This window comes from Phoenix dactylifera, chromosome 3 (assembly GCF_009389715.1).
Source record: "Phoenix dactylifera cultivar Barhee BC4 chromosome 3, palm_55x_up_171113_PBpolish2nd_filt_p, whole genome shotgun sequence".
Classification (NCBI taxonomy): domain Eukaryota; kingdom Viridiplantae; phylum Streptophyta; class Magnoliopsida; order Arecales; family Arecaceae; genus Phoenix; species Phoenix dactylifera.
This window is the reverse complement of record NC_052394.1, coordinates 7,280,735-7,341,626: the sequence shown is the minus strand read 5'-3', so window position 1 is coordinate 7,341,626 and position 60,892 is coordinate 7,280,735. Positions and strand designations below refer to the sequence as shown.

Below are 60,892 nucleotides of genomic sequence, written 5' to 3'. Positions count from 1 at the left end.
ATTTTTATCTTGGGCCATTGATAAATATCCTGCCGGCATTTAGCCGTTCATTGCAAAGTAAGGAAGCATGTAGCAAGATTCCAAAAGTGCTTGTAAGGTCCAATCGCACCATTGACTTGGAGCTATTACTTATTAGCAAGTAGTTCAGGGCAGAGAAAAATAAAGCCCTTCTCTGTTTCTCTGTTTTCTTTCATCCTGCGCAAGTTTCGGCCAAAAACAGTACCTTGGATACCGTAATTCATGCAGCGGAAAACTGGCGAACCGGTCACCGAGTTGTGGTCTGAGAACATTATTTACTGCCTCTCTCAAAGCTCCGTTGAACTGATGGAACAAAAATCATAGCAGGTGGACTTTCTATTTCACCGTTTTTTTTCTGCTGCCGATCTTTAAATAAGCAATCTAAAGATCAAAAGCTTTTTTTATTAATAGAGTTTCTAACTTTGTGATTAAAAAAAAACTGGAATCTTCTTTCTTCCTTATTTTTAACATATATATTTTATCAGTACAATAACAAGGACCGGATGATGTACGATAAATAAATGAACCATCTAAAAAGTCAGCACACATCTCTAAATATATCGATACATAGTTTTCAAACTATAATGCTCACTATATACAATACACGACCAGATAATACATACTTAACAAATTAGTCATCCAATAATCCAATACACATCTCCAAACAAATTGATACATAGTGTCTTAAATATCATATTCATCAGTATACACTACATGGTAGGATGATACACATTTATCGACTTTCTGATATATATTGTAAGCATGTTTAATATACACCCGGCAATGATCCAATATACAACTCAAGATAAATTGATATACAGTTTACAGAATATGGTGTTCATCAGTAGCAAATATCGAAAAAAAGAGTGATTTGAAGGAGGATAAAGAGACTCGGAATGGAGAAGGAAAACCTTGCAAACAGAAAAGATGGCTTGATAAGAAAAATAATGAATAGAGAGACTTGATTAAGAAGCAAGAGGATGTCGCGAGCAATTTTCTTTCTTCGTTTGTTCTTTGTTTCTTTAATCATGGAACTGGTGACTTTACTAGTAAGAAAAGTTCCTAATCTTTGGATTTCTTCTTTAAGATGGGCATTAGAAAAAACGTGACAAAATAGAAAGCTTGTCCCATATTCCTTTCTCTGGTGCCTACCCTATATAATTTTTGTTCAAACTGGTGGGGACTCCTTTTTTGAGTTATAAAAACCCTGCTAATCTTCCTTGATCAATGAATTAGGGTTTATCCAAATGGTTGTAACTCCTAGTTTAATTACTTAGCCCCAGGTATTCTATTAAAAAAAATCTATTTAAATCTAGATATTTATACTCCCTCACTTTCTTTGTAAAAGTACTTGTCCATCTTTTGTCGATATACAAGAAATTAAAATACATTTAAACAGAGTGCACAGATATGAAAGATATATCGTTGAACAGCATAGTTTTGTGAGGCTGTTGCTCAAAAATTTATAAGGCTATTTGGGATGTAATAGAAATATTCATTTCCTTTTTCCTAACATTTTGATTCTCTACATCGAAATATCTTTTGTGATATTTTATACTGAATTGGTTTTGTCCTCCTCGAGACCAATTCTAAGATCTGGAGTAAGATACATATGTCTAGGTTTATAAGCTTATTTGGAGCATTGTAAACTACACCCTTAATGAGCGAAGAAATCCCTCAAACCAGTTGATTACTCACAAGATATATTTCCTATATACATGTGGTAGTTCCAATATATAGACAAGCCTAAATCATAAAAAAATGATCTATAAGATTGAATTAAAAAGGATCATAATTCACTGAAAAAAAGGATCATAATCCAAGGTTAAACTCCAAAAGCCAAAACCTCGAGAAATATTCCTACAAGTAGATTACACTAAAACTTTGACAACATGAGGTATTGGAACTACCAATGACCACAAATATGCACAACATGCAACTGACTTATTACAAAGGAAAATATATTAATTTGCCAAATTTGTAACCATCAACCGCGGAATTGTAAACGAAGTGCATCTTACCCACTTACACATATTTAACTAATTTCTTATTTTTTTTTTGATATAACGGTAACTCACACCATACGTACAGGAGTACACCCATAAAAGTTAAAAAGAAGAATTCGATTGAGAGGGGAAGAAGTAGACTCGAGATTCTTCCAATAGAACTCTTCTGAATAGTGTGCAGCAAAGGAGGCAACCTAGTTAGTAGTATTGTTCGCCTTCCGATAAACATGAGTGGCTCGAAAAGCTACGGACCCTTCTATGAGCTCACATATATCCTATAGTAGCGGATGTCTGTCAACACTTTTCTGAGTCGATCACTGTCGCTACATCACCTTCAAGATGGATACAATCCGCTCTCACAATTATAATACCCTTCAATGCAGCTTTCAACTCTGTACCACTGACAGACTCATCAAAAATATGCCATTCTCCTACTGCAATAAGTCGAAAATCATGATCTTTAATCACATAGTCCACTTCATCTCGGCCTCCATTCTTAAAGATACTGCTGTCAAAATTTTCGTGGATTATAGACGGGTGATTTATAGGAGAGTCGGCCAATCCACCGACATCAACAGTCTCATAAAATAAGCGAGGCTGCCTGGCCGTACATACAGCCAATCATAGCCGCTAATTCATAGAGATATATGTTCGATGAATGGGCCGTGCGCGGAAGCAATAATTTCTCGTCTGGTATTGGATATCCATCTAAGGCTTGATTTATGATTGTCTTTATTTTTATGGTAAGGAAACATAGATACATAATGATAGCAGAAATATCCCATAAATGTGCATATTAATTATGTTGTCTTGAGCCTCACGTTCCCTCTCTCTCCTCATACGGTGAGAAAGGAAAGGAAAAGGAAATGGTCAGCCATTAGGTAGAAAAGGAAGCACCATCTTTTATAGAGAAAGAATAAAAGGAAAAAAAAAGAGGGGGCGATAGGGAGAGATCAAAACATAAAGCCGCGGAGAGAGATGTTACAGAGACAAAATCACGGAGCAAGAGCCAGAGATCGCGAATCTTCTTTTCCGGCCCCTTTATTTTTAGCCCCAAGAACTGCTCGTTCCTCGCAATAAATTTTTCCCCTGAGCTCCAACTCCTCCTCCTCCTCCTCCTCCTCCTCCTCCTCCTCTTCTTCTTCTTCTTACAATCTCTCTCACTACGACCTGGCGGAACAAACGATTCTCTTCTTGGGTTCGGGTTTCCGGCTCCCATTTTTGGATCTTTCTCTGCGTTGAGTTCCTCGTATCCGACCAATCTGCCGTCGTAGAATTTTGGAGGGTTTCTTGGTCGGATTTGGGCTCCGATTGATGGAATCATCCGGCGGGAGCTCCGATCCTTACAGGAGCCAGAGCGCCGGCAGCGGTGGGGGCAGCGGAGGTTCTTCGAGGCGGTATGGAGTTCACTTCTCGGCCTCCAATTTCATCCAGGCGCCGCTGTCCGCGCTTTTGGAGTATTCTGGGATTTTACGGCCGAGATCGAGTCACCACGAGAACGAGAGCTTGATCAGTGGAGCGATCGGCAGTGGCTTGCGAGACCGTGTTTCCGGCCGGCTTGATGATCCTGCTGTCGCAGCACTGGCGGCGATGGTGAGGTCTCGATAAGGATCATTGGCGTCGGGGATCAGGAGACTTTGAGGGCGGGTTCCGGCCAGCCGCAAGCACTGGCTGTCGGTCCGGGTAGAGAGGGGAATTCCAGTGGTAATGGTGTTAGTTCTGAGACGATTCCGACTGTCTCTGAGAGGCAGGGAGGTGATGGTGGGGTTGGAGAGGTGACTTCGTCATCGTCCTCTTCTCTTCCATCATCAATCTCTGCGGCTGGTCCTCAGAGCACGGAAGGTGAGGCGAACGTTACAGGAGGTAGCAACAGGGATTCTTCGTACCAAAGATACGACATGCAGCAGATTGCAAGATGGATTGAGCAGATTTTGCCATTCTCGTTGCTTCTGTTGGTGGTGTTCATCAGACAGCATTTTCAGGGTATATGTTTCTTAATCTTTGCTTTTAATTCAGAAGCAGCTTTTCAGTTATATTTACACAAAAAAGATCTCTGGGATATGTTGCACGAAGATTGTAGTTTTTGATGTCATAGTGGTGCTAAATTTGCATAATCTTAGGAGTTCGTTCACTAAATGTATAAACTCTTATGTCCCCCCAAGCATGCATTATCATCACTATAAAGTTGTCGATACATGCACTGCTTATGATCTCAACAAATTATGATGGTATGCTCTTGAACTTCTGGGAAAATTCTCCAGGATTATTGGACTGGGTAATTTTGGGTTCATGGTGGAATTGCTTAAAAACTACTGGGCTTTGTCAAATTTATATAGCTGGTTATTAGCGATGCTTGATATGAGATAAGGGGTGACTTGTCACTGAAAGCTTTTCTCCCTTATCTTCTCACACATCTGCTGCTTCTCCACTTCCTGGTCTCAAATTCTCTTCTGCGGCTGCTCCTGTTTAGAACTACTAAGATTTTGACACAACTTTGAAATGGTAAAACTGTTTTACTATTCTTTTATATATTTGTTCAAATCAACATTTTTTTGAACAAATAGTCTGTTTTACAATTAAGACGGGATGTTTAATATTGTTTAACTCTGAGTTGTCTGTAGCCTTTTATTATTCCTTGGATGCTATAATATGCACTTTCTTATATATGCGTGGATGTTTGTGAGCTACAATAAAGGGACGACCATCTCTTTCTTAATCCTGCTTTACTTATACTATAGTGGTTACTGTGCGTGAAAATTTTGATATCTTTTCACTTCCAAATCATCATATGATGGTGATATGCATGTAATTTTAATTCTTTTTTTTCCTGTTCCTATTTTTAAATTTATAACCTTCACCAGCGGACCTACAGGTTTCTTGGTCACGATTTGGATTGCTGTTGTGATGTTCAAGTCTAATGATATATTACGGAAACAGACTGCTCTAAAGGTTTGTTAACTTTGATGTTAAATTTCCTTTTCCAGTTAAAGATATGTACCAATTCCACTCCTCTGCAACTTTATAAATGCCATTCTATTATTTTTCTGAGTGTGCTTGTATAAACTTTAACAGTTTATCTAGAGGAATATCCGATTTGTTTTCTGGTTAAACCAAATTTTCTTTTTCTAGAAAAACCAAAACAAAGCAATGTAAGATCTCCGTCCCCTTTGCTCTCTCCTCTCTTTGCAATGATATCATAAATTATTGGGCATAGCAAAATGTTTCTCTGGTATTATACTCTCACCCTTCTCCTGAAGCCATATGGCCACCCTATAAGCATGAAAACTAGTTCTCGTGCATCATTACTTTTGGAATATTTTCATACCATGAAGATCGTTTTTTAGGCAATTAACCAGTGAGGTCCTGGGTTTTGTAGGAAGCTCTTGTATTTTGAATCAGTATTCAAACCCCTTTGGGCTGCCATTTATTTGGCTCTTCGGCTAATTTGTGCCTTTGAAACGAACACAGCTTTTTATATTAAAAGTTGTCTTCTCCTTTCATACAAGTCATTCTTTTGCCTAAAGTTTCTCTGGCCCAAAATGTGGCACCAATTTCTAGAGTGTTCGTGTCAGTAGTTAACTGGTTTTATAACCTGTTCAATCTATGGAGCCTTTCCATCTCTCAGTCATGCTTTGTAGTTGATCCCATATTTAATGGGAAAAGGCTTTGGTACTGGTGGTGATGATGATATTTAAACCCCATGTCATAGGCAAGGCTAAGAAGTTAAGAAAAATGTAAAGAAAGAAATTTACTACCGTATCTGTTTATATCTCATATTCCTTGGTAAAGGAAGGTTGGGAAATGTTGGTATGATGAACATAGCTTACAATCCTCAAATTTCATGCCTATTATGCTAAACTAAGTTTCTATGAAGTATATGAAGGCAAGGGACAGTATCAGGTATTAAAATGAGAGAACAGTTCTGGACATTTTAGGAAGCACAAACCCCTATTAAGGTTTAATCTGTAGGTTTAATCTTGCAGGTTAATTTCTTTTTGTTTCTGAACAAGCTTATCATCAACTAGTTTCAACTGGAGAAAGAAATAAGCAGTGGCTTGAGAATGATGTCAGTGGAGTTATGGTAACAGTAGCTATGGATGAGCTGGTCTGGGAGTGTAAACCCAAGGATATGGTACTCAGCAATGCTGAAGAATTGCCTCTCTAGGCTAGGGAAAGGGTTGGAGGGACTTTTTGAAAGGAATACAGCTATGGCCATTTCTAAATCCTTCTAGGATCCTCAATTATTCTCCATGGATCACACAAGGAACCATTCCTCTAGTCATTGACACTTTTGAATCTAACTGCTGTATGTTCTACTTCACCCAACTATTTACCAAATGTTTACAGCCATTGTTGTACAGAACACCAAGTCACGCCCCTTGGTCTTTGGCTTGTATTCTAATCAAGGTTCGCCTTCTTAGTATCATACCCCATATCGGTGCCACACTAGTACTATATTGGTATGGTACAAAATATTTTCGGTGCACCAAATGCCGGTATGCCTTCCGTACCGAGTACCGGTACCAAATTGGTATGGTACGGTACGCTCCGTGCCGTCTGGTTTGGGCTAGTATAGCGAACCATGATTCCAATGCTTCTCACTTCCTTATTACGACTCAAGGCTGATGCTTTTAGAAATCACTTAAATGCATTATGACTGGAAAGGATTACGGGGTTACTGGGTCTCTGTTGTGTAGGCTTTTGTCAGATGGTGTAGTGCATGTTTTTGGTGACATTGACGTATCTCATTTTTTTTCCTTTGCTTGGACCCAGCTACTACTTGTTTCTGGATAACGCACTAATGAAATTATGCTAAATGAATTATCCTATGTAATGAGATGTCACATTATTATTGTTTGTTGCTTTCTGCAGGGAGAGAGGAAAATCTCTGTGCTTGTTGGGATTACATTAGTTTTCGTGATTCATGTGTTTGGAGTCTATTGGTGGTACAGGAATGATGACATTCTGTACCCATTGGTCATGCTTCCTCCAAAGGAAATACCACCTTTTTGGCACGCAATTTTCATCATTATGGTGAACGGTATGTACTTTAATGTTATAAATGACTATTTACATGCTTTGATAGTTTTGATTTCTGAAAATATTTCATGAATAAAATTGGCTCGAAAAAATTGAGTTTACATTTAGATATTGCCCTGCGGATTTTAGTTGCTTCCAAGTTAAATCATCTATTCATTGAAATGATCAACTGATCCTTTCAAGATAAATCAGGTATACCTGATCTGAATCCAATTCTGATGAAGGCTGAGCCTTCATCCATTCTAACTAGGATTTCACCGATCCAGTCTGGATTAGATGATTCCTGTTTTGAAACAGCAAGTTTTAAACACTGGCCTTTGTTTGGCAGAGATATGCTATCTATTCATTGTAAACATTATTTGAACCGAACACACAAGAATTATATCATTTTATATCAAAACTTCTTTCTAAAGTTTGTTGCTTTCTTGTCAGTCTCACAATTTAAGATTACTATTTTAGGATCAAGTAGTTTATAACTGCACCTATTAGTGGTTTAGGTACATTCATGTGATTCCTTGTTTGTTGCAACTTCCCAGATACTATGGTGCGCCAGGCAGCTATGGTTGTTAAGTGTGTGCTGCTCATGTACTACAAAAACAGCAGGGGCCGTAACTATCGTAAGCAGGTAATCTTGTTATTCTTATGTCTCTAATTATACTTATTTAAATGTCTCTAGGATTGTTTGAAGCAGTTTCTTATGAGATTTAGATGGTGAACTTGAAATTTAAGTAGTGGCAATTTTGAGTAGTTATTAGATGGAATCATGGAGCAAATAAGAACTGTTATACTTTGCTTGCATGGACACCAGAATGGACTTTTATGAACTTTTCATTTAATTTGAGGGCAATAAATGTAGTTAGAATTGCAGGAGGCTGTCATATTTCAACCATTTAGCCAATATTTGTACAATAAGTTTATATCGTGTGGTTTCTTCAAGGAACTAAGAGGATTGGTCCAGCTGGTCAGCTTGGTCTGGTTTGGCATCTGGGGTCAGATATGTTGGTGTGTTGGTTATGGAAAGGTAACTAGAGTTGAGGTTGTTGAGTGGTATTGGTGTTTCCATATCCGAAGGTTTGGAAGGGTTTTAACAAGGGTTGCTATAACTTGGTTGGGTTGTAATGTTTAGTATATATAGAGTAGAAATGGCTGCGACTTTGTGATTGATTCTTGGACTATATTAGTTTAGGAGGCAGTCTTGAAAGGTGGTAATGGTAAACCTTGATGAATTGGAAGCTCATTAGGTGATAACTAGTGGAGCCAACCTCTTATTCTTACCATAACAAAAATATTAAGCTGAGTATCTGCAGCCACAGGGATAGGAAAATTTGAGTAACAGTAATTAGTATATCTCAATGAAAAGGGAAACAAGCTCATGCCTTGTGTGAGGTAATAATTGCATACTTCTGCCGACCTTGTATTACAGTTTCCAGTGTGGACTGGCTCGTCCTCATGTTAAAAATATTTACGAAGCTCGTTGTCATCCACATGTGGAATTTGTTCTGACTGTTATTCTCCTTCATGAGTATAAGAAACACATTGAAACATCTTATTTAGAAAATCTTTGTTGTTATTGCTTGTGAAATGTTAAATATTTACTCTTTCCCTTCAACAGCTTCAAGAAATGTATTGGGGATTTATTTTCTGCAAATATACAGCACATTTATTTAGATATCTGGAGTGGGTTAAGTCCATAATACAGAGCATCTATTCCATGGATGCTTCATGTATATTATCCAATTAGGCTCCCTGCAGTAGCTGGTTCTAAGAATATAGTTTGCAATTTTTTGATGTTCAGATTATAGATGTTGTTTACTTGCAAAAGTACTTGATTATGCATCAACGAATACTCATCATGATAGGCACATGCAAGAATATTGAGAAAAAGTCATTTTGTTTGGGTGGGAATTGATAGAAGTATTCCCTTTTACCAAGACTCAATCATGTTGGAAAAGTGTGGCCTTTTATCATTTACCAACTTTCAGATGACATACTATTAAAGGTAGGCATGCTAGACACTCCCACCTGTTATATGGTTATCTTTACTCTCTAAAACATCAAAATAAAAGAAAAGATTGCTTGGTTCTGTGTATTTCACATAATAATTTTTGAGTGTAGTCCACAAAAAAAGGGACTCTATGTGGTCTTGCTTACTCAACAGTCAATTATTGATCCATTGGCAAGTTGTTATTTGCATCTAAGAAAGTAAGAAAACTGAAACAGGCGTGCCAAGATGCGTTATTTCAAAATCTTTAATAAGTTACCACAACCACTTTAGATGAACAAGATAATAATAACTGTCTCTATCATCCTTTATGCCGTTGACTTTTTTTTATTTGAATAAAATTGTCCCCGGTAAGGAAAAATGCAGACCACAGGTATAATTCCTAATGAAAGGATTAATAGCCTTCATGTTTACTATAATACATGAACAACAGGGCTCAGCTTGTTATATTCTTGTTGTTTCCAATATTCTGAATCCTTTTTTATCTAATCGGAATTTTTCTTATCTCAATGACATGGTCTGAGCTTAATACTGTTTTCTGCCAGTCTGATATCTAGATAGAGGCTTGTCAATGACCATGGCATAGGAAACCCTGTAAATTGTGATTTTTCTGCTTTTTTTTTATCTAATTGGAATTTTTATTTTACTGAAAGCTCGATTTGAATATAATTTGGATTCGTTTTTGAAAATTTTTAAGCAAATTTATTGGGTTTCTTCAAAAAAATTTCAGGGTCAGATGCTCACAGTTGTGGAGTATCTATTGCTTTTGTACCGTGCTTTGTTGCCAACTCCAGTTTGGTACCGATTCTTTCTAAACAAAGAATATGGTAGCCTCTTTTCATCTCTTACAACAGGGCTCTATCTTACATTCAAGCTGACATCAGTTGTTGAGAAGGTATATTTTTTTTCTGGTTTTTATTCTTTTCTGTTGAAATTTAAAGATCTTTTTCTACTTCTCCAAACTTTTGAACCAAGTTTCCAGGATGACGCCATGGTTTCACCTTCATAGCCAGTAAAGAAATGAGGAGGGAATTTCTTTTTACATTCATTTAGGCTGTGATTTTGCAGGTTCAGTCATTCTTTGCGGCACTGAAGGCATTGTCACGCAAAGAAGTGCATTATGGGTCTTATGCAACAACAGAACAGGTAAACTGTTGAATTTGCTTGTACTCTACCTTGGAAAACCTTTTCATTTTTCAGGGTTTTTGGAACAGAGTTTCCACTCTGGTCTACACTATTTTAGTTGTCCCATCATCTAAACAGCTGGAAAATTCAACTTTTTCAAAAACATCAGTTCCCCAAAACCTTTCCTAAGCAACCAAACATACCCTAAGAGCAACATTGAGTTAAGGATATGCTGATCCATTTCCTTAGCTTTCAATCATGTTTTCATTGTCTTGTATCTCATACTACTCGGACCAGTTTATCTTGAGTCTGAGCCCCTCTCTCATCAAGCTTCCTCTTCTTGTTGTTGCAAACGAAAACCTTACCTGAAATTATACTGTCATTTTGTCCTCTTGTCAATGCAACTGAAAGCATATTTAGGTGCACTCTTTTCACTTTTATCCTTTGTCTTACCACATCTACCCCAACATGATCTTCCCATGCTCAATGAGCATGCCTGTGTCCTTTCTATATAGCCCAATGATGCAATACTTTGAAGTATCATCAAATGTTGATTGAAAAAAAAAACAGCTTCAGTTATCTATGTAACTCAAAAGGTGATTTCCCCCTTCAGAGTTTGCAACTATGTCCTGCTATAGATGAAAAGAAAACATAGAACATAAATGTTGATTAAAACAAACTACCCACAGCTGTCGGCCATCATACTCACGCCTTTTCCATTCTACATGTCCTTGGAGTTTTCTTACCCATGCAAATCCAAAGGTTGCAAACATGCTCTTAAAGCATTTATTCTCTTGTTGGCATTTCCGGATCTCATTTTTGGTTATTGTATTGTTGCTTATTTTTTCTCCTAGAAATATCATGTTATTTTAGATTAATAAATCAAAGTGTTTAATATGTTCCGGGATTTCTATTGAAAACCTATGCAATGCATTAAGGGATGTCAAGGAATTTTTACTGTCTTTTAAAAGTGAGCTGTGGTGTCTTCAAAGGTGAACATGCTAGGCCCTTAACTCATGTTTGAGCAACTCACTTTCCCAGAGAAGTTAGGGGTACAATGGTTATTTGCCACCTACGAAGAGCAAACACTGTTAATACTTCTCAAATCAAGAGGATAGGTCTCATTTAACTCATGCACACAGTAATAAGTGGACTGCAAATGCCTGCCATTCTTTTATCTAAAGTATTTTATGCATGGATTGAGGTAGTTTGTGCTAGTCCCTCGCCGAACTAGAATGGAATCATGCATACCACGCTATGTCATGCCATGTTGCGCCGGTACTTGGCATCGTACCTAGCTTGCTGTCCGTATGCTTCGATGAACAGTCTAATCCATCATACTAGGTAGCAAGTGCTTGTTTAGTTTGTCTGTCAGGAGGACATGGTAAGATTGAAGAGGTTTGTATTACTGCCCCTGCATACCTGTCATGTTCATAACTTTGCTACTCATTACTCTTGAATATCATGAAAAGCATCGAAATGAAGAAATGGATGACCAGTGAACTCTTGCTGCAAAGATGGCCTGAAAACATTGTGAATGTTAGAGATTAGTTTTGTTTTTTGATAGAGATCTGCCAATTGAGAGTTTGGGAAAAAGGAATTTTCATACTTGAGATCATATTTGTGTTGTTATCGACTGGAACTTCAGAATAATCATAATCATTGAGCCAATCATAAAAAAATGTAAAAACTTATAAAATGAATCAAAATCTAAAATTCAGATTTCATTAAATTTTATCACTGATTAAGGAATTATAGCCTCTCTGTACCTTGGCTGGCAAAACCCTGAGCTGCAGCTTAGCTGTTCTTGCTGTTGAGGAGGATTAATTATTATTGTTGTTGTCGATGCTGTTGTTGTCTTGGATGTTTTTAGGGGGTTGAGGGACTTCTGGGTTTGAACTTGAGAACTAGCGATATGCATTAACATGTGATGAAATTAATGCAGGTTGTTGCAGCCGGTGATCTGTGTGCTATCTGCCAGGAGAAGATGCATGCTCCCATTCTGCTTCGCTGTAAACACATATTCTGTGAAGATTGTGTCTCTGAATGGTAGCATATCTGAGCTCTACCATTTCCTTTCTGCTTTGTCCAATTCTCTCTCTCTCTCTCTCTCTCTCTCTCTCTCTCACACACACACACACACACACACACACACACACACACACACACACACATGCACGCACATGTCCCCAGGCCTTTGCCTTTCTTTATGCATTTTATTTCTAATGCCACCACAGATTCCAAATAAACTTCACCCAATTTTCATTGAACTGAGTGCTCTATATGAACTGTTACTGTACCGAAATTAATATTGAGCTCCGTTGCTGGACATCCTGTGAATCTATGCCAAAATGTGGTATTACATGCTTTGTGTATTTATGCCTACAATTTGGCAACATGACAAGAAAAACTGTGGCAGGCACCCAGTTCTTAATTGCTAGTATGATCAACTGCATTTCAATTTTTAAGGCATAACCGAAAAGCCGTGGTAATCTCATTAAGTTGATTAGCTAACCAGGTTTGCTATATTAAGCTCATCAGTGATGTGGATCTTTAACTTGGGTGCCCCATAGTTGATTTTTGGAGGAGCAGATACCCTTTCCTCTTGAGAGGAGCAATGTCCATCTCATATGCACATACCTTGGCAACACTGTTAGAAATTTCTAGTCACCTTCAGAAGTTCAATTTAGTCACAATTTAGTACATAGTTCAGGATTTCACTCTCTTTTATGTAATCTTGCAAAAACATTATATTGGCACCTGTGTCTTTAATTATTTATTCTTCTTGCAGGTTTGAGAGAGAACGCACATGCCCATTGTGCAGGGCGTTGGTGAAACCAGCAGATCTTCGCTCGTTTGGTGATGGTTCCACGAGCCTGTTTTTCCAGTTGTTCTAGAATACGCTGGCAGCAAACTAAACTGTTTACCTCTATCCCAACTCTGGTCTGAAATGAGTAGGATGACCTCATTTCCCTGCTTTGCCATTACGACCCGTGTTCGATGTACCCAGATCCACACCCGTGTTTTTGCTGGAAGCCTTAACTGGAATTACCTGGGACAGCTGCTTTTCTTCTCTCTTTCTTTCTTTCTTTTTTGTTCATATTTCCGTAACCAATCTATATAGGCCCTTGTTGGGAAATTTTAACGGAACAGATGGAGAAGTACGATATTATATATAAGTATATAATTTATATTAGAGTGTGAAAAGTTATTTAATATATGAGCATCTTTTCAATATATGCTTAAAATCAACTTGTACAGATTTTGTTGGTGCCTGATGGTGGTTTGGTCATGGAAATTCGCAAACATTAATTAGCTCATTTCATTGCCCTTTTTGCGCGCTCCACCAAGCGTGGTTTTTAAAATGTTATACCGTGCGTGGTTCAAGCAGGTGGGCCCCAGTCATGGCTAATTGCGGTGGTGGGTGATGTTGGCGCGGGGTAACCAATAGGAGTCCACGCCTCCGGCAATTCTGCCGAAGATGGTCTTGGAGCATCTTGAGCCACAGGAAGCACTGAGGTATGGTAATGTGTAGTGGCAGCCCACGCAGGCAGCCGAGAGTTCGACTAGTACGATAATGCTGGTACGATTATGAAGAGGGATGCTGCCAACCAACAAGATTCTCCCATGACTACTATCTCTAGCAAATCTGGTTCCAACTGTAGCAGGTTCAACTAAACTGTCAAAACTGATTTTAATCTCTCCTCTAGTGGGTTACAAACAATAAAGGGAAGGTGCCAGGGGGTTCCCCCACAGAGCCCTTTATTAGCATGAATTCGCGTAGATGGATTCTGAACGGTCGAAACAAATTCTTCCACCAAGACAAGCATATGTTTTGTTCGATGCCGAATACACATACTATAGCAGAGGCGGGGGCAAAAGCCTTTTCAGGTATTTAAATATGGGGGGGCCCTTTCTGCGAAAATAATTAAATTAATTAATGAAAAATTACCCATATCTGACGCCTCCGAACTGGGCAATTTCAGGTGGCAAAAACGCGGATGGTTAGATGTTGATTTGATGACTTGTAAATTATAATGAAACGCAAAATAGGGGAGTTACAAACCTTTGCTTCTTTTTTTTTTGCTAAAGACAAACCTTTGCTTTAGAACAACAAAACAACCATATCTATTTCGCTTCGGTTTCACCAGCTGGACAATGGTAGCATCCCTCACCCTGACACCAATCCATCTGGGTGGGAAAGACAACCCCAGATGCCACTGAAATTTACCTCCGTGTATCATTAAACCCAGAGCTGAAAATATTTTCACTGATGTCTTCCATTAGTTATAATAACTTAAAATTTGTCCAACACCTGCATACAGAAGCAATATTTGCAATGATACAACCAGAAATAAGATCCACAGAAAATCCAGAATAAGTTTGTACCACTAAAAGCAACGGTAAGAAACATACACTGGAAAATAACATCTATTAGACTAATCATGATATGCATGTGACAGCTGCCATTCATTTGCCACTCATACACGACATTGAGGAAACGTTCAAGACAGGTATAATCTGCTGTTGCAAAAGGATGCCTATCACCATTGAACTGATCACAAGCAAATGTCAAACAATCTCAGCACGCCAAACATTGATTTATTTATAATATTTATAATTACTGATAAATAACAACAGCAACAAATAAACTAATTTACAAATACAGACACAAACATGAAAGAATGTAATTTTACGTCACCAAACCAGCACAAACTGAAGAGGATGAGCAAAAATTGACTAGCCCTGATTTTCCGAGGTAGGTCCTGAAGCAAATTGTTGTTGCCTAGAATCTCAGATGCTGAAACTATACGGGTGGTGGGCTAGCCCTTGTGTTTGGAGGAACAGCCTGTGAAGGGCGTGTGGGAGGTGTAGGGATAATTGGGCAAGATTCTGGTACAAGAATGGAGGGAGAGGCTGCAGGAGGTGGCTGAGTAGTGGCAGTACTTCTGGTAATACGGCTGGGAGTCGGGGTGGTTGGGGAGAGAGGGGAAGATGATTCAGATACTGCAGGAGCTGGTGATGCAGGAGGGATTTGGATGGAGTAAACCTCCGTGACCTCTTCAATGCCCTCATCCACATAAACAACATCTTGCATGTTGAGTTGGTGGTACTCCACAATCTCCCTCAGGAATCTATTCTCCCTTGCATATGTGGAGTTCTCATGTGCCAGCCTTGCCTTCTCAGCTAACAATGTCTCTAGCTGAAGACGTATCTACATAACATGGACAGGAAACAAATAAACAAAGAAAAAAACGAATTTGATAAAGAATTGTGGATTAATGGGATTGCATCAGAATTTTTACTACATGATGCACTGTGAATCTGCAAATGATTCTAAAGATCTTGACAACTGTAATTTTGTAACTTAAATATGTGGTATGTTCCAGGGAGCACATGCATCATATTGATGGTGAGATATTGGATGTAGAAAGGAAATGCACAAACCCATGAGTTGATTATATCTGTTGACCACCAAGCATCGGAACTAAACCAGTGATAGCTCCATGGCCCAATCTAAAGGTGGTACAGAGTGCAGAAAACAATATATCAACATGCAATCACAAGCAGAAATCAGAAAACATGCCCAAAGAGATAGCACATTAATACAAAGAAGAGTAAATGCAAGCAAGGCAATGTATAATACAAAAACAAGCAATTACATGCACAGCAATATATTTTGCAGAATGCATGCGGGCACTAGCATAAATAGCAAAAGTCCGGTGATTCAGTCTTGTGGGCAATCATGAAAACCATTTCTTCATGGTGATTCCCTAATCAAGGTTCAGATCCAAGGATCTGAGTACCAGTGCATACCAGTCCATAATGGATGTACCCTAGAGGTGAAGAACTGGTTGTATGCCCTCGTATCGGTCTGTATCGATGCATGGTACATTACCTTATTATTGCTGTCCCGGCCCAAAGAGACGTACCGTGTGTTTGGGATACTGCATATACTTAAACCTTTTTCTCATTAAATCCAATCAAATAAAGTGTATGCTGTAAGCATTTAGTTTGTCCTTTATATCATGTCAACATATTAATGTCAGGTGAAAGTTCAAGAACAATAAGCTCATGCTATTCTTCATACAATCAACATCTATACTAACAAATCATAAACATGAAGTAATAAATTAAATTAACACAAGCATAAAATAAACAAAATCCAAGGCTCGTGGTACCGACACTGGATACAGTACTAGTATGGTAACATACACTTGGTATAGTATGGTACACTCCCTACCAACACAACATGAGGAGATCCTTTTACTCATGCCCAGCCGTGAAATTGCCTCAAAACCAGGAGGTACAGGTTACTACATGAAACCAAGCAGAATTGATCAATTTGCCCACTACAAGTTGGTTCAGCCCTTGCGTCATATTGAACCTCAGTACTCTGCCAATGCCCTGCCATATGGTGTGATACACCAAATACATACTAGTATGGGTTGGTATGGCGAACAATGCATAAAGCCTTATCAAACCAGATCAAATATGTAAAACTTCTGACCTTCTCCGCACACATCTCAACTGTTCTGCACCTTCTGACCATTCAAGTAATACCTTCCTAACCAAAGACACCACTAGCCTATGTTACATATATCTAAACCATCTCAGCTCTTACAACATTCTATCAATATTGCTCTCATTCCTTTATACTCATATGTTAACTCCAGCACTCCTAATTTTGCCATATCCATATTGGTGATCCTTCAGCAGCTCGTCTTACACCATTGGTCCAGTTCACTATTCATCATACTAATCCATACATCAAAAAATGTTATTATAACTGTTTTATATAATTACTCAAGCACAAATGGTGTTTGACCATCACTAACATCATAATTCTCTCTTTTTCCTTGTTCTATACACCTCACAAATTCCTACTTAAGGTTCATGATGTAGTATATGTTTTTAACTGATTATAAACCTTTACTTTCAGAAAATCAGTTCCATATTTCCAGTTTACAATTCTTACCTTCCCAAAAATTTCACTTGCTTCAAGTTGCATCTTGGTTCTACAAAGGACCCATCAGTTCACTCTGTGTACTCTTACATATTAGTCTGGGCTAAACCTTTTGTTCTCTAGAACTTCCATAAATATTAGTTTCGTATTTGTGTCTCCACAAGCTAATCAAACAGCAATGCATAATCTGCAGAATAACATGAATCAGAGGAAGCCTCTAGGATATCAACAGATAATGTATGTTAACAAATAGGAGCTCAAAACAAAACCTGGTGATGGTCAAAAGGGTGAAAAAGAAATTATTTTAAAATTTAATTGAACTTTTCATTGGAGAAACAAAATGCATACAAGATCATCATCTTCAGGATTAGATCCCTTCTCATGACTCTCCCTCAGCATTTTGTTTTCTTCTTCAAGCTGAGAACACCGTTCCTTTGCAAAAGCCAGGTCAGCTTTGACGGTCTTCAGTTCACGCAGAAGAAGCTTGGCCTTTGCAGCCATTGCATTAGCAACCTGCAAAAACAAGATACAAAGCCATTAATTCGGTCCATCAAAAGGGTGAAACAATAAAAAGTATGTAACATAGCTAACTATAGACATGGTAGTGGACCAAAAGAAAATCCTCTCATTTTAAAATACATGTTTTGCATTAAGCATACTGTTATATAAAAATCCACTGAGTCTCTGATGGACAGCCCAGAGCTAATCTGGTTATCTCTGCCTGGTTCTAAGTATCGGCAAACTGCATAATTCTAGGAATTGGAAAGTTTCGCACTACCATAAGGTGACCTCAAGAATTAGAAGAGTGACTACTAACTAGAGCATCTGTGCATCAACTTTACCTTTGTGTTAATATACAATATGAATGCTTTTCATTTTTGATGATTTTACTACAGCAACACAAGATGAATGTTATCAGAATCGGGCAGTTGAAAAATCAAGCAAAGTCAACTCTGTTAGAAAATTTATGTGGTTTAAGGAATCAGTTTAACTCGATACAGCTCACGAGCATATGTAGAACAGCAATTTCAATTTCGTGATATACAGTTGCCACCTTACGTCGCGAGATGCCTTCAGTTGTGTTTCATAATCAGTTTGTATCTGAGGAAATATGTGTTGAGCCAATTTCTCTGCAGCCTGACTGTGTGCATTGTGACCGCTTCCTTTTCTCCTAATATGCAGCTTTCGTGTTTCATGGATGATGTCAGCAGTCTTATTCTCCACAACTGTCCGACCCTCCTGGAAAAATAAAGAACCACATGATTACCAAACTAAAAATCAGAGGGCTACAAGATTCCAAATAGGAAGACCTTCTTGTCGTCTCCTCACACAACAGATCATACGATCAAACCCAAGTTTTGGAACAATCAGTGGGTGGACAGATGTCTACATCATAATGTTAAACACACATTTTTCTGTTATACAGGGACATCAAGACACATCATTAACCATTCCAATATGTAGCATGCATATCTACTTTCTAGTCAAGTTGAAATGTTAAATTGAAGACCATGTGATTTTTGACATATAGTAGTGAAGGAGGTAAATTTCTAACTCTCAGCAGAGCTCTATTTCTTTCAGTAATCTAATGCTTGAGTTAATAATAGAAATGTGATTATTATCATCAGGTAATGCTGCTGATCTTAATGAACTGCCACTTGTTAAGTACTGATCAGTAACGAAAAACTTCATATTATATGGAAAAATTTCTATTTTCACTATTAGTTTTACCTTATAACATGATATCAGAACTAGTTTTGGCACCAGACTTCTACACGCATATATGTGAAAATAGGCACATAGATATCCACATACTCAGACATTAGCAATATATGACCCATTTTGCTGTCTCTGAATTTTGAGAATACACAATGTATGACCCATGTATCTGAGTTGATCACATTATCAAATGAAGCATGAATCTTCAAAGCATTCAACAATTATGCAGGACCTAAGAAAGATTCCATGATTATATTATATATTTTAAAAATGAGAAAGTATGTCAAAAGAAAACAACAGCAGCAAACAAGTCCCAGAAAGAAATTACTTCGAGAGCATTTTTAATCGTGTCACCAATGTAGTTAAGGGAAGAAGCTATTGTATCTGAACTTTTCTGAAAGGGAGGTGTTTCCGTCTTCTGGTAGCCATGAGGTGACCAATTTGAATGATAAAACTGCATTAAGAAAATAGAATCAGTTGGAAAAGCAAAGATTTAAAATTGTATTAAACCATAAGAACCGCACAAAGTAGAGTATGATAGTGAAAAAGGAACGTTTTGGGCAATTATTTTTATCACAAAAAATGCACAAGAAATTTCAGTTGTTTCACAATTAGGCATTCACCAGAAAGTTTGGTGAGAATTCCCAGAAGAGGAAAGGTCCAACCCAGTTTCAAGGCAATGTTTGAAGCTTCCATGGGATAAAAGAAGGAAAACCCACCCCAGCACTGTAACATAAAGACAAGAGACCCTAAAGCACAGGCCCCAGTAGAAGCTCAGAATTATACTGTTAAACCCTTCTTAAACAATCAATTTACCTGCTAGGATATATTAGAAATATGTTAAGAAGAGAATTTTTGCCGAATTGAAAGATTTACATCCCTTTCTTGCTTATGCTTAATTACAACACTTCATTCTCACCTTTCGGTCTCACCATTTTGTCTCATCCTCTATAAAATACACAAAGGATAAAACAGTTTCCAGGATTCAGATATTCCAGAAAAAGTTGTCCTAACAGGAAACAAAAAGAATGATCCAATGATCAATGATGGGCCGACACTTAGTATGCCAAATTGGCCCTTGTACTGGGCGTACCGACACAGTGACAGGATGGTACTGGTACGAGGCCCGGTACCAAGATGGCGTATCTTGATCCAATCCTTTAGAAGAATGTTTCAGATACTGTCCAACAACAGTCACCCATAAAAGGAATATGCATTTCATAAGTAAGAGTTAACCAGCAAACATGAGATGCAAAATTTGATGCTACCTGACTGCCGGCTGATGTGTTGGCTGCTTGGGGTTGGTTTCTTCCAGGAGTTTCAAATTGCTTTGTTGTATTATCATCCTCAAGAACTGCTTTAGCTTTTCTGGCTAAAACCCCCCAGAATCCATATTTGGATTCATTCAAATTTTTCATTGACGTATATTCATAGGCAGCAGAATCCTACATCAAAAGCAACATAACTTATTATACAATTAATAAATGATGACAGAATATGCAGATAAAAAAAATGCCATATAGCAAATCAAGTTACTGTTATGATAGCCTAACAACCTGCAAGGAACCCCTGCCAAGAAACCCCCTAAAAATTTTCTGTCAAATGGCTGGCCAAGGAAATACTGGACAAGTGAAGTGCCTGCCAAGAAACCTGGAAACCAGGTGGCACTAAAATCAGCCTATCTTAATTGCTGTAGAGTTTAAGATCATGTAAATATGTGGCAAGTTAACGATGCTAAATTGTTATTCACAGATGTCAGAGTATTATGGAACAGAGAAAGGGTTCCTCGAACACTTTCATTAGTGGACTTACATTTAATTTTAACTTGCACAACAGAACATTAGATGCAGCCTCCAAGCTTTCAGTTATCATTTGTTTTCTTCTTTTAAACAGTCATTCGATTATTACGTCAATCAAAACCCATATAATGAAAGAAACTTTTATGTCAAAGCACTGCTGATGCCTGGGGTCATTGAGAAATTGCTTCAACAAACCTTACATTTGACATTCCAGAAAGCCCGCATGGTTACCATATAAGGTCCACATCAACCAATTAAAAAAAAAAATTAGTCGGGTTCCAGTAAAACAGCAATTAATCAAAGTGTTGCTGTTTCCAGAATAACCTGCCTCATCTCAAACAGATCACATAAAGGCTTCCATCTTATCCAAACAATAGAAGATAAGATCCGCTGTCTCGAGAGAAAAATAGAAAAAAAGACAAGTCAGGGTGTAAGACTGACAGCTTTAGTCAATTACCAATAAATGTCTAGTCTCATATTACGAAACAAAATGACAGCCTCAAAAGGGCTAGTTGAGGCTTATAACCTTTGAACAGCCTCCAAAGCGTTGATCACAGCTTATCCTAGCAACCAATAAAGCGTGGAAACCTTAAAAGATATAATAGAACACCCAAACTCAGAAGAAAAACTAATCAACAGATAGCTCCATCACTTATTTGAACCTCTGTTCTGCGTTTCAACCTGTAGACGGTTGAAATCTTGTATTAGCCTCCCAAAACCCTGCTTGCTTCTCCAGAGATTCTACACAAACCATGCCATTCATTCTACTCATATTATTGCAATCTTTTTCTGAAAGAACCATATCAAATCCTCAATTTCTCCACACAAACATCCAAAAACCTTCCATAAACATAAGTTTCCTCAGATCAATCAAGTGGAATTTGCTTGTTTGCTTCATCAGGACTAGATCCTTCCTATAAATCCACTGATTGGACAAACAAGTGATGCATTGCTATGAGAAACTCTAGTGATTCCATGACACCATTTATCAGATGCTTCATGTTTCCAATTACATTTTACTAAAACTCAGTTCTGGCCCAAATCAAAAGAAAACCTTCAATAGATCTGATTCTGAACCAAAGAAACCCTGAGAACTTTCCTTTTTCCACAAGATTCATCTGTACAATTGTTTCCGTTGAACTCGGTCATATAGTGAGCTTCTGTCCAAAAATAACCCAACACATCCAAATCACTTAATCAAGCAAAAGTAAAATAAAATAAAATAAAATAACCCAAATTCCAAGCAGAAACACTGCTCCAACTCCCGGCAATTCAAGAAATAGGCAGGGATCTGCAAGAACCCAGGTCTCTCAGACAAAGAATATGTTGAAAAGTAGGAAGAAAAGGTAAGGGGAGTAAGAACTGACCCTCGGCGAGGGGGAAGACCTCTCGCGATTGGCAAACGGGTGGGCGGCGGAGGAGGCGGCGGAGGACTCACCATAGGCGGAGAAGAGGGAGGAGTCGCGGTGGGCGGCGGAGGCCCGGATCGCTTGGGCGGCGAGCGACGGCGGCTCGGTGGCAGCGGATCGGTAGTCCTCGAAGGAGGAAGAAGTTTGATAGGACACCCCCTGCTTCCGCCGGTACGCCATGCCCTCCACGCCGCCGCCGATGAGAGAGAAAGAAACAGGGACGGGGAGAGAGAGAGACAGAGACCGCAACTCGGGCCTCGGGTCCGAACGACGGACCCCTTTATGGATGCTGGATAGGCGAGAGAGTTCGATTGAACCCGTCGGAGGTCGGTCCCCGTCACGCCCTCATGCTTTTATTCCTACCCATCTCTCGATATCCACCGTCCATCTCATGAGTTGTCTTCTTCTTGTTCTTCCTTTTGGTTGGACCTTGGCCCAAAGCGTGGACAGGCCGGGTTCGGAAATAAGGACCGAGGCAGTGAGCTGGAGAGTGAGTAGATGGACGGCTCTGATGTGCCTAGTATCCAATGGTGCTCCTAGTGCAACTTTGTGATACAATTAAGCCAACCTAATTAGCTGTTCAGATGGGAGTGTGTTGATTTTTTTTTCGTTAAGATATATTAAAAAGAGTTTTTTTTTTACATGAATACTCTTCTGAAAATTTAAATTTACACAAATATTCTTTTAAAATTTGTATTTATGTGTGTATTCTCGTAAAATATAGTTTTTACACAAATACTCCTAATATGTTCTTCTAACACCATTAATAAAAATCATATTTATTTAAATTAAAAATAAAATAAAATTTTGAAATTATTTTTTTGTCCCCCATTGCTATCGTATTATAAATGTTTCTCTTTTTTTTTTGTACATCTACCCATTAAGAATAGTTTAATTATTTTAATTTGAAACCGTTAATTTTTTAACGGCATTAGATGGTGTGGGAACACATACAAAAACAAAAATAAAAAATGATAAAATAGCAAAATAAGTGTTTTATGAGGGTATACATGCAAATATTAATTTTGAAATAATATTTATGTAAAATTCGATATTTAGAAAGATATTCATGCAAAAAAAATATATATTAAAAATCACCATTCACCTATTTAGTTTCAATTTGAGCTAGTTTCAGGTTGAACGCTTTGGCAAGTTTGATACTAACCCCTGTTTCCGCGGTGAAACTAATGCGCATCGAAATAATTGGAACCTGACCAGATCAAATCTGCACCAACCAAAATTGCTTTTAAGATTCGAATATCATGCTGGGGAGGGTCTTTTGTTTAGTCGGACTTGGCTCGTGACCCTTGAACTCGGTTATCTCATGCAAACTGGGATATATGATACCTAGCATTGGGCAAATGGTGCGCGGCATGCCGTGCAAATTAATTCGTGGCTTGAGTACCTACCGGTGCTGGAGCTAGTCGGTCCTCAATTTTGCATCATATTGCATTGTTGAATTTTGAATGACAATTTGATGTCATGAATTTTGTCACGACTCAGGATCTCATCTAAAAAGACAAATCCAATCACAAACACTATAATCAGCTCGTAGTTAGCTTATATCCATCTATATTGAAGTGTCCTCTAGTCCACATAGATCATAAGCCGGATTGGCTCTAATACATTTTGTCACGATCTAGGATTTCATCCAAAAAGATAAACCAGAAGATATTATTTATGTTCTTTGATCTTGTATAAGTACCCAAGATTTATCCAACGAATACATACTCTCTTCTTTAAATTCTGACATCCTCGCTAGGCCAAAGATCCAAATCCAATCACAAAACATCATGATCAGCTTGTGGTTAACCCATATATATATATCAGTGCTGCAGTATCTTCTAGTCCACCTAGGTTATAAGCCATATCGGCTCTGATACATTTTGTTATGATTTAAAACTTCATCCAAAAAAACTAGTCATAAGATATTATTTAAATTATTTATTTCTGTATAAATATATAAAATCTATCCAAAGTAAATAGATACCCCCTTTTATAGTCAGTGCGGATGCTGCCTAGAAAATTTTAAAAAAATAAATACATAAAAATTGTTGCTTCAGTCTACTAATGCATCGGATCTAATTCGCCCCGATGTCTTACCCGCAAGCCCAAGTATGCTCCTGGCGCGACCTACAACAGATAATGGCTTGACTTTGGTCTAAATGAGTTTCAAGTATTATAATTAATGCCTCTACAATTTAATTCTGCGACACCCGTCAAGAACCTGCGGCCCCTGGATCCGTCCCTTCTTCACCTTACTACCTGATGTAACATCGGCCTAGTTCTGTGTCAAATTTTTATTAGCTATAATATATATTATTGAATTAATATACCTCCTTAGTTTTTTGTTTTTTTGATACAGATACCTCCATGTTTATTATCCCGGAAAGGATTTGAACTTTAGCGCAATACCAAATCATATGAACAAGCACGAAGAACCATGAATGAATGGCCTCAAAAAGCTTACGCATACCGAGGGAGCCATTATTTAATGACGAGGTCCCTTTGCATTTGTTTTGTTGCTGATCAAGTCAATGTAGATATTGATTGTTATTTTTCCTTTTTTTTTAAGAGTTTTGATACAGTCGTGCTCCGTAGACTCAACGACGTGGGATAGCTTGGATGAATGCCACGCATCCGAAAATCAATTGCTTCCTTCCGTCGAAAATGCAACGCCGCATCATCCAAGCCATCGAAACACTAGGGTAATGGTTGCATCCACCTTTTGCTCCGAAATATTTAGGCATTAATGAGAGATGAAGGGGTCTTGCAGGTCAAGTATCTTTTCTATGAAACTAATGAGGTTGCAGACTAGATGGCTGATTATGTAGCCAGTCGATAGGAAGCTGCCTGTAGCACTCCAAAGTATTTTTTTTTGATTTTATTGAATGTATCCATAAGGTATGATCCACACTATTTTCAGCAGTCATCTGACCGCTTTGGGTGTATTTCCTTTTATTTATTTGTTCTGTTTTGGTTCTTTCTCTCTTTGGTCAGCACGTGTGGATGGACTTTGGCACGCTGCTTGGGCTCTCGCCTGTCCGGGCTGGGATTGACCCACCGGATATTTCTGGCCTCACCCCGTACCAACCGCAAGCCACGTGTCCCTTCAAGCTCCCCATCTCACTAACTGTGAGATTACCTCTCAGCAGTCTGCCTCATCCGCCGTCGCTTCATGACACGTATTCCCGACGATATCAATATATCCATATTTATAATTATTTTATTTAATATATTTATTTTGAATAAAGATAAATATAAATCTAATACTAAAATATAATAAATAAATAATAAATCAAATAAATAACATATTAATATAATTGTTACGGAGAACTTAGCCGCCACGCCCCACGTGACCGGCACGCGCACCCAGGAAGACTACGGCAGTCCCTTGATCCAGTAATCCGACCCCGAGTCGGATATCTTCTGCTCCGCAGCCCGACCCCGAGTCGGCTGCCCCTTGATCCAGCAATCCGACCCCGAGTCGGACATCTTCGGCTCCGCAGCCCGACCCCGAGTCGGCAGCCCCTTGATCCAGCAATCCGACCCCGAGTCGGACATCTTCGGCTCCGCAGCCCGACCCCGAGTCGGACATCTCTCGACAACGACAGGCTATTCCCCAGAGGCACGCCGCGGCCCTCTGCTCCACTACACCCAGCAACGGTCGTATCCGGCGCTGCTCCACGATCCCCTGTAACAGCCGTACAAAGCGGAGCTCCACTACGCCCTGTCATGGCCGTACCCAGCGCTGCCCCACGACGCCCTGTAACGGCCATGTCAGTGGCAGCTCCATCGTGCTACACGATGACCAACCCCCCAAAAGGACCCCCCAGCCTGGTATATATGCGGCTGGGGGGGAGAAGGGGGGGTAAGCAAGAACTTCCAGAGCATTCTCTTACTTGCTACTATTATCTCTCCTTCTCCTCCAATCTCCTCTGACTTGATCGTCGGAGGGCCCCCACTACCCCAGTGGTGGTGCGAGGCTTGCTTGCAGGTTTCCCGGTGGAAGGTGGAGCGCAATCAACACCAACCAAGGCAACTCAAACGGAACCCCGTTCACACCGCTGTGCCAATCGTTCTCGGTTTGGACCACCAGCAACAGTTGGCGCTAGAGGAAGGGCCCGAATCTCAGAGCGATCGTAATGGCACGGCGAGGTGGTCGTGGAGCTTCCAATGCCTCCGGTCGCGGGGCCTCTCGCGCCTCCGGCCGGGAGGCCGCTGCGTCTCCAACACATTCTCAGCAACACTCCACCGCTCCACCTCCCACTCAGATGGTCGAAGCCGCTCAGTTCGACCAGTTAGCCCAGCAGGTTCGCACCCTCGCGGAGACAGTGCAGAACCTGCAGGGTGTGATGTCTCGGGCGCCGCAGCGGGCCCAGGAGCCGCTGCTCCCTGAGCGCTCACCTATCCTCCTCAACCCGCGCTCCTTCCTCTCCCATGGGGAGGAGCGCCGGCGCGAGGAAGATTCTCGAGCACGGTCCATTCTGCCGGGACCTTCCCATCGGAGCTGCGCGGGGCACGAGAGGCGGGCCCGGGCGCGTTCCCAGACCCCCCAGTCCTCAAGGAACCCGCGCTCCAGTCGGTCCCCCTCTCGGTGCTCCTTGTCTCCCACCCATCGGTCGCGCTCCCTGGACCGGCGGGTGGACGATCTCCACCGACAACTCCAGGTCCTGAAGGGCCACTCCAAAGATCCCTTCGCCGACTTGGAGATCTCCTCCCAGCCGGCGCTTGCCTCGAGGATCCTGCGGACCCCGAATCCGCCGGGGTTTAAAATGCCGGCGATCGAGCCCTATGACGGGGCGGCGGACCCGCGGGATCACGTCGAGAGTTTCAGGACCCTTATGCTCCTCCACGGAGCATCAGATCCTCTCCTCTGCAAGGCCTTCCCGGCGACCATCCGTGGCCCGGCAAGGGCGTGGTTCGCCGAATTGGAGGCTAACTCAATCCAGTCCTTCGACCAGTTTACTCGCCTCTTCATCACCCATTTCGCCGTCAGTAGCCGGCGGCGACTGGTCTCCGACTCCCTCTTTGATGTCCGGCAAAACGAGGGAGAAAGCTTGCGGGATTATCTTACCCGCTTCAACAAGGCTACGCTGGAAGTCCGGAACCTGAGCCAGGAGGTGGCTCTTTCAGCCCTGAAGCGTGGCTTCCGAAAGGGCAGACTCACCTTCTCCCTGGACAAACGCCTGCCGCGGAGCTTCCAGGAGCTGTTGTCCCGGGCGAACCAGTATGCGGACGCCGAGGAGGCGGCCGCCCACCGGAGCAAGGAGGCCGCCGAGATCCCTCCAAAGCTCGGGAAGAAAAGGCGAAAAGAGGCATGCCAGAGGAGGAGCCCGACGCCTCAACGTCGGCGCAGAAGCCTGTCGCCGGCGAGGAACCACGGCGCCCTACGCCCTCGTTCTCCGCCCCGACGTTTCAACCGGTACACTCCTCTCCTGACTCCCCGGGCCCAGATCCTCATGGAAATCAAGGGGCGGGAGGACCTCCCGGTCCCGAGACAGATGAAGAAGATTCCTGGGAGGAGGCCCTCTCGGGCGTACTGTGAGTACCACCGGGACCACGGCCACGACACCGAAGACTGCTTCCAGCTTCGGGACGAGATCGAGGCTCTCATCCGCCGAGGGCGTCTCGGTCGATATGTGAACGACCGACGTCCCCCCGCAGACCCGCGTCCGGCCGACCCGGCCCCTCAGGAGCCTCGGGAGCAGAATCGACCCGTCGCGGGCGTGATCCACACTATCACTGGGGGCTGCCCCCGGCCCGAGAGGAACGCAGGGGGCTCGACTGAAGCGTCAGGGGCAGCCGTCGCAAAGAGGCAGAGGGTCGGTAATGTAATCACTTTTTGTGATGAAGATGTAAAGGGGGTTCAGACCCCCCACGATGACGCCATGGTGATCTCCCTCACTATGGCAAACTACGATGTAAGGCGTGTTCTTGTGGATAGTGGAAGCTCAGCTGATATTTTGTTTTACGAGGCCTTCCAAAAGATGAGCTTGTCCAGACAATTGTAGCACAAAACATCCACCCCCCTCATAGGATTTACTGGTGACGCTATCTCGGCCGAAGGTGTCGTTGAGCTGCCTGTGACTGCGGGCGTTGCACCCGCAGAAGCCACGGTGCGGCTCGGGTTCTTGGTCGTCCGTGTTCCCTCGGCCTACAACGCTATCCTCGGACGACCCGGACTGAACGCCCTTCGCGCGGTGGTCTCTACGTACCACTTGCTCATGCGGTTCCCCACGGCGGCCGGGATTGGAGAGGTCCGAGGTGACCAACCGACCGCAAGGCAATGTTTCCTAGCAACTCTCAAAGGGAAGAAGCCCGTAGAAGCCTTAAGCGTCGAGTCCCTCGACGCCAGAGACGAGGTGGCCTTGCGGCACGGGGAGCCGGCCGAGGGTGTGATCGAAGTTCCCCTCGAGGAAGGTCGCCCGGACAGGACGATCCGGGTCGGCGCCAATCTCGACCCGGGAGCTCGGGCCCGGTTGGTGGAATTCCTCCGAGCCAATGTCGATGTGTTTGCCTGGTCGGCGGCCGATGTACCTGGGATCGACCCGGAGGTCATTTCTCACGCCCTCAACGTCGACCCGACCCACCGACCGGTAAAACAGAAGAAGAGACACTGTGCCCCGGATCGGATCCGAGTGGTCGACCAGGAGGTAGACAAGCTCTTGGAGGCAGGATTCATAAGGGAGGTCAGCTACCCCGAATGGCTGGCAAATGTCGTACTTGTCCGGAAGGCGAGCGGAAAGTGGAGGATGTGCGTCGACTACACCGACCTGAACAAGGCATGCCCCAAGGATAGCTTTCCGCTTCCGCGGATAGACCAACTGGTCGACGCGACTTCCGGATATCAGCTGCTGTCTTTCATGGACGCCTTCTCCGGCTACAACCAGATAATGATGGCCCCACAGGACGAGGAGAAAACTGCTTTTATAACAGACCGGGGGCTGTAGGTGATGCCTTTCGGTCTGAAGAATGCTGGCGCCACTTACCAGCGCCTCGTCAACAAAATCTTTAAAGAGCAAATCGGCCGGAACATGGAGGTGTACGTGGACGATATGCTGGTGAAGAGCCGCCATGCAGATCAGCATATCGCGGACCTGGAGGAGACTTTCACCACCTTGCGGAAGTTTCGCATGAAGCTGAACCCAGCGAAGTGCGCCTTCGGCGCTTCGGCCGGGAGGTTCCTCGGTTTCATTGTCAACCAGCAGGGGATCGAAGCCAACCCGGACAAAATCAAGGCCATCCAAGATATGTCCCCTCCGACCAAAGTGAAGGAGGTTCAGGAGCTCGCTGGGAGGGTCGCCGCGCTCGGACGATTTGTGGCAAAATCGGCCGAACGCTGCCAACCTTTCTTCAAGGTGTTGAAACGCCCGAAAGACTTCCTCTGGACGGCCGAATGTCAAGCAGCATTCGACCAGCTCAAGGAATACTTGGCGTCTCCTCCCCTGCTGTCCAAGCCGCAAGAAGGGGAGATGCTCTACCTCTATCTGGCGGTCTCCCCAACCGCAGTCAGTACGGTACTGGTTCGGGAAGAGGCAAAGCTCCAGAAGCCTGTGTACTACATCAGCTGGGTCCTACGGGATGCCGAGACGCGGTATACGAAGGCTGAAAAGATCGCCTTCGCGCTGCTGACCGTGACCAAGAGGCTTCGCCCTTATTTCCAGGCCCATTCGGTCACACTCTTAACCGACCAACCATTACGACAGATCCTCAGCAACCCCGAGAATGCGGGACGGCTGGTGAAGTGGGCAGTAGAACTCGGTGAGTTCGACATCCGCTACCAGCCTCGACCCGCCATCAAGGCCCAGGTGCTCGCGGACTTCCTCGCTGAGTGCACGGTGCAGGAGGCGGAACCTAGACCGCCGGAAACGCCCAGCCTCGACCTCCCGATCTGGACGCTTCACATTGATGGGTCGTCGAACCCCGAAGGAGGAGGGGCCGGGCTGGTCCTTACCAGTCCTGATGGAGTGATAGCCGAGTATGCCTTGAGGTTTGGATTTCCAGTGACCAACAACGAGGCGGAGTACGAGGCCCTAGTCGCGGGACTCAAACTCACCAAGGAGCTCGGCATCCGGCGTCTGAAGGTCTTCACCGACTCCCAGCTGGTGGTCGGGCAGGTCCGTGGGGAGTTCGAGGCCCGGAGCCCGACCATGCAGAACTACGTCCGGAAGGTGCAAGCGCTCATTCCCGACCTCGGCAGCGTCGACTTCCAGCAGGTCCCCAGAAGCGAAAACGCCAGGGCCGACAGGTTGTCCCGCTTGGTGGGCGCACCGAATCCGGAGCCGTTCCGGCTCTCGAGGCGTATCCTCCCACGATCTCCTAAGCGTCGTTCTCCTTAATTGCATTCTTTGTGCAGGACACTCCGGGCGGCATGTATCCCTCGGTCCACGTATCTCCGCTCGCGCCCAGGCCGCATCCGCCTCGAAGAACGCGCGTATCGCGACCGCTTAATTGACACTCCTTGCAAGCAGCAACTGGCGGTCCGATTTCCCAGGTAACGCTTCAATTAGCATTTAATGCCCTTCTGGTGTTCCCCAGGCGACGCTCGGAGAGGAGGAGAAACATGATCGTAGCTGGAGACGGAGAAATCCCATCGAGTAGCAAGCGACAGGCGCGTGGCCAACGAGCGGAATTTCCTGAGGCCTGACAACCCTCAGATGCCAGGCTAACCCGATGATCATCCCGGGAGCAGACTAGCCTGAAGCCCCGACCGGTCGCCTCGGCTTGCGCCAGCCTTGGCCGACCAACGAGCGGAATTTCCCGAGGCTCGGCCCTCGGATGCCAGGCTAACCCGATGATCATCCCGGGAGCAGACTAGCCTGAAGCCCCGACCGGTCGCCTCGGCTTGCGCCAGCCTTGGCCGACCAACGAGCGGAATTTTCTGAGGCCTGACAACCCTCAGATGCCAGGCTAACCCGATGATCATCCCGGGAGCAGACTAGCCTGAAGCCCCGACCGGTCGCCTCGGCTTGCGCCAGCCTTGGCCGACCAACGAGCGGAATCTTCCGAGGCTCGGCCCTCGGATGCCAGGCTAACTCGATGATCATCCCGGGAGCAGACTAGCCTGAAGCCCCGACCGGTCGCCTCGGCTTGCGCCAGCCTTGGCCGACCAACGAGCGGAATCTCCCGAGGCCTGGCCCTCGGATGCCAGGCTAACCCGATGATCATCCCGGGAGCAAACTAGCCTGAAGCCCCGACCGATCGCCTCGGCTTGCGCCAGCCTTGGCCGACCAACGAGCGGAATTTCCCGAGGCTCGGCCCTCGGATGCCAGGCTAACCCGATGATCATCCCGGGAGCAGACTAGCCTGAAGCCCCGACCGGTCGCCTCGGCTTGCGCCAGCCTTGGCCGACCAACGAGCGGAATTTTCCGAGGCTCGGCCCTCGGATGCCAGGCTAACCCGATGACCATCCCGGGAGCAGACTAGCCTGAAGCCCCGACCGGTCGCCTCGGCTTGCGCCAGCCTTGGCCGACCAACGAGCGGAATTTTCCGAGGCTCGGCCCTCGGATGCCAGGCTAACCCGATGACCATCCCGGGAGCAGACTAGCCTGAGCCCCGACCGGTCGCCTCGGCTTGCGCCAGCCTTGGCCGACCAACGAGCGGAATTTTCCGAGGCTCGGCCCTCGGATGCCAGGCTAACCCGATGATCATCCCGGGAGCAGACTAGCCTGAAGCCCCGACCGGTCGCCTCGGCTTGCGCCAGCCTTGGCCGACCAACGAGCGGAATCTCCCGAGGCTCGGCCCTCGGATGCCAGGCTAACCCGATGATCATCCCGGGAGCAGACTAGCCTGAAGCCCCGACCGGTCGCCTCGGCTTGCGCCAGCCTTGGCCGACCAACGAGCGGAATCTCCCGAGGCTTGGCCCTCGGATGCCAGGCTAACCCGATGATCATCCCGGGAGCAAACTAGCCTGAAGCTCCGACCGGTCGCCTCGGCTTGCGCCAGCCTTGGCCGACCAACGAGCGGAATTTCCTGAGGCCTAACCCTCGGATGCCTGGCTTAGCGCCGGAAGAATTTCCTGAGGCCTAACCCTCGGATGCCTGGCCTAGCGCCGGACGAATTTCCTGAGGCCTAACCCTCGGATGCCTGGCTTAGCGCCGGAAGAATTTCCTGAGGCCTAACCCTCGGATGCCTGGCCTAGCGCCGGAAGAATTTTCTGAGGCCTAACCCTCGGATGCCTGGCATAGCGCCGGAAGAATTTCCTGAGGCCTAACCCTCGGATGCCTGGCCTAGCGCCGGACGAATTTCCTGAGGCCTAACCCTCGGATGCCTGGCCTAGCGCCGGACGAATTTCCTGAGGCCTAACCCTCGGATGCCTGGCCTAGCGCCGGAAGAATTTCCTGAGGCCTAACCCTCGGATGCCTGGCTTAGCGCCGGAAGAATTTCCTGAGGCCTAACCCTCGGATGCCTGGCTTAGCGCCGGAAGAATTTCCTGAGGCCTAACCCTCGGATGCCTGGCTTAGCGCCGGAAGAATCTCCTGGGGCCTAACTCTCGGATGCCTGGCTTAGCGCCGGAAGAATTTCCTGAGGCCTAACCCTCGGATGCCTGGCCTAGCGCCGGAAGAATCTCCTGGGGCCTAACTCTCGGATGCCTGGCTTAGCGCCGGAAGAATTTCCTGAGGCCTAACCCTCGGATGCCTGGCCTAGCGCCGGAAGAACTTCGAGAGTCAGGAGTCGGCGAGACGCTACCAAGAGTTAAAAAGAGGAAGGATGTCCGCCGAAATCCGCAGACTGCCAGATCAGCGACAACCGCTATACGCCATAAAGGAGGCGGGGAGCTCGAAGCGCGCGCGCCTTTCCGAGGGATGGCGGCAATCTCGAAGCATCACTCCCTTCACCCGTTCCCCTCCTGGTTCCAGGCTCGGAAGTGGGGGGCTACTGTTACGGGGAACTTAGCCGCCACGCCCCACGTGACCGGCATGCGCACCCAGGAAGACTACGGCAGTCCCTTGATCCAGTAATCCGACCCCGAGTCGGATATCTTCTGCTCCGCAGCCCGACCCCGAGTCGGCTGCCCCTTGATCCAGCAATCCGACCCCGAGTCGGACATCTTCGGCTCCGCAGCCCGACCCCGAGTCGGCAGCCCCTTGATCCAGCAATCCGACCCCGAGTCGGACATCTTCGGCTCCGCAGCCCGACCCCGAGTCGGACATCTCTCGACAACGACAGGCTATTCCCCAGAGGCACGCCGCGGCCCTCTGCTCCACTACACCCAGCAACGGTCGTATCCGGCGCTGCTCCACGATCCCCTGTAACAGCCGTACAAAGCGGAGCTCCACTACGCCCTGTCATGGCCGTACCCAGCGCTGCCCCACGACGCCCTGTAACGGCCATGTCAGTGGCAGCTCCATCGTGCTACACGATGACCAACCCCCCAAAAGGACCCCCCAGCCTGGTATATATGCGGCTGGGGGGAGAAGGGGGGGTAAGCAAGAACTTCCAGAGCATTCTCTTACTTGCTACTATTATCTCTCCTTCTCCTCCAATCTCCTCTGACTTGATCGTCGGAGGGCCCCCACTACCCCAGTGGTGGTGCGAGGCTTGCTTGTAGGTTTCCCGGTGGAAGGTGGAGCGCAATCAACACCAACCAAGGCAACTCAAACGGAACCCCATTCACACCGCTGTGCCAATCGTTCTCGGTTTGGACCACCAGCAACAATAATCATATACCGTTTAAAAATATTAATTATTATATAAAATTATCTATTATAAAGAAATTCGAATATTTAGATATCGATTAGATAGTTTTATATTGATGCGGATATTAGCGGGATATTATCCGATCTTCACCTTTAAGTACTTCGTATCGTCATCTTGATCCTAATGAAGACCAAATCCGAAGGTCGGATTAGACAATCCATCTAATCAATCTTCACCGTCCGATGGCCAATCAAAGTTTTTGATACGGTGTTTCTAACTGGGGTTCCCGCAGCTTTCCTGGCCCCGCGCGGCCCGGACGCCTGTTAGTACCGTAACCTTCCGGCTCGGCTACGCTTTCCTCGCGAGAGAACAACGGAGCGGAGAAGGGAGAGGAGAGCGTGAGAGAGATTTTTTTTTTTTTTTTCTTCCCACGCTACGATCATCTCAGCTCTCTTTTCGGATTCTTTCTCGGCGTCCGTCTTTCGCCTCGCGGAAAGAGAGAAAGAGGCATCGCTGAAACTTCGAGGTATTGGAATCAAATCTTTGTCTCTTTCTCCGCTTCCTCTCCATTTAATCCGTTCCAGTTTCGGTTGATTAGGGTTACGGAGATTGTGCATTCGTCTAAATCCTCAGATTGGCTCTTTTAGATCTCGTTCTCTAGTCTTCGAATCGAGAGGTTTCGATTCCTATTCTCTGTAATTGTTATTCTCTGGTTTATCTTCTTGTACTGAGGGTAAATAGGTTGTTCAGAGGTTTAGTTGGTACTTATTTGGTTTTGTTTTTTCAATATCATTTGACGAAATTTAGAGGATTATTTCTCCATTTCAACACTTCTCCAGCTATTTTAGAACCTGTGTTTTTCCTATCTTGTCTTTTCTTAGTTTTTTTTTAATTTTAAATTTATGGGATTCTTTTGATACACTGTTCTAAGTTGTGATTCAAGATTTCTGGATATATCTTTGTCTCAATGCAATCAGAACATTTCCTTTTCTTCTCTTCTTAGAAAGCTGGACGGCGACAGTGTAAACGATTCAGATGTCGTCATATGTTTGGGAATTCCATTAGTTTCTACTAAATTCTTGCTTGATTTATCTGATATGCTGGTTAATGTGTTGCGTTGAAATACATCCTCCTGAATTCATGAACTTAAAGCTCAGTATCAAACATTTAAGTGTATAATCTCTGACTTTGCTCTATATATCATTGTATTCCTTCTGGAAAGGCTGAGGCTTTATATTGCTTTCTATTGGACAAGGTCTTTGGTTCCTTGGCTATAGCACCTTTTCAGCGCTTAACAAAAAGTTGAAGTGTGAAAATTAGCTTGAGTATTTATGACACGTTTTGAAAGGTAACACAAATAATATTTCTTCTTTTTTTTTGATAAAGAAGTAAAAAGTAAATTTATTCACAATTTTATGGAGAGTTTTTTTTTTTTTTTTTGATAAGCCGGATAGATCATAGAATTTTGGTATGAGTACATCCAAGAAAAATCATAAAATAAAATATGACGGAAGGGAGGAGAAATAGTATCGTAGGTGGCTTACAAAATCTTATCAGAGTTTTGAGCCACATAAGAAGCGACCCAATCAGCTGCCCTGTTTGCCTCCTGATATACGTGAGTGACCTGAAAGGTAATGCAATCCCTCACTAGTCTGCGGATATCCTGTAGCAACGGATGTTCGAAGCCGACCCTAGACAGGCCCCGAATCTATCTGATCATTGTAGCAGAGTCCCCTTCGACGTGAATACAATTCGCTCCTACGATGAGCCTTGCATAGGTGATACCCTCCTTGGCTACCCTCAGCTCAACTCTGAGGACAGAAACATCATAGATACAGCTGTGACCTGCCACAACAAGTCTGGAATCAGAGTCCCTGATCACAAACCCCTTTCCACCACTACCCCTAGCGTTAGTCACCCTACCATCAAAGTTTACCTTGAGAAAGCTCGAGAATGGGAGCTCCCAAAAGATGAAGATTGTTCGGGTCACTGCAAGAGCCTAAAGTGAGTCGCAGGTGTTCCTTGCCATCACAGGTTCTTCAATAAATGGGGTCTGAATGATCTCAACCGCTTAAAGTAAGACCCTATCCGCAACAAGTCTCGGAAGCTGCCTTATGTTCTCAAATATATGGGAATTCCTATCAAGTAGATATGGTAGGCGATGTATGCGAACCTAATACCTTTTGGGATAGTAACTAGTCTTCTCATGTTTCCCTTCAAAAAGGTAAGGATAGCTTCAATAAGGGTTGTCGACTGACTAAAGCTCAAGGTGATCCCGGCAAGCCTCCGCACCTAAGCCGCTCTCGGGCAACAAAATCAAACATGCACCATGGACTCCTCATCCAGACAGCTATCGAAGGCAAGAGGGAGCCTCAATCCTCTTCTACACAACATACCTCTGGTCGGAAGATAACCCCATGCCACCTTCCATAGGAAGAGGACAACACAAAGGTGAATGCGGAGCTTCCGGATCCAGTCACTATCAATTAGCCGTGTGGGCTCAACTCTATACAAGTCGCATAGGTCATTTGCTCTCACTTTCAAACTGCATGTCGACCACCAAATCTTTCTGTCTAAAACCCTATGCCTAAGGATCGGCACAACAAGAATCCTCTCAACCAGCTGCTCTCCAAAGGTGCGTAAGATAACAACAACACTCTGCCTCCTCTCCCTTGAAAGAAATAGATCATAAATCTTTAGGCCATTCGCACTCTCCAGGTTAACCATAGTAGGCTACAACCTCAGCGGCAGCTCAGAAACCCAAGTATCATCCATCACATCTATTGACTATCCATCTCTGATCGACCATCTGATATTGGACAATACCAGCAGAGCGCAAACGCACATCTCTCTCCAAATGAAGGAACAATGCCATCCTGCTTGGAGGTTTGTTGCTGTGGTCTACAAACTATACTTGGCCCTCATCATGGAGCTCCAAAGACCCTCCAGCTCAAGCAAGTACCTAGTAGCATGCCTAGCCCCCGGAGCCTCTCTCCTCGTCAATAGGGACTGGATGCCCAAGCCTCCGCTGCGTAGTGGCTGACACATCATATCCTAGGCTACATGGTGCACTCTTCCCCTTCCATCCTGTGTGCCCTATGGGAAGTTTCTGCCCATCAGAGATTTCAAAATACATATTTGCCAACTTTTTATGTTGGTTTAGTTGGATCAGCCAGGCTGGTATCCAGGTGCTGAAATTAAATAGAAGTTGAGGATTGGCTGATTGAATTGTATGCAGTTGACATAAAGCAGATTTAAGTTGTCTTTGGACTGCTATCTTGCATTTTGAGTGTTAACCATTAGTCCAAAAGTGAAAATCATAATTGTTAGTGACAGGTAATCTTTACCTGTGATCCAGATAAAATTAAAGTATACTAGCCTTCAAGCTACAAATTTCACATTAGTACGCCGCAATAAAAAGTGACGGATCTTATCTGAGAAAGCCATCTTAGTGTCATTGTCATAAGATCTCTTTCAAAATCATACTCCCTTTATTTTCTTACATCATGCTTAAAGTATCTTCTAGACAGTGGATAGCGCATATGACAGGATTTTATTAGCAGTTAGCAAAGACTAGGTGTGTACTTGTAATCATTCTTTTATATCAGCACTCACTAATGTGGTATAAGTGGGTTGACAGGTTTGTGCTAATACTCATGCTAAGCAAATGTCTGTGTGTTTTCATGATGTGTGGGTCCATGCATCTTTGTTGCTTTCTTTTATATCAACTGTTTTCTTGCAAGAGCCTATGACATTTTTTTCTTAGCATGTGCAATATTTTTTATCGGGATTTATGAATTTTTTGTATCTTGTTGATGTAAGCATTTGGTCTATGAGAACTTGCAAGGAGTTATAGCTTTAATTGCTTACTTCTCAAACCTTTTATAGGTTCCTTCACTGGTGTCTGTCCTTCAATTCTCATGAGCTCGACAGTTTCAACATCCCGGGGAATACATCCACCAATGAAGCTTGGCTCACTGGAATCACGACATTCATGGCCATCGTCAGTCCCTTTTGGTCAACCTGAGCAAGACTTTCATGATGATGAAACTGAACTATTGTCGGTGTCTTGGAATCAGGATTATGGATGCTTTGCTGCTGGAACAAGTAATGGTTTCCGGATCTTTAACTGTGATCCATTCAAAGAAACCTTTAGGAGAGACTTGAAAGGTGGTGGCTTTGGAATAGTTGAAATGCTTTTTCGATGCAATATCCTAGCTCTTGTTGGTGGTGGTGCCAATCCACAGTACCCGCCAAATAAAGTAATGATCTGGGATGATCATCAGAGTCGGTGCATTGGTGAATTTGCATTCAGATCTGATGTCCGTGCAGTGAAATTAAGACAAGATCTCATAGTTGTAGTTCTTGAACACAAGATATATGTGTACAAATTCCTAGATCTGAAGCTTCTCCATCAGATAGAGACTCTGGCTAATCCCAGGGGGCTATGCTGCCTTTCCCATCATTCTAACACCTCTGTGTTGGCCTGCCCTGGTCTGCACCGGGGACAGGTCCGGGTTGAACACTTTGGTTTGAAGGTGACAAAGTTCATTAGTGCACATGATTCTCACATTGCTTGTATCACTCTAACGATGGATGGGCTTCTTCTGGCAACTGCAAGCACAAAGGGGACCTTGATTAGAATATTCAACACAATGGATGGTACTCGCCTACAGGAGGTAAAATTTGCTGAACGTGTGTTAAGAGACCGGTTTCACAAGTTCATCCTCCTTATTATTTTTTCAAACTAATCTAGTCTTAAGTCATGTAAGTGAATATTAGTTCCTTGAAAAGGAAGCCTTCTGTTATTGCTTATGAAGAATTTGTGGGTGTTCTTGTCAAAGCTAGTATGAAGTATCGAGTATCATGCTGGACTACAATAATCAAGTTACTTGTTAATAATTGTTATGGATTTAAATATTTTTGCTAGGACTGGGAGGTGGTGCCCTTTCAGGAAGACACAGTTCTTCTACTAGTTATAAAGTAATTAGTCGTACATTTACATTATCAATGAAGACTGTAGTGTACAAGTTTTCATCATGATTACGCTTGCTGGGTCTCATCAGATGTTGCATCATTAGTACACTAAGAAGTGGGATACCATTTTGCAGGTAGGAGAACTTTTCATATATAGTGTGTCTCCATCCACTAAATTTCATAACATCAAGCACATGTTCTTTGTTAGTGTTTATTTTGATAATTTGTTTTCATTGTGCATAAATTGATTTTTGGTTAATTTGTCTGTCAGGTATATTGAAGCTTTTCACCTCTCTTGATATGTTTTGTCTTAAACTCTTGATATTATAAGCTTAGGTTGCAGATCTATTCCCTTCTATTTGCCCAACATACCTTTCAGTTATTTGAGTGTTCTTGTCATCCATCCATCATAGTGTATCTCTATTGTTTTTCCTTTTTCATGAGCTGTTTAGATTGCATTTCCAAAATACTGCTGCAAATTTTTCTCTGTTTTTGCTATGAAATGATTTTGATTAAAAAATTATATATTTCTTTCCTTTTCTTCCCCCCTCAATTTAAGCTTGGACACTTGCTCTTTCGAGTTTTTTACCATAACCTAGTTATGTGATCCTGGCAATCCGGGGTCCTAAAGGGGCAAACCTAACCTTTGGCATTATTTTTGCACCAAATGGCTGCCCCAAGACCCGAACCTATGCCATTACACTTTTCAACCCAAGCTTTTTTACCACTGCACCAAGCAATGGTCCCCGGCACTTGCTTCTTCAAGTAAGAACTCAAAGAGAACTCCATAATGTAATTTTCTTTGAATTTGACTAGAAAATTGGAAAAATTATGGCATGATACATCTGATTAGGCATAATAAAGTTCTTCATTTAAGTTGATTTCTTGAAAACAATTGTTTGCTGCTTCAACTTAGTAAACACTTTTAGATTATAAATAAATGTTTTGCATTGCACTTAGTTTTTGATTTTATTGTCGGTCACCTGATTCACGATGAAACCTCCTAGGCATTATTTTATTTCTCCGATATGGAACCGATCCAGGATAGCCTAACAAAGCAGGTGATATTGGTGGACATTGAGAGAACAAATAGATGTGTACTGATCAACAGAGATGCGTAAGAATGATGATTGCAGCTAAAGGTGGTGCAACTGATGAAAGAACACATCCAAGGAAATTGCTAAATGTAGACCTTGGGGAATTGCTTAGGAAGAAATTAGACAGGCTATTGCGTAAATCAATGGATGATGGCAGTTGTCAGAAGTGGAGATAACTTTGATGAGGATGCATTTGGGTAAGGCATAGAACCATGTATATTCTATAGCAGGGTGTAAATGGACTATGTCAGGTTCTGTCCAACATGGTCTAAACCTAATCCAAGTTTGTGTGGAGGCAAGCTTTCAAACCCATTCTGACCTATTTATGGTCTTGAGGGCAAATAATATGTTTCAATGAGCTTCAGTTAAATCTTAAATTAATGAATGTTCTACAACATGGGCGACATTCTCCTATCCGATGTTCTTGTCCAAAGATCTCGAATGATCTCAAGCATTAGTCCTTTAAACTTCTAATATTCAATCCACAATTATGTTGAAAGAACCTTCTAACCAGATTTAGGTATTCCCAAACATGGTGGTTGAGCATAAATATATATCTGTTTTCTTGTTGTGGTGGAGGATGGAAACTAGGTTTCCTGCTTTATCCATTGAGATCCATAGTTGGCTCATGTTTTCTATCTTACAAAATAATTATTTTCTTTTCTTATTTCTAGAAGATATAAAAAGAATTGAATAATCTTTGATTTAATCCTATGCTTGTGATTCACAATGGGACCTTGATCTTAATAAAATTAATTGAAGTGATGTAAAAGCTGCATCAATCATCATGGATGTATTCTAGGTTACACTTGTTGTTATGTTGGAAGGCAATGGCTCAAAAATCCTGACAAGTGATACCTAGTAGGAGAGCCAAAAATCAAAATCATTCGTGTTGTTAGTGATTCAAGAATCTAGGAGAGATGAAGAATAAGATTTCATGCTTATTATGATGATGGATCCACGTTGGATGATGGAGGTCCCACATTGATGATCCGAGTTGAAGACCCCTAGCTTATGTATCAAGTGGTCAAAAAATTTAACAGTCTAAATAACATTAACCCATTTATGTTTTTTTGATCACTTAATGCATATACTAGGGGTCTCCAAATCTCATGATTTTTGGTGTATAGGTAGTTTAGGTAGTATATTACATCAAATAGCTCAGATCATCGATGTCAAATTCCCATCATTCAATGTAGACCCAACCGGATCTGAGTAGAGATCTGTTCAAGTGTTACCTAGTCTAGCTCTCTCTCTCTCTCTCTCTCTCTCTCTCTCTCTCTCTCTATATATATATATATATATATATATATATAATGAAACTTTAGTTTGAATAAACTATTCTAAAGTTCTATGCAAAATTGGTGGCTTGTAGATATTCTTGCGAGTATAACCATATTGTCTTTGTAGTATCATTTCCTTTGAGCCTCACTGTCCTTCTATAAGTCATGGTGATGAGAAAGGATGTATTATTAGCTACCACATATTCAGGTAACGTCCAACTAACTGAATATTTTGGAGTAATTGGAAATATAAGATGAGTACATCAAAGATGGGGATTTTGAACAGGATATATGGTACGATGGATGGTTTGAAATGTGTTTTTTTAAAGAAGTAAAACCAAATCACCTAGTGCTGTGCCATTGATAAGCCGAGTTCATCTTAAGTTCTTAACACTTCTCCAGCCAGAGCCAGGCTTATCTGACTTGGTGTTAATCAAATAAAGTTATGTTTTGTACCACATATGCGACTTTAAAACACCTCATAATTTTGGATTATATTTTCTCTACATCTTCAGCTTCTTATCAAAATCAAGCAAAAATCTATGCTACTCTGTGGTAAAATTTGTTTGCTTTCTGATATCTTCCTACTTCACCATGTTCAAAATTTTCATACCTTTGCAGAAGAAATATGAATGACTATATCAGTGAACTTGTAATGCAGGTACGCAGAGGACTAGACCGAGCTGATATATATGGCATCGCTCTCTCACCGAATGTACAGTGGCTGGCAGTGTCCAGTGATAAAGGAACTGTCCATATATTTAGTCTTAGAGTCAGAGTGGCAGGAGAGGATGCATCTAACCATCATGCTGCTGCTCAAGGTCCAGGAATGGTTCATCAAAACTCTTCTACTTCTCTTGATGCCCTTATATCTCCAAATACTGGTACCAACGCCAGCTCATCGTTGTCTTTTATGAAAGGTGAGGGGACATAATGATTGATGGTATCTTTTTCTTTCTTTGGTCTACATTGTCAATGAGAAGTGAGGATCTGGAATTTAGAATAATTGCATCACGTTGTTGTTATTACATTGTTCATTTTTACTTGTCTTTTCTGGAAAAAATGTCTTAGACTGTAAATCTGATGTTCCTTAAGGCTAGTGTCTATAATGTTGAAGTCCCAAGTATGTATGCAATCAAATAAATTGGTTGGCTGAGCCCTGAGGTCTAGAAGATTTTTGCTTTTCCTTCACTTTAAAAATCATCTGAATGATTTTGGGTCAGTCTAGTTGCTTTCTCATGATGGCATTCCCTTGCAAGCCTCTTTGTAGAAAATGCTTCCATATGGTGATGGGCACTTATTTTCTCCTTGGTACTTTCTTTCCTTGGAACTCTGAACTAACCTTTACCTTGTTGGTTCTGCCATGGGTTGGAGCTGTTAAATCCTGACTAGCTTATCTTGTAATGAGATTTTTTTGTCAAGCTCCAAAAAAAGTAATATGCTGAGATTTGAGCTTTCAATTACACTTTCCACCTTCATTTGTTCGTTGGCATTGTCTATATGAATGCAGAGAATTGGTGAAAGAAAGGACATTAATCTTACATGTACCGATATTTTGCAGGAGTGCTTCCAAAATACTTTAGTTCTGAATGGTCATTTGCTCAGTTCCACTTACCAGAAGTCGGCCCCTATATTGTTGCATTTGGGGCTCAAAACACTGTTATAATTGTTGGCATGGATGGCAGGTATTGATCCTTGACCATGGCCTTCTATTTAGTATTTTATTTTGGTTTCTGAATCAACACCTAAAGGTTTTAAATTCTCTATATTTGCAAGTATATGTGTCCTGCCATCACTAACTATATAAATACTAGAGCAATTGCATATATATTTACGAGCAATTGCAATTATGTTTATCTCACTTGAGATTTGAGCATGGAAAATTTAGCAACTAGACAGTCATATTTTCTATTGAGCCCTTCTTCAAGCAACATCTTGTTGTGTCATGCCTTGGAAACCTAGATTTTCGGTAGTAAGCCAGACAATTAGATAGCTAAATGGTTGGTTGGATGGATAACTGCATCTACTCATTCATATGACCCTTCTTGCTCGCTTGAACATTTTTAATATGGCATTGGCTTGTCATAATTCTAATTTGAGTGTAAAACTGTTCTACTCCTTTGAGATACACTATGATGATTTAGAAGAATGTAGATCACTTTTGGTACTATTTTCTTGCTTGCTTTCCTTAATCTGACTTGTTTCATTGGGTTCTGCAAGAAACTCAATTACATGTTTGGTTTACAAATCCTTTTTATTCAGGGCTTGCAATGGTATGTTTTCCATGGATTTAATTGCCCTACTTAGGCCTCAGCCTGTTTGCATTTGATATTTTGGCCGATTAAGCAACAGGAGAGGGCTTCGCATGAGATGTTTAAAAAAATGCGGGACTGGATGAAACATTTTGTGCCTTCAGTAATGATGATTAACATGTATTTAGTTAGTACGTGTGTGGGTTCCAAAGTCTAGTCATTGGAACTTGGGTTATCCTTTTGGAATCTAATCATTGCACTTAGAACTTGGGTTATCCTTTTTCTTACGTTGATTGCGCTATTTATGTCCTGTTCCTTTTTTCCAGTTTCTACAGGTGCAGCTTCGACCCGGTCAGTGGTGGGGAGATGTTGCAGAAGGAATATGTCCGGTTTTTGAAGGCCAACAAACGACGGCCAAGACCAGCCTCATCCTGAGATTGTGGAACAGTCACATATCCAATTGCACTTCATGTTAATAGGAGATTTTATCTCAATATATTTTCATATATGCCCACTTCACTTTGTGAATTCTATATCAGAAGCTATAGTAGGAGATGTTTAGGTAACAATCAAAATCCTAGTTCTCCTATTCATCATAGAAAAACTTTTGGCTTATCAATACTGCTTTATTTGTATCTAAAGTGACTAAAATTTACAAAGTTTATTGCATTTAAACTATACCTGCATCAGCCAAAATATAATGCATTAGGTTTTACCCAAACTCCAACTAGAAATATATGGAGTCAGCGGAAGCTTGTTGAAGTGGGGCCCCAGATGAAGTCATGCATGACTGAGTCTGACAGGACTTGGCATGCTCCTGATGTAGATCCTTCATCAAAATTAATAAAAAAAAGGAAGGCAATGCAAAATTTGTCCCTGGAATTTTTAAAGGGCATACAAGGAGACTCCCTTTCTTCTGTTTTTATCTCATAATATTAATTTTTCAAATGATGCGAATGGTTCACCTAATGAAGCGACTCTGAGCTAAGCAAATACAAGTTTCTATATTCGGGGGAGAACGGCTCATATTTAATCGCCCTCGTTGATTTGGTCATCACTTATAGCTCCTTTTTTGGATATTTCTTCACTGCAACTTGCCATCCGTCTGGTCGCTCCAGTCAGGGAAAGCCAATTAGCCCTGCAGTGGTAATCCCATGTAATGAAGCTGACTTCAAAGATTTTCTATTGATATATCCTCCTTATTGGCGGGCAAAGAACTAATAAATATAAAAAATGCTGCTTATTTAAAAAAAATATAAAAACATGAAAAAATATCCATTTCTAAACATTTAGATTCACCTCATTTCAAGAGATCAAAGAGGTTCATTGGAGTGCCAAAATGAAACAATAAAAAACTTCAGGTCGGTAAGCTTGGCTAGCTAGCAACCCTCAGGTGAAAGAAACGGATTAGGTTTAAAGTACGGAAATTTGTAGGCCAGATGGACTAACAACAAGGGCGGCAATCATAGAATGATTTACCAACCTGATATGAAGTCAATGGCTTTGGATCGAGATGGTAATCGGCGAGGAATCAAAAAGCAGGACGGTCAGGTCCCTGAGCTCCTCCAGCAGACCAGAGTCTCTATGGCCATCGGAGCGAGGGAAGAAGGAGGTTTACAGTTTTGTCGGAGCGGAGCAGGACTAGAGGAGAGATTAGAATTTAGTCCTTGCAGCTGTATTATCACATGGTAATATAAACATTTAACAAGGGGTTATATGTTAAAAAAGGTGTTAGGTTAAGTTCTCATTAATATCGGCATTCCAGTTGCCGACCTTATCTTAAGTTTCAATAAACGATCACGCAAATCTAAGGGCTTAAATTTAAATATAAAACACCCTATCTCATAAACTCCCAAAAGAAGGGGGTGGTTCTATATACACCCCCCCTATTGCTCAGGACACCCCCCAAAAATTAAAAAAAAATTAAATACTCTCTACACCCCCCCATTTGCTAAGGACACCCCTAAAAAATTAAAAATTCCTAAATTACCCCCCACCCTCCCCACCCCCTCACCTAAATTGCTCTCCACACCCCCAAACCCCCCCACCCCGCTCTTCCCCTCCAAAACACCCGCCGGCTTCTCCCTTCCGCCCAAAAAACCTCGCCTCAAGCACCTCGCCGGCGGCCAAACCCCCTCCGTCTCCCTTTGAACTGTCCGCCCAAAGCACCTCGCCAACGCCCAAAACCCCCCGTTCCCCCTTCTCCCTCTCGTCGCCGGCATTCTGTTCGGCTGCACAGAGCCGGACAGAACCCTTCTGTTCGGCTGCACAGTGCCGGACAGAAGCCTTCTGTTTGGCACTGTGCAGCCGAACAGAAGAGTTCGGTTGAGGGTTGCCGAACAGAAGGCTTCTGTTCGGCACTGTTCAGCCGAACAGAAGCCTTTTGTTCGGCGATCCAGTGCCGAACGGAGCACGAACCGTGAAAAAAAAAAAAATTTCGAAACAAGGTGGAACACGTACCTTTGCGGCCGATTCTTCGTCCCAAATCACTAGTTGCTTGTCCATGCTTCGAATGGGGCTTAAATCTCCTTCAAAGATCGCCTAAACGATGTAAATGGATCGAGGGGTTTAAGGGGGGTTTGAGGGGTTTTTTTTTTTTCTTTTCAAAACGAAACGGAGGAGGAGGAAGGGGGTGTACTGAGAAAATTTCAAGGGCAATATGGTAATTACACTAAAGGTTAGTTTGGGTATTTTTATTTTGGTTTTTGGGGGGTGTCCTTAACAATAGGGGGGTGTATATAGAACCACCCAAAAGAAGGCCCTTCATGATTTATAGCCAAGAAATTTTTCCCTCCTTCGGTCGGTTTCTTGTTTCTTTCTTTTTAAAGAATACTTGGCTGGGTGATTCTTGAGGGCACTTCAAGGGAGGCGAAGAAGGTGCGATGAGGTATGTGGGATCTTTCTCCAATCTAGTAGCTTAGATATCTTTGGAGCCCTGCAGTTTGTATTTTATTTTTCCTAAGATTATCTCTTGATCTTGATGTGAAATCCTTTGACCTAATTCTTTGGTGAATACTGCGATCTGTGATGCCTCTGGTTTGGGAGACTTGAAGCATGGTTGATGCTTTCATGTGTTCGGGACCGCAAATAACTTGGCCCAATATTCTCTCTCTTTTATTTCATTCTTTTGTTAATATGATTTTCTTAAGTTTTTGTACACATGTTTGTTAGATTAGCCAATGAAACTCCTCATGCCTATCCTATAATGGGGGAATTGTTTTGGTAGTTGTCATGATTTATATGTTGGATCTGCCAGTTCATTGTTAATCTTGCTCAAGATTGGCTGAAGATGGTTTTGTGGTCATTGTTCTTTTGGCATTTCTACATCGATATTTTGATGTAATCAACTGCAATCGTGTTCCTAGAATTTAAATGTTCTAAATTACATATTGGATCCCGATCAACAAATCGAGGTGCACTTCTGTTAGGTGCAAAATTCGAAATTAGAAAATTTTATTTTATTTGGGAATTAGTGAAATATATTTTTTATGTGGACTCTAGGACTAGAATTTTACGAGGACTCTAGTATTCTATTTCTATACGAACTCTTATTAGGATTTTGAGTTTATACATACCCAATGCTATGTAATTGAGAACACAAGTTTACATTATTGAGATTTGAGAATATTGAGTTGCCCTCTCCCTCTACCTTCTTCTCCTCCTTTTATTGGTCTTAGAGCTTGTTGTCCTGCATCATACCCTCTGCAGTCCATGTTCTTTTTCCTCCTTCTTTGTTACTTTGAAATGTAAATAATGTAAAATCTATTTGTTGATTTCATTCCCCCTCCTAGACATGTTCCAGCTCTGGTTTCTTGGGTCGTGGTGCATTATTTAGGTTAACTCTTGTGATTAAGGATGCTGTAGAGTCTAGAAAGTTTTGATAACATAGTAATGATTATTAGACCAAGCATTCCTATAGGATAGTATATAAAAATATTTCTTCAAGAAAATTGTTGCTGGGAGTGAATGCACGAGACCTAATTCTCTAGTATCCTGGAAGTCTATGCTAATATATTAAATCTCAAATGTCATCCGTGTCCTCACATGGTTAACACAAGGAGCAAGATAACTAGATGATCATTATTATTCAGCTTACAAACATGAGACCAAAAGAGGAAAAAAAAAAGGAAACGGTTCATGGGATACAACAAACCATTACTGCAAAAGACATGGACCAAAAGAAAGCTTATTTTGTACGCAAACTGGTCTGAAATCAAATACACAAAGTTGTGCACAAACAGAACAACCTCTACTTGAACAAGTTCAGAGTTGTTGGCTCAAATGTGCTACTAGTGCAAACATGAGGACTGAAGCCATGATTGCCAGAAGATGATCCTGTTGGAGCCAAGTGTCCACTGGGTTCAGAAACTGCCAATCCCTTCTGTTTTGACGATTTTGGGTCAGAGCTACTGTGCTCACTGAAGCTCAAATATCCAGAAGAAGATGCATTTGGAACCAAATATGGATTGGGTTTTGGACCTGCCTCACCCTTCCGTTCTGGATTTTCAGAGTTACCAGGTTGTGACTGCAAGAATAGTATATCATAGATAGACATCCTTTTAGCTGGTTCCCACCTTCCATATTGTCCTAACTGAGACATTGGGCTGGCAATGGTATAGCTTGGTATGGCTGTAACCATAGCACAATCCTTTTCACCATTAAGAAATGGACTGAAGCTTCGGTTTGGTTCCACAATTTGGCTTGCAGTTATTGTCGAGATGTTCTTGTTTCTCTTCGAGAATTCTGCCATGCCAACCTGAGAGAATGTTCTAAGTAGCTCATCAGTCTCCAACTCACAGCTAGGTTCTTCGTTGAGGTCGAAACCCAATTTCTCGTTGGTACCAGCAGAAGGAAATGGCTTGCCACTGGTTATTGTGGAAACTGCGGCAGTAGTTGGAGAGAAGTGCATATCTCTTGCAGCACTGCCAGCAGCTGCATCTCTGCTAAAGCTAGGGTTGCTCGAACAGCTTCCAAACTGGGGGAAGAAGCTAGTAGTGTCACTTGATGTGTATGGTGTCCAGTGAAAGGGCATAGATTGGGCCTTCTCACATCGAGCATATTCCTGAAAGTTATTCTCTGCTGCCTGCTCTGCTTGGTGGCCTGCATCCTTTACGTAATTTGTCAAGCTTTCTTTGTAGCTTGGACCATTGTTGTTCTGAGAAAATAGAAGAAAGTGATAAGAGATCAGTTACAATAGATAGATAGATAGGTAGGTAGATGGAGTCATGGACTGTTGTTGTTCTGACAAAAACAACGGTCAGGTTAGAGAGATGGATGTGAAAAACAGAGCGGTCTCCTTTTTTTGTCGATAAGAGTAGTCTTGTGAGAGAAACAATAAAAGTCTGTATCTGGTAGAACATTGACAAGCAACCTTTAAAGAGCACCTGAATCTATAACTTTAAGAGAGAAACTTCACACCCACACAAAACACAATAAGAATCCATGAGAATGAAATTTTGTGCACTTTGATATTTTCCCCCTTCTTTTCCTTTTAGATTTGTATAGCTTGGAACAACAGCCTATTGGCTATTAAAATCTTACACTTTTATCCTAGGTAATTGATGCTTCTTAATGTAAATCCAGCTATAGTCAAAGCCAACTAATGGTGTCTTTTTTTCTTTTTTTTTTGCTTCATCATGTAGAAAAAAAATCTAATGAATATGAAAGTCTGCTTTCCCATGGAGTAATGATCTTGATAACTCAACATATATTTTTCAACAGCTGAACACCATCAAAATTGCAAAATGTTGTGAGGAACATCTTTTTCTTTTGTTCCTTTTTTACAAAAAAGAAAGAAATGATGGGTAGAGACACCATTTGCTTCCCTGGTCCACCTTATTTGTGTATGTGGCTATATCCGAGTTATATTTGCTTCCCTGGTCCACCTTATTTGTGTAACTTTTTTAGTTAAGAATGAGAAAGAATAAACTATTTTATTTCTCAAGATGTTCTGCCTTTTTTTTGAACTGTTTAAACAGAGTATTGGGACATATAATCTCCATAGCAAATGCATTAGGTGTTGTCCAAAAATACTGTTTAGACAGCGTGGACAGGTTTAACCTAAACTGCTGAAGAAATAATGGCAACAATCACAAGCTAAGTCTATCCCACTGGTATAATGCAGGCCATGGAGAATAATCAAAATCATGTTTCACCATGGATTAGGAAGTCTCGGCTCTCAGTCTGGAAACATCACATTCCATTAATGGGAAAAATCGAAGCAAGTTCTCATTCATGCAGATACGCAGAAATGTAAAGGTGTGATCTTAATAGTTTTCTTATATTTGGGAATGATTGGTGTTCAGAGTTTGTTAGTTGAAACTTATGATAGCAACGAATAGCAAATAGTGGCTTGCAAGTATGCATTTTGTTCACTAGTCTCCAGGACAACAGATTCTAGCAATAAGATCATGTGAATAGAGATAGTATAAGAATATAAGAATATCAGACTTACATAAACAAGCTGCACCTCTTGGTTGTAAACCATTGAAACAATTGGCTCGCTAGAGTCGTTCCCAGGCTTGTATGTATACCTTCGTTCCTCTGTGGAAGGATCAGAACATTCTACACAATCTACAGAGGATAACCAAAAAGTTAATTGAGTGAGACTTAATATAACATCTTTAATATTTTAATGACTAAATTCTGAGTTTGTATATGCATATTGATTAGGAAAAGAGACTACAAAAAACTTATTCTCTTTTGGTATTTCTACATTGGCATATACATGCATGCATCCATTCATCCATCCATACTTACATACGTATATAAATATAAAAACATATGCATGTTTTACTAGGGACTTGTGCATAGAGCAATCTGACAAAATTATGTGTTTAATTTACTTTAAGTTGCTTCTTATTAGATGCCAGCTTTATGAATGAAATCCTCATTACCTTTTCTATAGCGGGGCCTTGAGATAGCCCTAGTTTGAGATGTTCTTGTAATGGCTGGGTTCTGATTCAAAGATAGGATTCTTCCATTTGCTGCAACATTTATTTCCATGCCACTCTGATTCATGTCACTATGAATCCTCGGATGTGAACTACCTTGTGGACCTTGTGGTTTGGCAGCCTTGTCCAAAATCCTGAGATTGCCATCTTTTCTTACACCCTCTGTAGTATTGAGATATGTTTGGCTCCATTTTGAGAGTTCCTCATAACTTGTCCTGTTGTTTTTTAGACATTCAAGAGCATGATGTATTTCATTTTGCAAGTACTCTGCCTGCAATGTTGGATCTTCTATTTCAGTTAATGAGGCAAACACTATTGTAGGTGATACATGTGAATGGTTTGCTCTTTGTTGTATATGAAATTAAAATACTTTTAATGCTACATAGTGATACATATGGTAGACTTACCTGTTGGTAAGTTGTAGCATCTGAGGCATTATATTTTGCGTTGCGAAATACTGAATTAATATCAGCCTACAAAATGTGAATGCAAGAATGAGAGGGTAATTGTGCATTAAGAGCCAAATGAAGATAAAAGAACGAATAGAAGCCCAAAACTGGAGTCAACATGCCTGAGATATAGAAAACCAGAAAACAGAAAGCAAACCTCAAACATCTTTAGTGAGCAGTAGATTCCTTCCTGGAATTTAGTCCTTAATGTTGCAAAGTTTTCAGGTGTTCTCACTGTTTTCTTTTTTATCTAAACAGAGATAAATCATTCTGTCATTGAATTGGTCAATAATATTATTGAATATTGAATGAAATTGGGATCAAAGTATGAAGATAAACCTGGAAGTCTTTTGGAAAATAGAAAAGGTTTTTTTCATCTTTTCTGTAACATAAGAAAAGATAAAATGAATCTCAGATGCTGTAACATTACACTGGACTTTGTAGTTTGAAAACTATGTTTTGTTTTTTCTAGAAAATAAACTGTTTCATGTCTAATTAGTTTTAAAAGCAACTATTAGCAGGAGGTATGGCAAATTGACTAGATAAAGTGGCATAATAACTTACGCTTGGATCAGGTTAAGAATACATTCAATAATTTCGCTTTCACATTTTCGTAATGCAGAATTATTGATTGCTGCCCAATGAAAATAAAATTAGTTGAGCTTTATAACCATCATCTAATTCTCACATTGGCAATCCATTTATCTATATTTTCTTTTAGTTTTTAAAACAGAAAGTTTTACCATGATGGGTTGGAAGAACTTGGTGTGGATATTGTGCTTCCTGCAAACAATAACACCCTTATATTAAACTGTAGCTTCAAATATGAGACTATTAAAGAGAACTTCTCAACTAACTGTCATGATTGAAAATGCAACCTTAATCTAGCTAGATCAGATTCCTTGGCTGTGACCTCATTAGAAACTATTAATATTAGAACCCAATATTGTGATACTCAGTGAAATGAATGCGGGTCAAAATGAGTAAATCTTCATTTTTCCTCAAAGAAGCACTCCATAATGCTGGAGAGATCTTGTAAAAAATTATGAAACAAATTACCTCATAAATTTTATCTGTCTCTAACTTTCTACCTCTTTTTTGCATTCTTTCTTGGCCATCACCTGTTGCCTGCACAAAATTCATTGGTACATGTGCTTCTTTTTTGTTTTTCTGCTCTTCAAGGGCTAATAATCTAGCACTTCTCCTTCGACCCCCCTCAGCCATTATGGTAGCTGCTTTCCCTTCAAAAGAAAAAAAGAAAAGAAAATTTAAAAAACTTGATATTTACTTTAAAGAAAAAAGAAAGTAATTCCTATTGTTGGTTCATACATTACTTCCTATTTAAGGTAAATCATTGTCAAGGAGTTTTTCAGTTACACATTTCCTTTTTTTCCCTGAATCTCTCTAGCTTCTTTATTTTGCATAGTGTCCGCATATAGGAAAAAAGAGAGTACTAATAGATGAAATAGCACAACATGATTCTATGTAGGAAGGAGAATATACATAAAGAAAAATAATGTATTCTTTTTTTGAAAATATTTGATTGATAACTAGAAGAGGGTGGGTTGAGATATCCATCATCACAATTTAATTATTCCTTCGGAAAAGTATTGGGACCATAACTCTTAGCTTCTCATCTCAAGAAATATCAATAAGGATTGAAGACCCGGTCCCTATGGTACCAGGCATTGATGTACAAGATTGGTAGTGAACTGACTCATGGAACAGGTGTTGCCGTGTCGGTACTTGGTTCTAGCAGGTTTTGCTTGAGTCAAAAGCAGCTCAAATATTCTTTTCTTAGCTATTCTGCATTCAATCAGGGAGAAGAAAGTGAGAGAGGGAGAAAGAGAGTGAGGGGAAGGTTCGGAAAATTCAGATCTGGCCGATTAGACACATTCGGTTAATTATAAGCCTACAAGAGGTTGGGATAAAGATAAATTGGTCGGTCCTATAACTTTTTTGCCCTGAAAATCAGAAAATTTAAGAGAAATCTTGCAAAATTTTTCCAATTGTGGCATGAATTTTGGTTATTGTAGATTGGGCATCAATCTACAATGCCCTAGATTATTTTATGTATTTTCTGTGAAACAACAAAAGGAAAAATAAAATAAATATATATATATATATAACAAAATAAAATGGTGTTGGTACCTATACTCGCACCATAAACTTGATCTACTGCATCCGTGGACCTAAAAATTAACCCTAACCCCAATAGCAACCCTAGAACAACATACGCACATGCACATAACAAAAGGAGAAATCAGAACCAGTACTACAAACTATGCCGGCAGTGTACTGGTATCATACTGGCCTCGAATTCTGTATTGTACTTTGAAAATGTGCAGACTAAATTCTGTATCTTCATAACATCATAAACTGATACATAGGAGAGATGATGGAGAAAAAGGATAAAAGGAAGAAGGCTGAATAATATAATAAGCATATACAAACTTCAAAATTAAACAACTGAATGAAAGTAAAAAAGATCATACCTTAGAGAACTCCTTGATGATCCTTGGTCGGAAGTCTTTGCACAATTTTCCGGATGCAAATCATCCTCTGTTGGTGATACATTTGAGCATTTTGGTGCTATATATAGGACATTCTTGAATACAACACGACAAATGACAGCACTTTGAGGATATCGGCGATATCGAACGTTAGAGACGTAAAGGGCATTGATGAAAACAATTAAACTGATAAGGGCACAGTAAATGAACTGCTTAAATGCTTTTGGAATTGTAAGAGCCAGCACATACCTTAAATGAGACCCATGGCTCGTGTGGGAGTCCGAAAATTAGTCTTGCTCTGACTTGGTTGGACCTTGTAGAATTGGACTTGGCATGATTAAATTTCGTAGACTAGAAAAGGATTAGTTCTTTCCTCAAAAGCAAAGAGGAAAAGAATTAGTTCAAACATCCAAATTTAGCTTCTTAAATACGGACTTGACCCAAAAGAGACTTGACCCAAACCACATAAAAAATCAATTGTTTGGTCATGTTTGGTTTCAATTCTTAGAGCCACTTCCATTTGCGATTAAATATGTTCAAGATGGATCATTCTCGACCTGATCCATTGGTAGCCTTAAATGCATGGGACACCAAGGATAAAAAAATTATTAGTAGTTATTTTATGGTCTTGCTGATCAAAAAAGGAAACATTTAACAAATGGTAATTTAGTATACAAGTATTTCTAATAAGGAATGTCGAACCGACCCAAATCAGACGGTTCAGTTTGTGCTAAACTGAATCAATGCCAACCCGAGAGAGTCAACCATGATTGTCGATTTGGGTTATAAAATCCCTCGTTTCCCCCCCCCCCTCCCCCCCCGATTCAAACCAAAGCTTCAAGAGCCTTCAGGGGCTCTCTCGCCTGCTCTCTCCGCTCTTCGCCCCTCGTGGGGCTCTCTTTGCTGGACCCCCAGAGCCTCCACTCCCCCCCTCTCTCTCTTTCTTTGCCAAACAGTCACTCAAAGTAAGCCTCCCCCTCCCTCTCTCTCACAGATCTGAATGACTCAAAGCTGCTTTGAGCCCTCGCGAAACCCTCCCTATTGTTGGACACCTCAGCCTTAGTCTCTCCCACTTTCAGATGAGTCTGGAGGCCTCAAACTTCCTCTCTCTCTCTCCCTCCTTCCTCTCCCTCTCTCTCTCTTCCTCTCTCTCTCCTCCCTCTCTCCATTTTGGTAAGCTTCGATGCAATGTACTATGGACCCATATCCTAGTGAATTGGTCCCTGGCCTCTACGAGCCTCGGTATCGGTCTGGCAGACCTTGATTTCTAATATAATTGTATCAAGAAAATTCATATTTAGTAACAATTAAAATTTGAAAGGACTTCTCATCTATTGGAATTACTATTTTTGAACTGAATACGGCATGATTGAGACTGTAAGGTGAAGAATCATATGTTTACATTTAAAGCTACTAAAGAAGAAATGAGGTTTCCATCCTTACTATCAAAGTTATCCACCGAAGCTTGTAAAAATGACAAACTATCAGATAGATCCTCTCTTGACAAGAGCACCAGCGGTCAAACAACACCTTCTCTCAATATATTTATAATTCACACTCACATAAATTGAAGCAGCATTATAGAAAGTAGGGGTTAAGATAGTTTCTTGACATATAAGAACAAGATTGCTCTTCATGTTCTTGATTCAGTTCTCTCTACACTACATTTATAGTACAACACTGTTTTAAATTTTAACTGGTGGAAACCAAGGTTTCAAACAATAATAAGGTATGTTTTATAACAGACAGGGTATGGGATGACATGGTTGTGTTTGGCTGGGAAGTCCTATTGCATTACCGATTTTGGTCCCAAATTTGCTTTTCCCCCTTTGCTAATTTGTATTTTTCTAATGGTTATTCTAGCTTGGACCATATTTGATGTATTAAAACACCTCCCAATATGAAATCAACAGGAAAAAAGAGTATAACAACCAAGATCGGCTGTACCAACCATACCGACGTATCGGTGGGCACCGGTACTGGTACTATACCGAACCGAACTAGTACTGTACCGGTTCGGCTGGTTCGGACCAAAAGCCAAAAAAAATTTGAGGTCAGTACGAGCCGGTCAGTACGGGCCGATACCGGATCGGTACGGATTTGTATAGGCCGGTACCGGATCGGTACGGCCGGTACCGGATCGGTATGGGGCGGTACCGACCGGTATGAGTTGCGAATAGTCGGAACCGAAAAATATAGCTGTATCGTACCAGTTCCGTCTGCTACCGGTATGTACCGGCCTGTACCGATCCGTACCGATCCGTATGGCAGACCATGATAACAACACTTGCAAGCTCAAGGTTCGCTGTACCGATCGGTACCGGTCGGTACCGAGCGTACCGTACCCGTACCGATGGGTACCGGTATCGGTACACCAATGTCGGTATGCCTGGCGTACCGTATACCGTACCGTACCGACACTCGGTACGCCTATACTAGTGCGGCACCGGTACGGGGTTCGGCACCGGTACGGCGAACCTTGTGCAAGCTAGTACTGAGCAATATGGGGCTGATTCAATCTAGTTCCTCTAGGAACCAGTATTCAGGGATGCTAGATACTAGTTCCTAGCAGGTATGGTACATATTGGATGGTATGGGACAATATGCTTGGCTCCTTGGTCCATCATAGAGATATTAAGTTGCATGACTTCCACATGGCTCCTTAGCCCATAGCTTAATTGGTGGTGATGGTGGTCATAGTAGTAATTTATATATGACACATTTTTCATGATGCTTCTTTTATTTGTTTTATTGGTCCTATTATATGATTTTTGGACATAGTGATCTACGTAGGTATGTTTGCATTACAATAAAGAAGAGGAAGTATATTGACAAAGGTTCTAAGTTTATGATACGTGGAAGAGATGTGCCATAGTCTCATGAGCCTCATCTAACTGACACAAAAATCATAGTGGATACGACATTCAATATAGTCTATTAGGTTGGATAGAAATAGGAGACCGATGCTTTTAGGCGCCCATGAGAGAACCTCAGAAAAGAGACCTCGCACGCCATAAAATAACCAATCGAGATGGGTAATGTCACCTAAGCTTTAGGGGTCTTAAGGCATTTCCAATAAAAGATATAATAATTCTTTTTTTTTTCTTTTTGCAAGCTCAACTATTGTTGGTCAAGTGGTGATTGGCCATTGTAGTTGCACCCATACAGGTGCTGTGAGACTGGACCAGATCTTGAGCCTCTACCTTGCTGCACTATGTGCCCTCACCACGATGGCCAATCCCTTGTTGTCTATAGAGATGGCCATGTCATGCAGCCATAGGGGATTTAAACTTTCTCAAAAGCATAATAATTGTTCGACACCCTACTCTCTAATCAGGTATATACTTAGCTTTCCATGGACTTTGCTTTAGAGATTTCCCTATTCTTGCTTTTTAGTTAGTTTCTTGATATTTCTGTCTTGTTCCTTCTTTTGGTGGACTTGAAGAGCTGTCAGCTTTATTCACCCTTAGAGGCGATCCTATTGAGGCAAATGTATCACGGATACAAGATTTTCTCCAATATTAGTAGGTTATATAATAGAAATCATACCGCTTATACCCTATTTATCTGAAGCTCATTTTTTGTACTGATGTTGTTTAGATTTAGAGCCTACTTGGGTAATCCTGCTGGATCGATGGGATTGGGGACAAGATTTCTAGCATTAAGGGATAATGGCTCAGCCTAGCCTACATTAAATGTATCTTCCCTTGCCCATTCTTACAGGGATAAAAAAAGTTCCACAAAGGTCTTTTTTTTCCTTCCCTCAAGGTTCGGGCCGAGGGAGAGGGGGGGTGTTGGGTTGATATGGGCTATGCCAAATGAGTTGCCCAATCTATGAATCTAATAGCAAATCCAATCCAATCCTACTAGATTATCCAAAGAGATCCTTATATTGGTTTATTTTGTAGCAAAGTCGGAGGAACCAGTATCGGACTCCATACCGATTTTTCGGCAGGACAGCTCAGTATGGGCCCGCGCCGTGCTGGGCCGGGCCCGTACCGACACAGCGAATAGACAGGGGAGAGGCCAAACAAGAGAGGAAAAGAGAGAGAAAGAGCGGGGGGGAGGGAGAGGACGTCGATGGAGGGCCGGCGGACCTCGGTGGAGGCCGCGAGGGGGCCGATGCCAGGGAAGAAGGCCGCTTAAGCGGCCGACCCCTGTTTCGTTCAAAACAAGGGTCCGCCACTTGAAAAATTTGGAAATTCGTAAGTGAAGTCGGCAAATCAATTGCCAACTTCACTTACGAATCCCCAAACTTTTTAAGCGGCCTTCTTCCCTAGCGCTGGCCCTCTCATGGGCTCTGTCGGGGTCCGCTGGGCTCCGCCGGCATCCACGGCTTCCCTCCCTCCCTCCCTCGCTCTCTCTCTCTCTCTCTCTCTCGTTCTACCTCTCCCAGGGTTTGGCCGCTTAAGCGGCCCTTCTTTCCCTGCGCCGGCCCCCTTGCGGCCTCCGTCGAACTCCTTCCTCTCCCTCTCCCTCCCTCCCTCTCCCGCTCACTCTCTCTTTCCTTTTCCTTCTCCAACTCCGGAATGGCATTATGTTTTCTAAGGAGGAACCGTACTGGTGAGCCACCGGTACGGTTCGAAACGGGTGGAACCGGGTGGTTTGGGTCGGTTCCGCCGATGTTGTTTTGTAGATACATAATTTCTTAATCTTACTCGAAATTATGCGAGAAAGGTTTTTGTTTATTCTCGTTATAGCTGCTGTTGAAGTAAATATCACATACAATCGCTAAAATCACATTTTTGGATTTAAGATTCCCAAATTGGGTTTATATTGAACTGCATTTTTGCTATTTCCTCGATAATTTTCTTCAAAAAATATCATGCTGGATGGTTATTAGATCAGATACTCCAACAAAATACCTAAAGAATTTAGTAAAAAGGGCTCCCTAGTCACGAGGCTCTTGATATTGAGAGGTTTGGGGAGGGTTAGATATATGCAGCTTTACCTCTGCATGCAGAGAAACTGTTTCCATGGTTCAAACCCATGACATTCAGGTCGCAATGGATCGACCTTACCATTGCACCAAGGCCACCCTCTAGCTAAAGGATTTAGTTGTTAGCGGAAATTATAGTTGCAAGAGTTAAAAGGAGTCATGAATCTGATTTAATTCCTGAAGCATCCAGTAAGCATCCTTAAGCATTCATAGTTAGTCTGTCTACATGGTCTTTTGTTTTTTGAGTCCATAAAGAGTCCATGTGTTAATCTCAAATCTCATCTTTGAATCTGACTTGTCTAGCAAAAGAAATAATTTATTTAGATAATTGTCATTATTTGTATACAAAGTTCAGATGATGATACCTAATAGAGAGAGAGGAGGCAAAAGAAAGCTTGCTTTTATCTGCAATCTGTTTCAAAGTTCAAACCCACAAAAGTAATAGATACAGGTCAAATTTTACTTTGGGCTGTGAAATAGATTCGCAGTGCTGGCCTGAATGGGTGGCAAGACCTAGCATACTCACGGAAGCCCAAAGTGGTGGAAGACGATGTCTTTGAAGCCAAGTGTGGATAGGGTTCAGGGCGTGCCAACCTTTTCTGTCTCATTGGTTTTAATTCACTGAGTTGTGACTGCCAGGATGGCATATTGGAGATAGATGTTCGTCCAGGTTGCTCCAACCTTAAGCACTGCCCTATCTGAGTCATTGAGCCGAGAACAATTTGTTTTGGTTCTTCAGCTGTTATTGTATGAATGCCCCACCATTAAGACATGAATTGAAGCTTTGGTCAGGCTTGGTAACTTTGCTTGAACTTGATGCCGAGATATTCTTGCTCCTCTCCAAGAATTCTGGTGTGCCAACCAAAGAGCAGTCTAAGCAGCTCATTGGTCTCAAGCATGCAGTTAGGACCTCCAACAAGGCCCGAACCCGGCATGTCATCAACATCAAGGGAAGAACAATCCACGCCACTGAAAATTGTGGGTTCTTTCTCCTTAGAATGGGAATCTCTAAAATATCTGGCAGAAGCTGGAGGAAAGCATATGGCTCTTGCTGCACTGTTGACAGCTGCAGTTGTGCCACAGTTAGGGATTTTAGAGCAGCTGCAAAACATGGAAAAAGAGCTGTTCTTATCACTCCGAGTGTATGGTCTCCATTGAAGTGGTACTGGCTGGGTTCTCTCTTTGGGCATATTTCTGACACTTGTTCTCTGCTGTCTTCATGCATTTTGTCAAAATGCATGAAGCTCACTTTGTAACTTGGAGTGCTATTTTCCTGAAGGGAAAAGAAGGAATGTAATGACCAAAGACCAGCTACTTACTGTATTGTAGGCTGGAAAGATGTAATGATATCACTTCATTCATTAATGTTTGACAAAATTAAATAATAGCACATCATGCAACACTTGAACCCTCCCTGACAGTTCAAGATACTGAGAAAACAAAACTCGTCATGTGATAGAAATTATGGTATCATTCTAAAGAACATCTGGAGCTATAATTGTATGAGAACTTCAATACCAGAATGAGAACACAATAAGAATCTAATTATGAGAGAACTGAATGTATTACAACAGTTCTTTTTTCCTTGGCTGCGGTGCAGTTTGAAACCATAAGATTTTTGAAATTTTCTGGTAACATACCCTCATCAGATCTAGTTCATACCTAAAGTAATTTTACTAATCTCAATTCTCTATTTTAGGGTTTAAATCAGCATGTCAACCAAGACTTTGTTTGTAAACCAGCTGAATGCTGCCGATCCAAACAAAGTTAGGAGTAGGAGGGTCAACAGTTGCCATAGAAGTATGTAAAATTGCAAATAAGGAAAGGAATAGTTTGTACCAGTTAGTTGGCAAAGAAAGGTGGACATTTGGACAAACAAGTGTATGGTGTCAGCTTTACCCAGTTAAAATCGGGTGACTGCTGCTTATTGCTGTAAATTACAGTTGTAGTCAAAGCAATTAATGCTGTTGTTAGCCTATAAAGAAAAATTTAATAGTTATGCAAGTATCAAGTATGTTTGTTGATGGAGTATTTTCATGTGGATCATGGTTATTTGTTGCAAAATTTATGAGAGTTGTATGTTTTTGAACTGCAGCCGAGTTTTTTCCCCTGAGAAAGAAGACAGGCATAACCCATCACATTTCTGCAGCTGAGTTATCAGAGACATTGGCTAAACATATTTAAATATCATATAAATAGCAGCCGACCAAGGGAATCAGCTGAGATTGTCTTTGCTGACAGAAGTGGGCATTCAATTCCAAGAGTGACGTATCTTTGCTCTTAATTACCAAAAAAACAGCTGATTTTGAATAGCTTTTGCTTCAAAAACTAAAACCTCTCATGTTTTGATGAATTTAAATGAATTAATTTATTGTGTTTAAAGACTGCTCCACGTGATATTTGATGGTCTTTCAGATTATGTTGTTCAAATTGTATAGATACTTTTCCAATTGTCAGTGCATTCCTTTCCATTTTCTTCTTTAGAAAGACCATCAGTAATATAGCTCAGGCCATACCTGAGCTGAAAAGTGACATTTTTGCTTTCCCAGTTGACCTTATTACCCATTTATGTATATATTTTCACCTTTCTCAAGATGTCTCTTATTTCTTCAAATTGATTGAATGGTATATCTTGGCATTCCCTCTATATTAAACCCATAAAGGTTTTATCCAGACACCAATTAGCTGCATGGTCTATTTT

The 60,892-nt window shown here is 41.9% G+C and overlaps 4 protein-coding genes and 1 long non-coding RNA gene across 14 annotated transcripts; 3 read left to right on the top strand and 2 right to left on the bottom strand.

Annotated features, from left to right (window-relative positions):
- The first annotated feature begins 2,920 nt into the window (after positions 1–2,920).
- LOC103702234 (RING finger and transmembrane domain-containing protein 2) lies at positions 2,921–13,428 on the top strand. Its single transcript, XM_039124472.1, has 8 exons — positions 2,921–4,007; positions 4,897–4,973; positions 6,897–7,065; positions 7,601–7,689; positions 9,797–9,961; positions 10,135–10,212; positions 12,137–12,240; positions 12,983–13,428. Exons 1-8 carry the CDS (start codon positions 3,923–3,925, stop codon positions 13,086–13,088), a joined length of 873 nt encoding a protein of 290 aa, XP_038980400.1. The 5' UTR covers positions 2,921–3,922; the 3' UTR covers positions 13,089–13,428.
- Positions 13,429–14,684: 1,256 nt separating this feature from the next.
- On the bottom strand, positions 14,685–22,415 carry LOC103702166. Of its 8 annotated transcripts, none has more exons than XM_008784486.3 (9): positions 22,044–22,412; positions 20,690–21,967; positions 20,434–20,527; positions 20,146–20,322; positions 19,206–19,331; positions 18,218–18,397; positions 17,507–17,671; positions 15,640–15,708; positions 14,685–15,406 (listed from the first exon to the last, which is right to left on the bottom strand). In XM_008784486.3, the coding sequence occupies exons 4-9, from the start codon at positions 20,293–20,295 to the stop codon at positions 14,999–15,001; spliced, it is 1,098 nt and encodes a 365-aa protein (XP_008782708.1). In that variant the 5' UTR covers positions 20,296–20,322; positions 20,434–20,527; positions 20,690–21,967; positions 22,044–22,412; the 3' UTR covers positions 14,685–14,998. The 8 variants fall into 8 exon arrangements, with proteins under 8 accessions (XP_008782708.1, XP_008782709.1, XP_026658441.1 ...); XM_008784487.3 differs by having other exon boundaries at positions 20,434–21,066; positions 21,203–21,967; XM_026802640.2 differs by lacking the exon at positions 20,434–20,527 and having other exon boundaries at positions 21,203–21,967.
- An 11,614-nt stretch (positions 22,416–34,029) lies between these two features.
- LOC120110184 (autophagy-related protein 18c-like) lies at positions 34,030–44,015 on the top strand. The gene is made up of 5 exons (XM_039124471.1): positions 34,030–34,254; positions 37,617–38,407; positions 41,747–42,005; positions 42,647–42,770; positions 43,664–44,015. Exons 2-5 carry the CDS (start codon positions 37,649–37,651, stop codon positions 43,770–43,772), a joined length of 1,251 nt encoding a protein of 416 aa, XP_038980399.1. The 5' UTR covers positions 34,030–34,254; positions 37,617–37,648; the 3' UTR covers positions 43,773–44,015.
- Positions 44,016–46,085: 2,070 nt separating this feature from the next.
- LOC103702168 lies at positions 46,086–60,641 on the top strand. Its single transcript, XR_603265.3, has 3 exons — positions 46,086–46,224; positions 49,462–49,595; positions 60,287–60,641. It is a non-coding gene; the product is annotated as an uncharacterized LOC103702168 (long non-coding RNA).
- LOC120110183 lies at positions 46,232–55,608 on the bottom strand. 3 transcript variants are annotated; one of them, XM_039124469.1, is made up of 4 exons: positions 50,698–55,608; positions 50,234–50,561; positions 49,792–49,910; positions 46,232–48,492 (listed from the first exon to the last, which is right to left on the bottom strand). In XM_039124469.1, the coding sequence occupies exons 2-4, from the start codon at positions 50,355–50,357 to the stop codon at positions 47,587–47,589; spliced, it is 1,149 nt and encodes a 382-aa protein (XP_038980397.1). In that variant the 5' UTR covers positions 50,358–50,561; positions 50,698–55,608; the 3' UTR covers positions 46,232–47,586. The 3 variants fall into 3 exon arrangements, with proteins under 3 accessions (XP_038980397.1, XP_038980396.1, XP_038980395.1); XM_039124468.1 differs by having other exon boundaries at positions 50,234–50,989; positions 51,079–55,608; XM_039124467.1 differs by having other exon boundaries at positions 50,234–55,608.
- Positions 60,642–60,892: the final 251 nt, after the last annotated feature.

What these genes read in the sequence shown, in the direction of transcription:
- LOC103702234 (XM_039124472.1), top strand. Translation starts at nt 3,923, where the DNA reads ATGCAGCAGATTGCAAGATGGATTGAGCAGATTTTGCCATTCTCGTTG. An exon ending in CATCAGACAGCATTTTCAGG is followed by an intron (nt 4,008 to 4,896) that starts GTATATGTTTCT and finishes GCGGACCTACAG; the next exon opens with GTTTCTTGGTCACGATTTGG. An exon ending in GGAAACAGACTGCTCTAAAG is followed by an intron (nt 4,974 to 6,896) that starts GTTTGTTAACTT and finishes TGCTTTCTGCAG; the next exon opens with GGAGAGAGGAAAATCTCTGT.
- LOC103702166 (XM_008784483.3), bottom strand. Translation starts at nt 22,265, where the DNA reads ATGGCGTACCGGCGGAAGCAGGGGGTGTCCTATCAAACTTCTTCCTCC. An exon ending in GGTCTTCCCCCTCGCCGAGG is followed by an intron (nt 20,323 to 22,043) that starts GTCAGTTCTTAC and finishes CTTTTGATGTAG; the next exon opens with GATTCTGCTGCCTATGAATA. An exon ending in ATCCTGAAGATGATGATCTT is followed by an intron (nt 15,709 to 17,506) that starts GTATGCATTTTG and finishes TACCACCTTTAG; the next exon opens with ATTGGGCCATGGAGCTATCA.
- LOC120110184 (XM_039124471.1), top strand. Translation starts at nt 37,649, where the DNA reads ATGAGCTCGACAGTTTCAACATCCCGGGGAATACATCCACCAATGAAG. An exon ending in ATCGTTGTCTTTTATGAAAG is followed by an intron (nt 42,006 to 42,646) that starts GTGAGGGGACAT and finishes GATATTTTGCAG; the next exon opens with GAGTGCTTCCAAAATACTTT. An exon ending in ATTGTTGGCATGGATGGCAG is followed by an intron (nt 42,771 to 43,663) that starts GTATTGATCCTT and finishes CCTTTTTTCCAG; the next exon opens with TTTCTACAGGTGCAGCTTCG.
- LOC120110183 (XM_039124467.1), bottom strand. Translation starts at nt 50,357, where the DNA reads ATGAATCAGAGTGGCATGGAAATAAATGTTGCAGCAAATGGAAGAATC. An exon ending in AAGGCCCCGCTATAGAAAAG is followed by an intron (nt 49,911 to 50,233) that starts GTAATGAGGATT and finishes TATCCTCTGTAG; the next exon opens with ATTGTGTAGAATGTTCTGAT. An exon ending in AAGAGGTGCAGCTTGTTTAT is followed by an intron (nt 48,493 to 49,791) that starts GTAAGTCTGATA and finishes CTATTTTCTCAG; the next exon opens with AACAACAATGGTCCAAGCTA.